Raw genomic sequence first — 71,411 nt, 5'->3', positions numbered from 1 at the left:
GAGCGCTTAGCTCTTTTAATAGTTAATAGATTAAAATTTAAAGAATAAAGAAAAATATAGCAACAAAGAAAAGATAGCAACAAAATTTAACTTGATTCAGAAATGTGTGGACGCTGTAAATTCTTATAGAAAATTTATTAATTATGAGCACTAGGGTTCAGAAACGAGCTACATGTAAATACAAACTACAATGGTATTTTTTCGATTCTTAAAGAAAATCAATTTGTAAGTTACTTAAACTATAATCTCTAGAGATTTCTTAATATAAAATAAATATAAAAAGTTAAAATAACATAACCGGATAACTTTTTTTTCCTCAAATTAATCGGGTAAATTACTAAACTATCAAATTTAAAAATTTCTTAATATGAAATAAATAGTAATAAACTCAAAATGACATAATCTGATAAACAACATAAAATATATGGAGATTTCTTAAGATGAAATAAATATAAATAAAATTAGAATACTAATAAAGATAATTAAATTTAAAATATTAAAATTTTATTTTTTTTACAACTCAAACCACGACTTAAATTTTATTATTATAATATTTTTTCTAATAAAAATTTACATTTAATATTTTTACTACCCAAGTTCTTAATTTTTTTTTGTGACACACAGTATTGAATTTCTGCCGCATATAAGTTTCCAGAAAAGAGTGAAAAAGGGAGGAAAAAAAAAAAAAAACGAATTTTCAACCTTAGCAAAAAAATAAATAAAAATAAATAATTTTCAAGGAATTGGAGCTTACCATCACGGCCGACTTACGTCGACTCAAAGAAATCCAAACCATTCAATGAATCCGTACGAGAGGCCTCTTTTGAAGAGTTGCTCGATCTTTATCCTAGCAACTGTATATAAAGAGTACTGAAAGTGCGCCTCTTCCCATTTTCCCCTTCATTTTCTTTTCTTTCTTTTCAATGCTTCATCGTCTTCCACTGCATTTGTTAGCAACTATATATGCATATATACATACACATATATACATAGTACATATTGCATATACTGTACCTTTGATTATGTTTCTCACCAAAAACTTTCAACCAAAGCTTGAGAGCCACTTTGGAATGTTTTGCCTCTGAGACTTACTGACCTGATTGGGTGAGTTGTTAATCCGATGCTTTTACTTTTTCTGCGTGATTCTTCTGCAAATTATTGTACTGGGTAATCAAAATTTTGTTGACTTATTCCCTACTTTTTGTTGGGCTATTCTTGTTTTTTCTTCTTTCTCATCAGGTTTTAATGGATTTATGAGAGTTTTTTCATGCGAGATTAGATGTTGCTTATTGCTTTCAAAATCAGGCTTTTCGATTTATCTTCTTGTTTTTATAATTTGCTTAAATAGTGGAGAAAGTGAAAGACTTGATTTTCTTATCTATCTTATGCAGTTTTGTTTGTTGTTCTGGTGGTAGGTTTGCTTCTTATTTAATTGGAAAACTTGGGATTTGACCATTTTTTTAATATATGAATATACAATAATGAGAAAAAGGAGATTAAATTGAAGGGTGTTTTGGTGATTCAAAGTGCAACTGAAAGCTAATTATGGTGAGTCACCTTCCTGTTATATGAGTTTAAACTCCTTTAGTATTTGGTGAGATTTTGCCAAGTGATATGAATTTATATGTTGTTCTTTTACTGCTTTCTTGATAGCTGTTTGATGCTAATTATGGGATTGAGCCACGAGGGTTTCTTTGTAACAATTGAAAACTTTTTTGGGCAGCTGGTTTCTGTTATAAATAAAAACCTTAGAAGAGATGGCTATTTATGAGCATGAATCCGATTGTGTTCGGTGGGGTCTTGGTCTATTTAACATTGATGATGATCCGGTCCTAAATTATGGATATTACGGTGATAATATGAATAGACAATAATAAGAAAAAGGAGATTAAATTGAAGGGTGTTTTGGTGATTCAAAGTGCAACTGAAAGCTAATTATGGTGAATCAACTTCCTGTTATATGAGTTTAAACTCCTTTAGTATTTGGTGAGATTTTGCCAAGTGATATGAATTTATATGTTGTTCTTTTACTGCTTTCTTGATAGCTGTTTAATGCTAATTATGAGATTGAGCCACGAGGGTTTCTTTGTAACAATTGAAAACTTTTTTGGGCAGCTGGTTTCTGTTATAAATAAAAACCGTAGAAGAGATGCCTATTTATGAGCATGAATCCGATTTTGTTCGGTGGGGTCTTGGTCTATTTAACATTGATGATGATCCGGTCCTAAATTATGGATATTACGGTGATGACATCTACCGCAGACAGTCTTATGGGGCTCATTATGATATAGAGCATAACAATGTTGAGAATGATGAGATCATTGCGCATACTCTTCAAGAAGAATTTTCGCGTCTTGATGTCGCGGAATCCTCTGGATACTCGCATGGAGGAGGGGAGCAGTTACAAGCGCCCACTCTCGTGCACGCTTGGCAGAGTCCACAGAGGAATTATCCTTCCGGTAAAGTTGCAATTCAAGTTTTTTCATACAATTTGTCCTAACCGGTTCATCGATGATAGTAATCCTGAGTTTGTGATGGTATATCTTATCATTGTGCAGGGGATTATGGGCATGGAGAAAGTGCGGTGCCTTCTAGTTCATGTTCTAGCCCCGGTGATCAAGATGAGTATTTGCACTCTCTTGAGTTAACTGATGAATATGAACAAGATGATGGAGTCTACTGGAAATTTGATCAGATGGTCCCGTGTCCTGTAAGTTTACCTTATATGAAGTTCACTATATTTTATAAAGCCCGGTTTGTTATGACCATTTAGAATACGTTCTGAGGTTCATTCATACAGATTCTTCGACACTTGTCACCATTTTTAGCACCATTCAAATGATTCATTATGTTTCTGTTCTGAACATCTACTAAGGAATTATCATTGTTAACCTATTTTCTAACTCAAAACTGGATTCCCATGAAATTTTTCTTTCCCAATTTTACTGTCCAAAAAGTCATGTTGGATTAGTAATTTCATGAGTTGAGTTGTCAACACATCAAGTCACTAGCCATGTTTGTATTTTATCTTCTTTTGTGGACTTTGTGTTAAAATTTGTATTTCTTTTCTGCAGCATATTCCTAGGATTAATGGGGAAATTCCTTCAATTGATGAAGCGACTTCAGACCATCAACGACTGCTCGACAGGTAGAATCTACTTTGTCCTTTTCCGGGGTAAAGTTTTAAGCATCATCAATGATAAATTGTAAAATGATATTGCGTATTGGATGGAAGTAGCGTTTATTGTTTTATTCCAATAAATAAATTGATAGTCTATAAGCATAGCCATTAGTTTTATGCTTAGTTTGAGTTGTGAAACAATTCCTTTCCTTTTCAATAGATTGGAATCGCTTGGCTTTATTGAACACAAGGTTCAAGGGGATGGAAACTGTCAGGTTAGCTCTTTTAGCCTTTGTCTTTTTCTTTTGCTAACTGAATCCTTCTTTGGCTTCTTTCTTTCTGTTTCAGTTTTATCCCTTTGGCATTGACCATAGCACTTGCCAACTCATAAAACATATATTTTCCTTCAGTTTCGTGCTCTCGCGGATCAATTGTATGACACGCCTGAGAATCACAAGAATGTGCGACGTCAAATCGTGAATCAGGTTCAATGAGTCCTACAAAAAAAGCTGTTAATTTGTTGAAATAACTTTCAATGGATTTCCATGGGTTCTCATTTTCCCCGTCTTTTATGGTTTATTGTGCCCAGCTCAAGTCTCATCCAGAGATCTATGAGGGTTATGTTCCTATGGGATATGATGACTATTTGGAGAAGATGTCCAGGTATTAACCCACCTTTCATTTTCCATTTTTTTAAAACGATTTTGAGGTCTAGATTGCCATTTTAGTACTTAGTTATTTATCAATCTCTGTTATACATACCAGGAGCGGCGAATGGGGTGATCATGTCACATTGCAAGCAGCTGCTGATGTGGTACAAAATCTTTTTCCTCTAATGAATCTTTTGGTTTGTTTCCGCTTAAATCCTTATTGTTAAGGATCTAAATTTACGACTAATACCCGTGATTATATTGTTGCAGTATGGTGTTAAAATTATTGTCATGACTTCCTTCAAAGACACCTCTTGTATAGAGATTCTTCCCAAATTCCAGAAGCCAAAACAAGGTAACATTTTAGACCTCTTAGTTGATGTTGTGAGTTTAAACATTTTTGTTCAATTTTTTTCAACTGTTGGGCAGAGGGCAGTTCATGAACTTAATCTGCAATTTTATTTGCCTTTTCAGATATTCATTTCTTTTATCCTTGGCAAATTTTTCAGTCACCTAATTTTATTAGCTACTACTCAAGTTGTCTCTCATATTTTGTTTTTCTTAACTTTCTGTCTAATCCATGGGGAACATTTAGCATAAACTGTGTGCAACAAAGCTAATTAGCATTAGATACTCTAATTTTTTAAGTAATAATCTCGTAAGATCAATATCTACATGTCATAACATTTTCCACATGTATTTACTATCTTGGATATTACTCGGTTGCCAAATGTTTTATGATTAAATCTCTATTTTCTATGTTATTTCAAGTATTATTTACTGACATTCAATAACTTTGTGCAGTAATTTGTTTGAGCTTTTGGGCAGAGGTGCATTACAACTCAATTTATCCTCAGGTTCAAGGAGGAGGTAATGGTTCCTCTCTTTTTTTTTCTTTTTTTTTTTCCTCCTATGCTTCTATATTTTATGACTGGTAAAACTTCAAGTTTTGAAAAATATATGATGCCAAAGTTATTACTCTCAAGAATGGCTTCTTTTGATCTTTCATTTCAGATACATCATCAGGCGAGTGTAGAAAGAGGAGAAAATGGTGGATTTTTGGCAATAAGCATTAGAAATTCTGGCCTGCATTGAATGAGTTTCAAGTCTGCATTATCCCTTTGTAAAAACTTATTAGCATTCTTTTTTTCCCCATATTTCCCCCTTCTTGAATTTTCTTTGTATTATCTTCAAAATGGCATGCTAATGTTGGATATACACATATATATTTTTATTAAAGTAATTACAAAATGATGTTCCATTTACACACTTTTGGGAAATAAAAAGAAACAAACTCATCACTTCCCCCCTTTTTTTTTTTTTTTTTTTTTTTTTTTTTTTTTTTTGATAATTGGACTTTCATTAACCAAACAAAGATACAAGAGCAATAGATCAATTTCCCTTTTCTCTTGAGCTTCACTTTTGCTGTTTTCTTCACTAGATAGTAGATATTTGATTCTAAAAGGTGGAAGTGAATCAGAATTTGATAATGAGATTCATGCAAGCACAAAGTCTTCCACCGTATATTCTTCTCAGAAAGTACCTATAGATACGTATTTTGATAATTAAAAAGTACATATTATGTTAATTAAAACATACCAAGGTAGGATCTTTGGAGATAAATGTGTTAGAAAAAAGATGAACAAAAAGGTTAACTTTTGCGCACATAACATGCTGGATTGGATTAGCTTTTAAGAGTACCTTAATTTGAACAAAATCCAGCTTACTCTTTTTCTTAATTATTATTCTTTTTTAGGATTTCTTTTTTCTCACTAAATTGATAAAAGGCAGAATTTTTCAGATCTTCCAAATGCGAACCATGGGTATGAATCATTGGTTAAGCCACATCAACAATGGCGGGTCCAATTGATTTTTCTTTCTCAAAAATGTTAGCTGAGCAGAACAATAAAGCTCATAGTCATTACCATTTCTAATTTCATTTTCTCAAGTAATTTTTACATTCTAAATTAATCATTCACATAAAAAAAAAGGGAAAAAAAAAAGAAAAATAACACTCATAAAACAAAAGCTTGTTAAGTAGCTGTCCACCTCAGTCAAAGTTACTATGTAAGTCAGTCAAAATTATTATTTATATCAGAATCTTACTGTGCAAATAGTAACCGTAAATAGTGCCAAAAATTTTCCTATAAATAGAGCTCTAGGGCTCTTTATTTTATACACCTTCACAAGATTAATGAAATTCTCTCTCTCTATAGTTTCTCTCTTTAAAATTTTCTTCTTAGTTTTCATAACACGTAAACAACACAAACATTCTATTCCTACTGCGATTGACTATATTCATTAATTTAAAGAAAGGAGGCTCTGATCCAATTACAAATATCTACCTTAAAGTTAAAAAAAAAAGTAAGTCCTAGCCCTAGTCCTACTACAAGTTTCTACCCTTATTAATTCAAGTGAAATGTATGTAAATGTACTCTATTACTTTATATTCATACAAAGTAAGGCTATGCTACCAGTGTATTATAATTTTTATAATTGTATCGTTATACACCATTTGAAAGGTTTACCGAGTAGTTTGACGTGTTTGTATTCTCAAAAATGGACGGTTATGCCGCCTGCAGGTTGTAATTTTTCATTGTACTTTCTGCGTGCATATTACTATGCTCATCTTCTATATCATTTGAGGTATACAATTTTAATTTTTATTCCACTTCTAGCAGTAATATAAATTATTTTTACACCACTATTAACGGCTATAAACGGCTAATTTTTACTCTATAAAATGTGGATTTCTTAACCCATACAATTCACTTCTCATCTTATCTTCACCTTTAATATTTTTATCTTTCACTTCTCATCTTCTCTTCACTATTCTTAATATAATCTTCACGATATGACGAATATGATGATAATGTTTGTTATTTTAGTAGTCATTTTCTATATTTTTGCTCTTTTTATTGGAGATCATTCTCCACACGATTTTCAGTTTTTCCTTACAACACTCATACTTAGAATATTTCTCCTTTTATTTATTGCTATTATGATTAAAATGTAATTTTAATTGTACTTTCTATTGTAATAATAATACTGTGATTCTTATTATATCGAGGTTCTGTTAGCGTTTATGCCCTTAGGAATAAATATAACAATGTTCTTTGAGACATTTTGACTATTAATAAAGATTTATATATTTTATATATCCATGTATTGTCATCTTTATGTTCATATTAGTTGAATGTATGATAAGCAAACTGAAAGTCTGAGACTGACATTCTAAATCTTTAGGTCATGCATGTAATGAGAAGAACATGCAGAAGACAGGAATCTAAAGATGATAGTCTAAATCATATGATCCATAATCGAGAGAATAAAGTTGGGCGCTTTATTCATATTAAGATTGTTATGTTGTCTACTTCCTAACGGAGACGGCTTGTCTTAGTCGTCGAAGGTAGGACTCTATGGGTAGAGACATTGATATAGTTTCTAGTGGTGAAATATATATTGGGTCGGACTAAAGTTGAATTATTTTAATTAATCATTTTGTTTGTATAAAACAATTCACTATTGACGAATTATATGCATCTTAATCTTGAGATGGATGACGAACCTGTATGCTTGACTTGTATCCTTTGGTGTACCAAAGGGAGACATCCTAACATTATGTAAATGTACGCTTACCGGTACATTAGGCGTATGACTTGTGTATACATAGATTCGTTATTCATAGATAGTGGAATCCATAACTCCTATAAAGAGTCAATGATATCCTCCTATGCATTATCTATGGATTGAAAAATACGAGCACTCGACCATTAGACTACTTTGTGTTATCTAATGGTTTACTATTTGTAATGGTATAAATAATGGTTTTCTAATGGAGTGATAATGGAACATAAGATAAATATAACCGATAAGGTAAAATGGAACATGACTTTAAATCGATTATGGATATCCTACAGGGATGATACACTAATAAATTGAGTCATGGATGAAAGCTATTCAGAGCTTTGTAAATATGCTATATAAATCGAGAGTACAGCTCTAAGCTTTTAGTGGAGTAGCGCGAGAGTTTTATAATCATGAGACGGACTTGTTGGTTTACAAGTAGCGTTGTGATTATAGGAGCTTGATTTATATATGTCCATCGGGTCTCTTTGCTAGCTCATATAATTTCCTATAACGATACGACGTATTTCCTACATATTGGTAACTTGTGTTATTTCCGTAAAAGAGGTTCAAAATTAATGTTATCGGTTAATTAATTCATGAGTAATTTATCAGGTGAATTAATTGATGAATTAATTCTAGATAAATTGGTTGAATTAATGTTTCGGGTTGTTTAATTCATGAGTAATTTATCGGGTGGATTAATTGTTAAATTAATTCTAGATAAATTGATTGAATTATTATTTTGAGAGTTATTTAATATGGGAAGACTATTATATGACTATTTTGATCAGACAACTTTCTTATTGGGTTGCTTGAATTAAAACTGAGGCTCTGTGCAAGTTTTCCTTGTTGAAAAACTAGCAAAACAATTTTCTCATGTTTAGACAGGTCGACTGGACAGGTCGATCGGGTCATGCAGGACATGTCGACCGGTGTGTTATAACTTCTCTGTCATCGGTTGTAATGCGTAGCGCATGCTAACGTGGCGAAACTGACTCTGTAAGTGAGATAAACTTTGAGAAACCTAATTGTTATGGATATATGACTTCCTAAACACTATAAATAGTCCAGTAAGTCACATTATTCATTAGATCACTTGAGAGACTTTTTGGGGCTATAGGCAACAAATTCCTGAGAGAAAAAATTATTTAATTCTCAAGAACGATTTTTCCTTTGGCTCTCTTGTGTGGTTGGAAGGAGTTTAAGAATACTAAGAGGAGATTGAACGATGTGTGTCCACCCGCACTCCGATCGTGGAAATGAGAATAGCAAAGAATACCAGTTGGTTGAGGCTTTTCCGGTTGCTATTTGGAACGCTTTGATTTGTCAGTCCTAAATCTCTAAAGGTATGATTTGGATATTTAGTATTTATGTTATAGAGCATTATGAACATGTTCTTGGTTGGTTTTCGCATTAATTTAATTTTTTTTAAAATTTCACTGCGCACTCGATGCCATTTTTTCCAACAGTTTATGTTATAATTATCACCATATCGAATCTTACCAAACTTGAGTTTGTTGCACTCGACATCACATGACAGAATTATATGTCTTGGACCATAGATGTAGAAATGCATATAGAGTCAATGGGTCTAACCAATACCATTAAAGAAAATAATAACAAGTCACCACAAGAAAAGGTGAAAGCAATGATTTTCTTTCGTAAACATCTTAATGAAGGCTTGAAATGCGAAATGCGAATATCTCACAGTTAAAGATCCACTTATCCTTTGAAAATGTTCGAAGGAGAGATAAGACCACCAAAAAGAAGTCATACTTTTCGCCACTCACGATAAGTAGAACAATTTAAGTTTCCGGGATTTTAAGAAAGTCAATGACTACAACTCTACCATGTTTAGAATTATTTCGCAACTGAAATTTTGTAGAGTAAATATCACAGATGGTGAACTGCTAGAGAAAACCTACTCCACTTTTCATGCATCTCACATTACCTTGCAACAACAATACCGTTTGCACGGTTATAAGAAATTTTCTGAGCTAATATAAGCCCTTCTTGTGGCAGAGAAAAATAATAAATTGTTGATTAAAAATCATCAGTTTCGTCCTACTGGTTCAACGGCATTTCCATAAGCAAATGTTCCATTTTCTAAAAAATTTTAGGATGAGAAAATATAATCGTGGTCGTGGCCGCAGTCAAGAACACGGTAGATAGTGGTTATTAAAACCCTTCAAGGAATGATATGATCCAAAAGAAACATCATGATAAACAAGAAAATGTTAATGAAAGTTCTTCTCGGAATCCTGAAGGTTCTTGTTATAAATGCGATACTAAAAAATAACTGGCATTGAATTTGTCGAGCTCCATAATAGCTTTGTAAAATTTGTAAGGCATCTCTAAACGGGAAAGAAAAGGAAGTCAATTTTAATGAACACCACGACCCTATCAATTACTTAATTCATCTTGACATCACAAACTTAGTGATGATCTTGTTGAAAGTATTATTGATAATATTTAGATATATATATATATATATATATACATAAATGCACTCGACCGTATTGATATTGTACTTGATTTTCACGAATGTTGTGTTATGACCTTTTGAATAATTTCATGAAATGTTATAATATTGCTATTTCTTTGTGTGAAAACATGATATATAAGAAATTGATGAATAGTACCTGATTATAGTACTATACATATGAACAATACGTACGTGTGAATAGTACCTATGAATAGTACCGTACTTATGAATAGTATTATAGCATATGTTTTCATTTCTTTTTAAATCCAGTTGTATACTTATTTGTGATATTATAATCATAAATTAATTTTTCTGTGGATTAATCTTGGATTCTCAAATTTTATTAATGTTGAGAATATTTATATACGAGATAGTGGTACAACGCACATTATTCTTAAATATAAGGTCATATAGGCCTGATTGAAAGTAACATGAAATATATGTATCTTACTACTAAGAAGTGCACAATACAAAACTACAAATGTTTTCTTCAGAATTTCATTACGCATATATAAATTTGATTGAATCACGTATGATAATTAAAAAAAAAATCCCCAGACGTTAATTTTATGACACGATCATTTCGATCATCCCGGTTCAATAATCATGTGAAGAATAATTGAAAATCCACATGGACATTCATTGAAAGGCTATAAAATCTTTCAAATTAATAAAATTTTATGTGAAGCTTGTTCTTTGGGTAAATTGATCATAAGTCTTTCACAAGCTAAAATTGAGACAGAATCACCTACATTTTTTAAACATATTTAAAGTGAAAATATTCAAGGTGCTATAACTGACTCATACATCCACCGTGCAGACCATTTAGATACTTTATGGTATTGATATATGCATATAGTATAAGGTATCCCATATTGGTCTATTATCAACTCGCAATTGGCATTTGCGAGATTTCTTGCTCAGTTAATTAGATTACAAGCACAATTTTTGATTATATACAATCAAGAAAGTTAGACTTAATAATGTTGGTGAATTTACATCTCAAGCCTTTAGTAATTGTTATCTCCATTGAAATTATTATTAAACAATATGTTGCTCTCACAAAATGGTTCGGTTAAATCATTGATTAAGAGCCTTCAATAAATTGCTAGATCATTAATAATGTTTTACAAAGTTTCCTATCATGCAATTTTACATACTATTGTATTAATTCACATCAAACCAGATGTTTATAATAAGTACTCCACATTACAATTGACATTTGGTCAAAAACAAAATATGTTACATCTAATGGCTTTTAGTTGCGCAGTAAATGTTCTAATTGCTCAACCACAGCCCACTAAGATGGATACTCAAAGAAAACTAGAAATTTATGTTAGGTTTTGAAATCCTTTGCTTAATTAAATTTCTTGAATCCCTAACGGATTGTATTTTTACAGCAATGATTGTTGATTTAAATATAAAACAGTATTCCTAGCACAAGGAGGAGAAACAAAAGGGCTAGAAAAACAAAATGAAATTTTGTGAAATGCATCTTTGTTTACCGCACTAATCAATGTAAGTTAGAAATACTTCAACGAATCAATTACTAGATGCATTTACTGATATAAAGAAAGTGATTAAATCACATACACACATATCAGCTGCTAATGTTCCAGCTCATGTTGATGTGGGAAAAATTAGAAAAATATAGCAGTGAATGAGTCTAAGGCACGCTTGCAGCGTGGTAGACTAATTGGTTCCAAAAAAGATAAAAATCCACGGAAGAGAAAAAAAAAAGTTACACAAATTAGCACTCTTGAAGAGATTGACGCTCCTAAAGAGGTCATATTGTGAGAACCAATAACTGACGTAAAGACCTTTGAAGTGGTCCATGTATCTGAAATATTGAAAATGTTGAGATCTCAATAAATTATGCCAGTACGTGTAAAGAATGGAACCATGATAAGATTGTTATCGACAATGTATTTACATTTGAAATAACGCTCGATATAATGAAAGAAAGCAAGGATCTTGAACCAAATTCCGTCGAAAAGTATCAACATAGAAATAATTGGCCAAAATAGAAAGACGCTATACAGGCTAAATGAAATTTTCTTAATAAGCGTAAAGTGTTTGGATCTATTATCATCACGCCTGAAGTTGTGAAACTTGTGAGATATAAATAGATTTTTATGAAGAGACATATCATCTTATGGAGCATGCAATTATCTTACTATGTGATTAGCCTGATTGTATTTGAAGGACTTGATACGTGTCTAATAAATGTGGTAATCACATATTTATAAGGATCACTAGAAAGTGACATTTATATAAAATACATGAAGGATTTAAGATGCCTGGAGCATTTAATTTAATATCTTGGGAAATGTATTCAACTAAACTACAAAGACTTTTGTATGGATTAAAGCAATCCAGACGTATAAGACATAATCATCTTAGCGTATATCTCTCAAAGGAAGGTTTCCTATACAATGCTATTTGTCCATGATTTTTCATGAGACGATCAAAATCTGGATTTGCTAGCTATCATTGTTGTATATAATATTAATAACTTAGGAGACGTTTGGTTCATGGATTTAGAACAATAATTCAGAACTATTCTCGTTTTACGTGTATTTTTTATGAGAGAAAATACTATAGCGAACAACGAACCATGATTCGAATCATGATACGAATCCCCCTTCCAAACGTCCCCTTAAACATTATTGTGACTCTTAAAGTTTTCAAAAAAATTGTTGCATATATAAAGAAAGAGTTCAATATGAAGGATCTCGAAGAATAAAGTTTTGCTTTGCCTCGATCTGCAGATCGAACATTTGCCTTATGGAATATTTCATCTATTAAACAATTAATACAGAAAAGATCTTAGACCATTTTATATGAAAAAATGTGCATTATTGAGTTTCTCGATGATGGTGCAACCACTTGATGAGGAAAATGATCCATTTCGTCATTGAGATGGAAATGAATAAGTCATTGGTGCCGAAGTACAATATTTGAGTGAAATTGGAGCTCTTATATATCTTGTTAATTGTACTCATCTAGATATAGCTTTTTTAACTAATCTATTAACACTATTTAGCTAATCTTCTATACGGAGACATTAGAACGGAAGTAAACATGTATTATGTTACCTTCAAAGAACAGTTGATTTGGGATTGCCTTATCCTAAAAGATCAAAATAAGAGATGATAGGCTATGCAGATGCAGTTTACTTGTTAGATTCACATAAAACCCAATCTCAAACTGGATATATGTTCACATGTGGAGAAATTACTATCTATTGGCACTCACAAAAGCCGACACTCGTTACCACTTCTTCAAATCATGCAGAAGTTATTGCACTCCATGAAGCAAATCGAGAATGTGTATAGTTGAAGTCCACGACTCAACACTTCTAAGTAACTTATGAGATACCGATCAATAAAAATCCAACAGTATTGTTCGAAGACAATGCTGCATACATCGCTCAAATAAAAGAATGATACATTAAGAGTGACAGATCAAAACACAAACCTTCGAAGTTTTTCTCATTCTCCCAAGAGCTTAAAAAGAATAAAGATATTAACATCTAACATATTCGATCAAGTGACAATATAGTATATCTTTTCGCAAAAACACTTCCCACTACAACATTCAGAAAGCACATTTACATTATCAGGATGCGTCATCTACGAGATTTATAAAGAATAACTATACATGTTAACTTTAAGAGGAGTTTACGTGGCTATACTCTTTTTCTCTTATTGTGATTTTATCTCACTGAGTTTTTTTGATAAAGTTTTTAACGAACCAACATATAAACACGTATAGATAAATAATACTCTTTTTTCTTTTGCTATAATTTCTATTTCACTGAATTTTTTTAATAAAATTTTTAATGAGACATCATAAATTATGGACATACGAGAGAGTGTTATAAATACTAACTATCAATCTCAACTAAAATTACTATACAAATTAATCAAAATTACTATTTATATCAAAATTTTACTGTGCAAATAATAACAACAAATAAGAACTCTAAGAAACACATTTACAAAATTAATAAAATTCTCTCCCTCTAAAATTTTCCTCTTAATTTTACATTTTCTTAATTTTCACAACAAAACTAACAATAAAACATACCAAATCTAATCTAAACTCTAAACTAAACATTCATTTTCATTTTCCTGTGTTAATTTATTAAACCTACGGATTTCTTCTTCTCCTTCTTTTAATGTTCTCTGAGAGCTTCCTCCTGCTGCCTCTGCTCCGCCTCCGTTGTCGAGGACTGCAACAGCAACGTCGTGAACGACATGTTCCGGTGGTACTCCAGCGTCACCGGCTGGCAAAGATCAAGCCGACAGTTCGGCGGCGGCGGCTGAGCTGGAGCCGCTGTCATAGCCGCGAACAAACCCTGGCCACCGGCCACGGCGGAGACCGGCTGAGCGCGGCAGGAGATCGACGGCGAAGACGAGGCGGTGACGGCTGCGGAGGACGTGGAGACCGGACCTGCGGGGAGAGTGCCGGACCCGGTGGCGGCGACGATGGAAGCCTCGGCGTGGCGGAGAAGCCACTCGATCGTCTCGCCGTCGGAGCGGTGGCCGAGCTCGCGCGTGAGCTGGAAGATCCGGGCGGCGCACATCGCCGGCATCCTCACGCGCCGCCCCCGGCCGTTGACCTTCGTGTGGCGGTCCCTTGCTGACGACGATACCTTCCGAGGGTCGGCGACAGCGAGCTGCTCCTGTTGCTGCTGCTGCGTCGTCCTCGCCTCGGTAATGGCGACGGCGTGGGACGGCACCACGGCGTCGGAGGAGTTTCCGTCGGAGGAGGAGGCAGAGGCGGAGAACTTGTGGTGGAGAGCGATCTCGGAGGCCATATGCTTAGTTAGGGTTTCGACAGACGAATAAGCCGGTCTGGTCTGTGATCGGAGGTTTCGATTTGTTAGGGTTTTTAGTCCGAGAGAGAGGAGAGAGAGAGAGAGAGGAGTGGCCGTTGTGGATTTTAGTGACCCCACAAAAGCTGAGGCCATTTTATAAACGGAGAGAGCAATGGGGCCTGACTCTTTATACGTGGGTCCACCTGCGCAGTTTGTCCGAAGTGGGTCCCCCTGCGTATTTTGTCCGAAGTGGGTCTCAGCTGGGCGGACTGTGGGTCTATTTACATTCTGAACGAATATCTTGCTGTTACGTGGGCCCACTCTCCGGGCACCCTTGGAAAAAACAGATTGTGTGACGTACTGCTCATGGTTAGAATTGTAAATTTGTAATAGTTTTTGATTTGTGATCTTTTTTCTAATCTATTAAATTTTTAAATTTGGTTTCTAAACAGATTAATGTTTGGTTATAAAATTAATGATGAATCACGTTGATCTTATTTTCTGATCAAATCATATTTTTTTGAAGAATGATCAATTAGTTTCCATGTATAAATTAACGATGGGTCACATATTCATTAAATGATATCACAAAATTTTACAAAGATAGTCTTGCATGATACAAATATTCTCTTCAATACTTTTACAATCTTTAAAATTTAGAAAATTTTCGATTTAATTATTTTTTGCCCAAATTCCATGCTTTTATTTGATGAACATGGGATTTTTTTTCTTAAGCTAATGTACCAAACCCATTATGTTAAGTAAGAATTAAATTTAGCTGTCGCTTTTTTCTTATAAATGTTTTTCTTTTCCTGAAAAAGAAAAGGAGTGAATTGCGTTGCCCGTGGAATGTGCTCAAGAAAGTAATGGAGCGTGATCTCAAGCGCTTGATTTGGAGCGTGGATATTGATTTCGTAAACTTGTCGGTCTCCTCTCACGAGCTGACACTTTGACCGCTGTTAGAAAACAGTAAGTAAAATGCCACATAGACCCCCTTCTTATGGGCTCGTTATATGTAACGCTGCCTAAAATTATACAGGAAAATAGTATGAAATAGCCCAATATATATGAAAAATTTAAAAAAATATATAAGTTAATTTTTAGTTATAGAAATTAATATGTTATAATTTATCAAGTTATAATTTATAATCAGATAAGTTATGAATAAATTTATCAAGTTGTAGTTCATAATCAGACAAGTTATGGATAAAAATGGGGAATAACTTGTCAAGTTATGGTTTATAACCAGACAAGTTATGGACGAAAACAGTAATTTAACATATTTATTAACTTATGTAAACTATTAACCTATTAATTTTAATTCATCTCAAGTCTTAGCTTATTTTCCTCTTTCTCCCGATTATATATAAGATGGGCTGAATTGGGCTAACCAAAAAATGATCCAGCTCATTTAGAGGTAAGCCCATAACAGATAGAGGCCCGAGGAGAAAAGAAGATCTCTAAGATAAGAAGAAAACAAACCTGATATTTTGAAAGACTCTGTATTTATCATTTTTAGCGGTGGAGACTCCTTAGCTGTTGCTTTTATCTACTGAGAAATTTGGAGGGTGAAAAAGAGAAAAAAAAAAAAAAAAAACATTCACTGAAATCAACAAAACGAAGAAGCTAATGTTATCTCCATTATTAACAAGAAACATAGTAAAATTGTACTAAAATTGTTATAATAATAGTTGTTTTGTAGTAATTCATTACAAGCAATGGAGGTCGGAAGGAACTTGCTTTCCCCACCTCCATCATTCCCTTCAAGAACCCATCTCAGGAATTACCTTCCTTCTTCTTCTTCTGCTTCCACTTCAGGTATTTCATTTTCTGGTTATGGTTATTTTTTTTATTATTTTTATTAGTTTTTAATGTGGCCATTATAGTTGCTGAGAAGCCTTGTGTTGATAGGCTTCTTTTTTTATTTTTTTTTCCGGGTGAAGTTTGTTTTCTCAGGTTATGTATTAAGAGAATTGAGGATATGGGAAGGATGGTTTTTGCAGTTTTAGAACTGGTTTTTTTTTTCTTTATTATTATTATTATTATTATTTTTTTAATATTATCATTGTTGCTATTTGGTTTTAAGTTGAATTTATCCTCCAACTTTTTTGGATGAATTTGGTTTTAATAGTGGGAATGCTATTGGCATGGCTTGGTGTTTGAACATATCGGAACCACAAATTTTGCTCAATCTTAATAACTATTGATTATTTTTGTGTTGTATATGTTTTTGCTATTGTGCTCATCCGTAACATATATAGAAGTGGGAACTGTTATGGAGCAATTGTCTAATATGAGATAATTAAACTTCTTGGTGTTACATTTTTCCGAATATCAGTGTTATGTTGAATAAAAGTCATGTTATACTTCTCACTTCTACATGTTGATGGAGGGTCCTCTAACAATGCCTTACACACACATGTGTGTGTGTATATATGTGCGCGTGCGTATGTAATCCAAATTGTCATGTTTATTAACTTTCTAATGTTGATGTTTCATCAGCAAACGTAGCTACAGGCATAACTTCCATGCCAGCTACTTCAATTGCTCAGCCTTTTTCTACCTCTGTTCTTTTACAAGAGCAGCGTGATGAGTTCAAACCTCTGTTACGTGTAAACAAGGAAGATAAAACATCCCAGGTAAAAGGAAAAATCAATTTTGTTCACTTATCACAAAATTTCCTTATTAGTTCCATTCCTCTGTGTCATTATCTTAAATCTTCTTACTTCTGTCCATTAAAGGGAGTGTTAAACAGAAGGCAGAATGATTCTGGGGCCTTAGTCCATGAAGATACCCTTGAGGACTACAACCAGTTTGTGTGGGAATTTGAGCGCCCATCTGTTCATTGGCCTGGTTTTTGGCATGTGTGAGAAGAAGAATTTTTTCCCTTAACACTTGCACCATAATTTTTCGGCAATAAATCACTTGTATTGTTAAAAAGAGATAGAGCTTATTGGGTTATTCCCTGTTGCAGATTACCATCCTTAAAAACAAAGGTGAAGCTTTCTTCATCTTTGACAATGGAGACTACGATGGGTAGTTGCACAAAGGATGTGGATGTTGAAGTGTCTGATGCAATTGCACTAGCTAAGAAAGCTTTGATGGCATCAAAAGAAGCAGCATCATTAGCTGAAGAGTCCAAATTAGTTGGAACTGATTCGGATGATATGCTTTCTGTGAGGTTAGCTAGCTTTTTCTGCATTGGTTTAATATAATTATGCCGTTCATTAGAGAACATGGTTTTTTGGAATATCAGGCCTAAAACCTGTTATCAGCTTTTTAGGCAAGGGGGACAAAACTGTAAGGTCAACACGACTTCTAGAGAGGCGATCTAAGAGGCGGAAGGTGCCTGAGTCGTCTGTTCTGTTTTATGAGAACCCTAGGAATAGAGCTGCTGACATTCGGAAAAGGTTAAGCGAAGGATTAAATTCAGATGATCCCCTTCGGTTGTTCTTGGCAGGTCCTGAAACAAGACAACTTTTGACTTTTGAAGAAGAGTCTGAATTGATTGCTCAAGTACAGGTGTATATGTGAATCAAAACTTTTCATTATTGGTAAAGGAAGCGTTGGTATCTAAGTGTTTTATGTTATTCTGATAGAAATGATTTAACAGGATTTGATAAAACTAGAACAAGTCAAGGCCAGGCTTCAATCCGAGTTTGGTCGTGAGCCAACTTTGGTCGAGTGGGCAGAAGCAGTTGGGCTTAGTTGTAGGATCTTGCAGTCACAAATTCAATCTGGTACAAGCAGCAGAGAAAAACTGATCTGCGCCAACTTACGCTTGGTGGTTCATATCGCTAAACAATATCAGGGTCGAGGTGTTGGCATTCAAGACTTAATGCAGGTAATGTAAACATATTAGTAGCACTGGCTTCCCATAAGAACAAGTCCGTATAAATAAAAGGACAAACATACCTAGAAAAAGTAGGTGAATATCTTTATAGACTTTTGTGTTTAATTGTGTTATCATGTTGTGACTTAGCCGCTCGATTGACAACTGACAACTTGGGAAAAGATGTGAAATTTGGCTTAGATGTTTTCTTAGTTCGCTATCTCTTGTGAATGTGAGATTATCTGTAATTAGAGACGCTAATATCTTCTGGTTTCTTGTAGGAGGGAAGTATGGGCCTTATGAAGAGTGTCGAGAAATTCAAACCCCAAGTTGGTTGTCGATTTGCTTCTTATGCATATTGGTGGATAAGGCAAACGGTTAGGAAGGCCATATTTCAACATTCCCGGACTATTCGTTTACCAGTAATGGACAAACTTATAATCTACCTTTCTTATTTCAATCCGAATTATGATTCAGTGTCTTTACTTATATAACCCTCTAAAATTTTGTTGTAATATATTTAAGGGAAGAACTTTATTATCTGAGACAGAAAACCAACAAATTATCTGCAGGAGAACGTGTATACTCTGCTTGGCAAGGTATTGGAAGCGAAAAGATCATCCATTCAGGAAGGAAATCACAATCCGTCGAAAGAAGATCTAGCAACACGTGTTGGAATCACAGTTGAAAAGTTGAATAAGTTGCTATATATGACAAGAATTCCACTTTCAATGCAACAACCTGTGTGGGCAGACCAAAGCACCACTTTCCAGGTAATGAGAACACTAGTTCATTTCTGCCATGATTTGCATATGATATAAGCTTCTCTGTGATGATAATAGATGACAAAGGCTTACACAGAAACATTTTCACCATTTAAATTCCTTTTTCAAACTCTAGTTTCTCAAGGAATTGTAATTGCAGGAAGTAACTGCAGACACGAGGATTGAGATCCCAGATGTGAGTGTGGCGAAGCAGATGATGAGGCAGCATGTGCGCGGTCTCTTAAGATCTCTCAACGTTCGAGAGCGGCAGATAATCAGGCTAAGATTCGGCATTGAAGATGGCAATCAGAAATCGTTATCGGAAATTGGTAGAATGTATGGACTGTCCAAGGAGAGGGTGCGGCAGCTGGAGAGCCGAGCGCTCTACAAGTTGAAGCAGTGCCTCGGAAGCCAGGATCTTGAGGCATATGCTGATTTAATAGTTTGAGTTGTAAATTGGAAGTCAGTTGCCAATCATCCAAGCTTTTGGAGGTGAAATATGTACAGCAAATTGTGGCTTCAAACTAGGAGAGGGATCCAAAATGAGCATATTCTTTTTCTTCGGTCTTAAAACTCTTGCTTACCTTACAGCTTATTTTAAACGCTTCAAATGTATGATTTTAGTCATTTTGTGTAATTGAAAAGGTGAATATTCTGTTTCTTAATGTATATTTTGCAACTTTTTTGTCTCAAGCTATCATTTCTTTCCCAAGTGGACACTTGATACTGATGATCTCTAAGATTTTGAGTTCATAATATGCTCTCAGAGACGCAACACAAGCTTTGGATGTGTTAGGTGGCCGGTACATTGCAATGGACACCGATAAGTAGGAAACCGATGACTTGGGACATTCTCTTCTTTTCAATAGTTTAAGCTTGTAGTAAAGTATCAACAATTATTGGGAAAAAAAAACGATGGCCTCAACGATAAATTGAATTTCACCACCAGGAATCACCGGACAGATAATCAATCCCTTTTCTATGTAATGACAAGGAGAAATTGGAAATGAATTCATTAAGTGACGACACTTTAAAGCTATGACTTGTCCGAATGAAGGCTGCTCACAAGCGAAGTGTATACTCTGTCATCAGGTGTAAAACCTGCTTTTATCATCTCATCATACAATCTAAAGGCTTCATCTGTTCTACCCTCCTTAGACAAACCCGCAATCATCGCCGTGTAAGTGACGACATTCCGAGTTAAACCCCTCCGGGACATTTCATTAAACAATTTCAGCGCCTCATCTAACTTCCCGGCAATACATTCTCCGTGGATAAGCGTAGTAAAGGTATACGAGTCCGGCGTCATCCCATTTGCTTCCATCTTTCCTTTTAGCTCATGAGCTTCCTTCATCTTTCCTTTCTTGCTATACCCATCAATGAGTGCATTATATGTAACAACATTAGGCTTCTCTCCCTTCCTCTCCATCTCCTCAAACAAGCGCTTTGCCTCGGCAAAGTTCCCTTCCTTGCAATATACATCAATCAAAGTAGTGAAGCTCACAACATTCGGTGACACACCCCTCTCTGCCATCGCAAACAACAACCTCTTCGCTTCCTCATACCGGTGTCGCTTACACAATCCGCTAGCAACAGTATTGTAACAAAAAATATCAATCTCTAAACCTCTCTTTTCCATCACAACCTTCAGCTTCATAGCTTCATCAATCATCCCCTTTCTACAATACCCGTCCATCAGCGTGTTATACACCACCTGATTCGCCTCCATGCCTTTGCTCCGCATCTCACTCACTAAAATCTCTGCGGCCTCCATCTTCCCTGCCTTGCACAACCCGTTAACCAAAGCCCCGTAAGTATGCACACTCGGAACAAGGCCTCTATCGGTCAACTCATCGAACATCGAGAGCGCCCGCTTCAACTCCCCTAATCTACAACACCACTTAATCATCGTCGTATACACATACATATCGGCCTCTATCCCTCTCCCACGCATTTCATCAAACACCTTCACTGCCTCCCCAATCTCCCCACAACTACCAAACCACTCAATCAAAAGTGTAAATGTCACAGTATTGAAACAAACTTTTTCTTTCTCCATCAATCTCAAAACCTCATTAACACCCCCAAAATCCTTCCTTTCAACGTACCCAGAAATAAGTGTATTATAAGTGTAAACATTGGGCATAACTTTATTTAAACAAGTCATTTCAACAACCAAGTTTTTTGCCCTTTCAGTCTCTCCATCTTTACACAACCCATCAACCACAATCGTCAAAGAATAAACCGTAATCTCAATTGCTTTCTTCACCATCCGATCGAAAAACCCTAAACACAAATCCATTTTCCGGGATTTCTTCAGACCAATCAAAAGCGAAAAACAGGATCTTTCCTCAATCTCAAACCCATTTTTATCAGCGTAATCGAAAACCCCAAAAGCCTCCTCGAACATCCCAATGCTCACGTAAGCCCTAAATATCATATCACAGAATTTCTCCACAAATTTACAAACTTTTCCTTCTTTTTCACTCTTTTTCTCGATCAAATCGACAATGTCCGAAACCGGGCGGCGGAGATTCTCATCCGCGGCGATGAAATTCACCACGTTTTTCATGTGGGCAAGTTGCCGAACCTCGTAAAGTCTGCGAGCAATAGCGAGATGGGCTAAAAGATCAGGTTTGTGGGATTGTGTCGTTCGGAGAAAGTTGAAGAAGGACAAGCAATAGCGGGGCCTGACGCGGGGGTCGGAGAGTACGAGGTGGGTGGCGCGAGAATCGAGGTCGGAGAGGAGAGATTGGTGGTCGATTCCATTGCTGAGAGCCGTGGAGGTCTTCCATGCGGTTTCATTCTTCGCAGGAAAGGCTTTCTTCAGCGATTTGAAGACGTTCTGAGACGACGACGACATTGATATCGTCCAAGTCTAACGAGAAGAGCTATTGTCCTTGAAGACCCAAGTGGCCGAGAAGTGACGTGGGCAGTTGAAGAAGAATTATCTCATTCCCTTTGCTGGCATTTTCCATTTCCCCATTTCCATCATTGTTGCTGGAGCCGAAAGTTTAGAAGAGGTTTGGTCGATCTGTTCGGAATCATGATTTAGAATGATTTTGAGTTTACGTGTGTTTTTTATGAGAAAAAATATTATAACGAACTAAAAATTATGATCTAAATTATATTATGAATCCTTACTCCAAACGCAGTATTAGGCTGCCCTAGCTTGGTCGGGTCAAGCCTAAAAATGAGAAGGTCAGTTGAGTCTGGTCTTAAAATGTAACGCGACTGACCTGGACTTTATAGCATTTTGGTCAGATCCGACCCAGCCTGAAAATAGTTTAGGACTTAAATATCCATCGAGCCCGGGTCAATAATGACAAGCTTAAGATCGGCTCATTTAACCCGACCTAAATTTACAACTCTAATTTTACTAATTTTGCGTGTAATACTGTAGATGAAAGGTTGTTTAGTTGGAGGATTCGTACCCCGATTCGAATCATGATTCATGGTTCACTACAGTGTTTTCTCTCATAAAAAATACACGTAAATTGAAAATAGTTCTAATCTTATGATTCTAATCCATGAACCAAACGTCTAATAAGAATAAAAAAATTCCACAAGTATTAGCCCCAAAAGCACAAAACCTAAAACCAATGTCATAAATTCATTCATCCAAGCTCACATAGATGATTTAACATGTGTAGCTTCAAACAACGTTTATGATCTACTAGTCGTTTCATCCTGGTCCTTTTTCTCATTTGCTGTCGTGTCGTTTTAATGCTTTCTTCAAAATTCAGCGAAGACATCAATTTGTCGTTTTCTTCATCTTCGTCGTTTTCTAATTTTCTGTCGTTTTTCTTTCAATTGTCGTTTCTCGTTACTTCTACTTCATTGGCGGTGGTTTCGTTCTCTTCAATCCTCATCAACATCTATTTGAAGAATATAGTCAAACTACATTGCTAAGGAAACTCATGAAAAAAATTCCTCATCACAATGAAGACAATAGTCCAATTGGCTAAGGTACTATTACTAGCATTTCAAGCTTTAATTGCCCAGAAGTTTTTCTTTTGTTTTTTTGTTTTTTTTTGGCCAACCCAAGTTGCAAATCTGAAGATTCTAAGTCAACATAATAGGTATCTGTTCTTTTTATCTCCATACTTGAAATCCATACAAGGTTTCCATATGGGCACTAATACTTTTATTTACTTGTTCTTATAATTTAATTAGTATACCCTAATAAACTAGAATGTTCACATTGTACAAATTATTAGAATCATCATCATATTATTTTGGCTTAAAAGGACTAGAACTTATGATCTTGTATGAACAGCTATAATCTTGTTTATGTTCAGAATGTATTTATTTCTATTTGCTTTTCTGTAAAAACTTTGTCGCGTGTTCTATTCTCTATGGTTTTCTTGAGCGACATGTCGTTTTTATCTCATATAAGGAACGACATGTGTGAACTTATAAAAGAAGGGTTCTGAGAAGAGAAGTGGGTAATCTTCGAAAATGAGAGCCTCGCGAGACTCTGTCTGGTGTTTGTTTTCTTCCTTACCTGCCATATTATTCTCTGGTCCTTAAGGACAGCTAACATGTGGTTTTGTTTCCAAAAACGACAGTCCGTTTATGTGAAATGTGAAAAGGAGTGTAACTTGTGGTTTGGAGTTAAACGACATCTTGTGTTTATGTTCATGAAAAGGATATGTCGTGCCTGTTTATTGTATGGTACAACAACATGTCGTTTCGAAGAATATGTTCTCTTCTCTAATAGCAATAATTTACTTGAACAACATGTCCTTTTTTGTAGTCTAATAATGATTGATCGTATATGAAATGGTTATGCACAAAATGTGAAAGGTATTTTGTATTAAACGACACCTCGTATTTAGTACAGAATTTGTGTTTGTTTTTACGTAGAACAATATCTGTCATTGTAAAGAACATGTTCTATTCTCCATGATTTACTCGAAAGACTTTGTCGTTTTTGTCATCAGATATAACGACATGTCTTATGAGCCTACGACGTGTTTAAGAAATGGCATGTATTTCCCTCATTCCTATCTCCTTTGGGGGGTTTTTTTTTTTTTTTTTTTTTTTTTTTTTTTTTTTTTTTTATAAGAGGAAAACAAATGAGAAAGAAAAGAAATATATGATCTAGGTGAGAAAGGAAATTACGTTTTTTTTTTCTTTTTTAAATTCAGTTTAATATGAACTTCTTCTCTTAAATCGCTTCATCATGAAAGAAATCGGAACTGAGATTTTTTTTGAAGTATTTAAAATCCCTTATTCTATCTATCTCATACTCCTTTTTTTTTTTCCCTACCAAAGCATAACGAGTTTTAAACCAACATAGCATTCACTAGACGACATTATTCTTCTTTTTTAATTTATAAACATCGTTTGCTCTAAGAAGATGTTATTCTTTCTATCAAATAAAGGAAATCGTTTGACATTAAAGGATATGATTAATTACGAAAATTCTTCCAAACTATGATCCGTATAACACTTTATCTTTTGATGTTTAAAATGTAACATTTATTTCTCTTGTAGTTTGAAACGTTATAAAATAAAAAAAATCTCCCTTCTGTTAAAATTTTTAACAGAAAAAATATGTATTACTCAAATGATGGTTGTTGTTAAACAATTTAATGTATAATTACTCTTCTATCCATCTTTCTTAAATTGCATTTTTAAAATAAATTTTCATTTTCATTTAATATGATAAAAAATAAGATAAAAGAAAATCAGATAGTTATATCTTCCTAAAAGAAATAAGGAGAAACCCAGATTCTCAAACTTAGGTATCGTTCGCTTTGTAGATTCGAGTTTTCAATTCGAGCTAAGATGTGTAGTAGAAAAAATTAAACGTGATATTTTCTGAGAGTTTTTAACTGTAGAAACTTAGAACTGAAAATTCAAATTAAGCATCCACCCCCTCGCGGCCCCAAGCCCCAGTTGCAACCATCCTGATTCCTGACTCCGTCGCATTAAGCATCCACCCCCCGACTTAAATCTGGTCCTTGAAGTTTTCGTAGACCGATCTCCATCGTCCTCACATAATAAATTTGCAAGACACTCTTATTCAAAATCTTCAAATTTGAAGACCAGAGATACTTCAAGATCTTCTCCTACCTGATTATGTACAAGCGGCTTTGGGTCATTTTCACAATTTACAAGTTGATCAACAACATATACCCCTAGCCTCTTGGTTTAGACTTTGGAGGTAATAACAAGCCAAATGGAAGTACGCCCACCAATTAAAAAACTCACCAATGGTTTAGACTTTGGAGGTAATAACAAGACAAGATCTGGCGCCAAATACATATTTGCGACAATATGTGAGTTTTTAATGACGACAATATTTTTTTTCAGTTTTATGAAAATATTTACGACGACATGTCACCGTAAATATTCACTTATTTACGACGACAGTTGTCATCGTAAATATTTTCGCCGCAAATAGCCCAAATTGTAGTAGTGAGATTGCTTCCAAGTTTATGTTATTGGCAACTTGCCCAGTTGTGGACACTACAGATTTGGAAGCTGAGCAAGGGAAAGTATAAAATGTAGTGGGAGTGATGAGCCAGAGAACAAAAGAGAGAGAAGTTGAATTCAATTAAGGTTTTTTTTTTTTTTTTTCCTCATCAGTATGTTTTTATTGGCTTATTAGTACAAAATGTATTCTAACAAAAACAGTTTTAGATTAACATTATGGTTTAACTCAAATTAAATTTTCTATACACATAATTACCAAAATACCCCAAATAAATTGCATGAACTAACTTTTTGTTAAAAATTCTAACGGAAGGGGGTTTCTTTGATAACGTTTTAAATTTCAAGAGGAATAGATGCTACATTTTAAACATCAAAAAGCAAAGTGTTATACATGTCATAATTCGGGAGAAAATTTTATAATTAATCCTAAAGGATATGCAAGACCGTTCCACTAAAAACGACATCATGTTATCTTGTCATTGTGCTCATCACCAAGCATTCCTGTTTCCTTTGTCTAATTCGTACATTGCTATATTGACCAACTATAGCGAAATCAAATCAGAAAAAAGGGGCTTTAAAAAGTTCGTCACATGTCCATCAATTCTTGATTCCATTTTTCTTACATAGTGTACAACATAGAGATCCAAACCTAGCTATATATCTAAGCCCAAATATATACAACAAATAACAAACCTTTCAATAGGTCCAATCGACGATGAACCCACAAAACATATATAGCTGGGTACCACTACCAAATTTCATCACTTAAATGTTTTGTGGCCGTGAAAAATTATTAAGAAAAAAACCAAAAATAAATTATTATTTATATTATTTCACTAAAAAATAAACAATTATCATTTCGTTAATAAAGAGAAAATTGAAAGTTAAAATAAAACTCAATTATTAGAACGACGTAATAGACAGATACAAAATATAACTACTACGTACTTTTCTCCACCCTCGTTTTTCTATTTTTTATTAACTACACCAACTAGACAGAAGAAATTGCCAGTTGGGATCACCCCTTTTCTTTTCTTTTTTTTTTTTTTTTAAATCAGTTACAATTATTCTTCACACTCTTTTCTTTTCATTTTATTTTATTTTATTTTTTCTTTAAGAAATAACATCTTTTACCTTTTTCGAATAAGAAAAAACGGTTTTAACGTTCATAATGTATATTATACAGTCATTTGTTACTTCTAAAAGACAAAAATGCTTATCTAATGCATGACACCAACTTCCATATTGTGAAGCTTGGAAGCTCACAAACATCAAACTATATATGAAGCAACAACACATTGTTACACATATATAGTTATAATAAGTAGATCACTTAGTCGTCACATTTAACCTAAGTAACAAATATTAAGTGGTCTTAACTAAATTGTCTTATAAACTTTAATTTCACTCTGTAAGGAATCATCTCTGTTGAGTTGAGGAAAATGTGTGGTCTATAAGGCATTTGGTACATATATGATTTTGCCAAGCTCTAATATGGCAGATTCAGTTTTGAATCATTACAAATGATATTGGCTGATGGGCGATAAGAAATGCATTTACGTGTTAGATTTATATATGTATATGATGGAAGATGGAGACCCATCAGATCCATAAAAATATTTACCTCTGCAAATACCATTTCAAATGCTTGGCTCAAACTGTTGCTTAGCACATGGCAGGCCCCATTGTTTTTGTGGGTGTGTTTTTTTTTTTTTTTTTTTTTTTTTTTTTTTTTTTTCAGATTCCAAACAATCTAGAAGATCACCAATGTACATAACAACTTAATAAAAAAATAAACTGAATCCTAGAAAAACCTTGCTTATTTTTTTTTACGCCAAAGGATTAGTTAAATATCCCAATAGCATATATAGTAGTACTGGCAAGGACACTTTCACCATAATTCTTATGTCATGCACTGCTTATCTAAAGCTATACATGTCTACTAATATAACTTCTTAATTTAATCCATCAAAAAAATTAAGACCAATAGATATATACCCTTCATATCAATTTCATAGAAAGTGACAATTGACCCTTTTTTTTTCCCTGTGGCATTTGCAGGAAGCTGAGTAGTCAGAAATTGCATGCCAATATAGTTGACCAAAGAAAATATACATATATAATTTATATTGTGGTTCAGTCATTTTCACCATACCCTATATTGTTGGGCACTCGTGTGGAGCATCAGATGACTAGTATTTTAGTATACCACAAACAGTTACTCCCGTTCACTTCGTTGATTCGAGTTTAGAATTCGAGTTGAGATGTGACTTTATGTGAGAGCTTTTTACTGTAGCAAAAAAGTTAGATATGATTGTTTGTGAGAGCTTTTTACTGTAGAAAAACTCGAATTCTAAACTCGAATCAGCGAAGTGAACGGGGCCTCAGATTTATTTTTTCTTTCTCCTTTTGAAATTAGCTAGTGGGGCAATTCTTATGAGATATATTTAAGAATTGTCTTAAATCCGGCACCTAGACCACCAGTTAAACATGTATAACTTTTTTTGTATGCTCGTGTAGCATCATTCATACGTGTGTGTAATATTCAGAACATTCAAAAAAATATAACCCAACATTTGTAACAATATTAAATGGTACACTTAAGCATATAATTGAACATTACAAACATTTACAATTTATGGTATACAGTAACACGAAAAAAGTTGCGTTTTTTTATTGGAATATGAAGAAAATTACGTTTGCCGGACTGTACAGGTGTAACAAGTTTATATGTCACACAGTATTTCAGGTAAAAGTGGCAGAAACATTGATCCATTCTATGTTTCATATGCTGTCTTAACCTTCCTGACAGCTGGTGGGTTGCAGTGTTTTCAGTCCATACCTAATCTCCAGAGGATCCAACCCAAATTTTGCATACTACACATATATCAGAGTCCATAGTCCATTCTGATCTCTTTTATATTGTTTTTGGTACAAAAAAGAAAAAAAAAAAAGAAAAAAAGAAGTTACTGATAGAGAATATTTGAAAAGATAAATGTATGATTGGTGATTCGTGTCGTTAGTTTACCAATTCTCGAAGAAACTTAAGCTGTTATAGGAAGCAGACAATAGTAGTTTTATATTTTTTTTATCTTACTTATACGGTGCCGGGAGAAAAATTCCCGATACCTTGTCAAGAAATACAACAATTTGTAAATTTTATGTTTAAAGTTGTAAATTTTAAACGTTAGAGTTATATAAATTACGAAGATTTGTGAATTTTAAAACTAGGAACGATAACTTGTGAATTTTATGTTAAAGTTTACAAATTCGAACGAGAAAATTATAAAAGTTATAAATTTATAAACCAACACGGTGCCGTGAAGGTACATAGAAGGACCTTAGAATCATAATGAAAAAAGAAAAATAGTATAAGTACTATCAAGAAAAGCAAGGACGGGAATGCAATATTGACTAGATAAAAAATGGTCCTGGCGAGTATTGTTAGAGATAATTGATGAAGATGTAACAATGTAAAATTATGCAACAATAACAAGATGTTTCTGTGCCTTATTGCCACAAAGAAATATTTCTACTTTTAAAAGCATTAGAGATTTGTATACTAAATTTTATGTGATTTTGACGTCCATAAACTTGCATTACCAGTAAGTATTCCTTATCGATCCTGCTGACCCCACGAAAAATAAATAAACAAATAAAGTGAAAAGCAGAAAAAAAAAATCTATATATATGCGCTATATAAATACAGCAGGCTCTCCAAACAACTACCCCCACTCTCATCACATTTACTGCTTCTAGAGAGAGCAGATCCCCATCAGTGTGGTAGTACTGCAGGCAAAGCCAGAGGCCATATTAGTGTGTGTGTATATATATATATACACATATATATATATATATATACCTATATTCATCACACACACACACACATATATATATATCATATTCATGGCAGCAAGGAAGGAAAACAACACAAGCAATATCAATAGTAGCAGTTATCATCATCAACATCACAATCAACATCATCATCATCATCATCAGGAAGGGTACTGTGAGCCCTGCAGATCATTTGGCCAAAAGTGCAGCCATCTGGTGAAGAAACAGCGGGCCAAGTTCTACATCCTCAGGCGCTGTATTGCCATGCTTGTTTGCTGGCGTGACCGTGGTGACCCCTGAGAGATAGAGACACTAGTATACTATATATATATATAGCATCTCAATATATTATCATCGATCATTTTTCTCTCTACTACCATTGTGTTATTAATATTGTTCTTAATCTCTTTTTCCATTATTTATGTTGAGATTATAAATGAGTACGTATATGATATATTTATAGAGGAGTGTAACTAAATAACTGAATTTTTTTTTTTTTTTGGGTATCTTATTAGAGTTTTTTGGGTATGTTATTAGAGTACTTGTTTAGCTAGAATACGCCCTTTTGCCATTTGATGTAAAATGATCATTATTTCGTATAAAATATTTAGCTGTGGATTTAGCTTTTGAAGTTTATAGTCTATAGTATATTGTAGCTGCTAGATCTGTATTCAGGTGGATCTGGCGTTTGATTGATTTTGAGATTCTCCATTTCATACAACAAACAAATTAACAAAAGTGGGTTCATTTTTTTTTTCTTCTCTTTTTTCTTTTTTCAACCCTTTTTTGTGATTTTCTTATCTTTTCCTTTTCTCTCCTATTCTTGACAAGCTGAAACTTCACTGATGCTACACTCACATTCTCGTACAATTTGGCCTCTTCTGATATATTGTAGCTTTCATGCTTTCTTGATACTCTACCTTTTTCTTTTTCTTTTTTCTTATATATATAATTTCTCTACTCTCTTTTTTCTTCTTCTTCTCTCTCTCTCTTTCTGATTGTTTCAGAATTTTTTTACTGCAGTTATGAGATAATAGTGTTAATGATTCGTCTTAATCCTTCATAGATAGATATAACCGTATTGTCCATATCTATTCCTAATATATACTCATTGTTAAATTGGTTTTCTCATTGTTGTTGATAAAAAAACTAAAAGTCATGATAAGTACTACATCACCATCAAAATATATAGCTGTCTTGTTGAACACTCCTACTTGATGGTTTACTACTCTATCTGTTGTTACAATAGTTAACACGTACACTAGCCTGCAATATGAACAGAAAATACATGTGAAAATAAGTGGTAGAGAGAGAAGTAAATAATAAGAGTTTAGTATCCAGAATCTCATGCCATAATATCTAATAATGGATAAACAATATTGCCAAATATTATATATATTCTAGAATATATATAGTTAAAAAAAGTAGTTAAATATTCTATGTGGAGTATTATATATATATACTTATATGTGTGCATATATATATATATATATATATATATATAGAGAGAGAGAGAGAGAGAGAGAAGAGATCAACAAAGTGGCAATAAATAATTATAATGACAAACACGAAGTCATATAGTGTTAATAAATGCATTTCTTATCATGCTTTCATGCAGGCCCCGAATCCCATATGCGATTTTGGTCAATATGGATAATCAAATTACTAGGGGCCTTATGTTAAGGGAACACCAGACATGAGCAAAGCACCCATCTTAGAATCATATATATATATTTTCTATTATACTTACTCTCTCTAGTTTTTTTTAGTTTTTAGTTTTTTTTTTTTTTTTTTTTTTTTTTTTTTTTTTTTTTTCTTATGGTCTTGTGTCCTCAAAACCCACCATTGTTTCCTCTAATGTTCCTCCACATGCAACAACTATTTATGGTCCATAATGAGATAATTTGGTGGCTCAACTAAAAATATATACCTATAAAGAAGATTAATTAGTACCAATATTCTTGTGGAAATTCAAATATTCCTACATGAGCAATTGCTTTTTGTACTAAATAGAATAATTAATCTTTTTATTCCTTTGCACCAAATGGACATGATAACGAAGAGTGGATAAAAAATCACATGGCTTGCAGGGTATATGTAATACTATATATATATATATATATATGTGTGTGTGTGTGTGTGTGTGTGTCTAAGCATTATAGCTTTATTTTCAATGTAAAGAAGTGATTGCAACGACAGAGATAGCACATGCGGTACTGTGTTATCAGTCAAATGATGCTTTTTTAAAGTTTCAATAATCCATGTGGTGTTGTTACTACGTGCGGTAAGATTTTAAGGTCGAATAGTTTGATATATGTGTTAACATGTTGAATGTATAAAAGTCTTGGTCAAGAAATTAATAATTAATTTTAACATCTTCCCATAAGCTAATTAAGCACACAAGTACTTGAATTAAAATACTAGTATTTAGCCAAGTGAGAGAAACTAATATGTACTAATTAAATATTAACTTGATTAATAATTCTGAGTGGAATTTCATTAATTGGGAATGATGACAAATCTTCCTTTCTCTGTACGACTGAATATCCAGTCACACTCGTGCACGCTCATTATATACTATCGAAATTCAAAAGTTAATGAACTTCATTTTGACTATATATCAGTACCAAAGAAAAATAGCAAACAAACAAATTAACAGTAGAAGATATGTGTACATAAGATAAGGTTCATATTACCTAGCCAAGGTAACCTCTGACTGTGGTTCTGGTGTAGAGGAAGGGGACCAAAGTAAAGCATTTTCTATGCAACTTGCAAAACTCTAATAATAATATACCAATTCGTTTCGCTAGTTCGAATCACAACTCAAATCTTTGTTACAGTGTTTTCTCTCATAAAAATTCAAATTTAACTTTTTCTACGACAGTATTTTCTCCCACATAAATTCACTTTTTAACTTAAGTTCTTAATTCGAATGAGCGAAACGAATAGTAGACTCCCCTTTCACTACTTCAAAGTAAACATGTTTCTAGCATTAATGTGGGAATATATAAATGACGGTCTAATGGCGTGAGGAGGGGGATTGAGGAGCGTTTTGGGTGGGGTTCCGATCTATATGTAATCTTTAATTCTTATTTACAAGGTGATACATGATATAAAAAAAAAATGATTTGTGTACAAACTGAAGAAAAAGATGCCTTATAATATGCCTTGCTTAGTTTTGAACCCTTCTCTTCCCCCATCTTTAAGCCATATTTCCAAAACAATTAGTCGGATTACAATGATGTCATGAAACAAAGAAGAAATTTCATCCGTATATAAGTACAAATATATTAACACATAGAAGCTAGCTAGGTAGTTTTATGAACCAAACTTACGTTTAAGTAATAAAACACTGCCTTCTAGCAAAAAAGCTTAAAGCTTGTTTGTTTTTTATACACAAACTCAAAGTATTGATTATGCTACAATGTTTTCTTCACACAAAAAATTTGAATTTCAAACACAGAATAATAAAAATCATAATTTGAGTATGCCTTTAAATATTATATGAAAATGAAAACAAGAACCGAGTGGAGAGAAGGTAACTAGCATATATAATTACAAGCGTATAAGGTTATTGAATTATAGTTATTATATATGAGAGGTGTATATAGTAGTGAAGGATATATAAATATATATATATATATGTAGATATAGGGATATGCGTTAAGGGACGTGGATATTGGTTAGAACTACAGCTTATTATGTCAGCCGACAACGAGAATCCTTGATAGGAAAGTGAGATGGGGTACGCCCCTTTGCCCCTGCACCCCCTCTGCACCTCTCTCTCTCTCTCTCTCTCTCTCTCTCTCTCTCTCTCTCTCTCTCTCTCTCTCTCTCTCTACAGTATAGCATGCATTAGTCTCAGTGCCCTCTTGGCCCCTCGTGCGCGGCCCTCACTTTCTCTTTATACATGCCTCCGCTGACCCCACTCATTTACTATATATAACCTTTCTTGGATGATATTCTAAACTCGTATGGTAAAGAATAATTATTCGTAGTAGTACACAGTTTTTGAACGTCAAATTATAAGAATTACATGATTCGAAATCATAAATTACCGTTATTAATAAGTTATGAGTAGGATAAATTATTTTGCACAATATTGCAGAGAGTAACATACTTAAATAACTTTGAAAAATTAAATAAGTACTTCTAGCATATTATCGAACTAATTACTTGAACTTAAGATGAGAGAATGAACTAACTTTGGTTATTGAATAATTCTCTTGTATATTGGTTAGTATTGGTGGCTCATGACCAAACTTAGGAATGCTCGTATAGTCAGCTATATTTTTCAGTATGTAGCTTCACTATTGACATGTTTGAAGACCTAAAGTACTACTATGATCTATATATAGATAACTCGAGATCTAAGAGTACTCTTTTCCATTAGTACACAATCTTTCAACATTTTGTTGGAAATTTGGTGTATGGAGAGACTTAAACTATGTATGCGATACATTTTTCTTAAAGCGTAATAATTTATTTTAAGCAGTATTCTCTCTACGCACCACGTGTCATGTTTGCGTAAGCGCTAAATGCCAAGTACGCCTTTACAGCCTCACTACTCACGCAGTGCGCGCGAGCCACAAACGTGTATTCCTTAATACTTTCAAAAGCCCTAAACCCTTTCTAGGACAATGGAATAATATACTTTTTTCCTTTATACTTCAACAACTCATTTACCGCCAATTAAATATTGGCTTACTATAGACTATAGTATGAATCTATATGTTTTGTTTTTCACCTTCAAAGAAATTAACCATACAAAGAATCCGCAACTTTCAAATGATGGGATGGCAAAAGTGTGTGGACATAAAGTCAAGAACAATATTGGTAAAGTGTAGGACCAAGTCGGAGGGCCAACACGTGCAAAACTGACAAGGTTGAAATATAGGCTTTTATAGCGTTAGATGTTTGTGGCCAAAAGGGTCATGATTTCTTTGCCTATACGACTACCAACTATTCCTGACCTTCCACGTCAAGACGCACGTGTTCTTTGCAAAAGAACACAGAAAAGGGTACGTAGAACTGATCATTTAAAAATATTGATCATCAAAGAGCTATAGCTGCCATAGCTAAAGCCTGAAAATAGCAGCCGCCCAGGAACCTTAAAAATGTCTCTCGCCCACAGCTAGGGTTAATTTGCCTATACATATACATGTATATATATATGTGTGTGTGTCTATATATATATATATATATATATATATATATATTTCTGTCATTCTTTTTCAGGTTTATCTTCTTCAACACCAGTTGTCAGTCATCATGTCTCATATCACACAGAAACGTTTCATTAGGGAAATGGGGTATCAAAGGGAAAGGGATATTTGCATGATCATCAGAGCAGAGAGTAAAACCAGCCAAAACTGAAAAAATGTCAGATGGGTTTTTTCTTTCTATTCCTAGCTAATAATTCTTGCCTTTTTCTATGGTAAAAAAAATCCAGTCGCTTTAAACAGAAAGTTCACTATCAATATCAAGGAATATCAGAACTCGGTTTCCAAACATGACTTATTCTGTGGAATGACAAGAGGTCATATAATGGGCCTTTGTGGGTTTACCAATATCAGCTATATATGCACACACACACATATATATATATATATATATTCATATCATAATCAGAGAGTAGTATAGTACTACAGAATATAATGAATGAATGCACATATATATACTGATAAATTCCTGTGATGTGAAAAATACAAAAGTATCAAACACACTTTAAATGAACAGAAATATTGGGACCCCATCTCTGCAAGCTATACACTTCAATAAATGGAAAGAAAAAGGAGGGGAATTAGATTAGAAATGTGGTGGGTACTATACGCTAGGGCGTACTACTCAACCGGGACATTGATTGATATTTACGTGCATGATATGATGTGTTTTCTCACCATCATTCATTATTTATGTATATTATATGATTTGATGTATATGTGTTTGTTACCATTATTATTATCTTAGATGAAAGTGCCAACTAACCATGTCCCCTCGTCTCAGAAACATAATGCATTTTTGTGGGTTGTTCCGGAACAAGCATATTATATAGCTAATCTATACATAACACATACGTACTTATATATATATATATATTTATGTGTGCGTGTGTATATATATGTATATATATGTACACCACATATATATCTCTTGTTAAAATTGTTGCAACATGACCACTATCCCAACAAACATGCCCCAGTTAGATGTCCGAATATCTTAACAGAAACCCTAAACAATAAAAAATGAAAAAAAAAAATGCTCGTTTGAACCAAAATTTAAAAGTATATTAATATGAATGTTCAAAGCAAAGAAATGGGGAAAAAATATTCAAACTATTGATTTTTTTTTTTTTGAAGGGTTGGAAATATAGACGTCCCCTAGTTTGTAGTTGAGTACTACACTTGATGTGTACACCCAGCCCAACTTGAGGTTTGTAAGAATCGGAAATTGAAAAGACCAAAAAAACAAAGAAAACTATAGAACAAATTTGACTTGATGAATAGACAATTTGAGGTGATAATATATAGCAAGTAGCTAGCAAAAAAGGACCCATTAATTTCAATTTCTTTCTTTTTTGATGTGGTGGGGAGTGGAGATGAGAGAGATGCCCCCCATAAAGTGGCTTGGTCTAGTCACACTATTGTCTAATGTGGACCTTTTTCACACAAATGTGTTTTGATTAATTTGTCTATTAGCATCATAGATCTTTTTCTTTTTTTTTTTTCCTTTTTATTCCAAGCCTGCTTTGCAAAGAGGGACATGACACCCTTTTTCCTACAATTTCCAAGTCTTTTGCCTAATTGGCTAGCATCTAACTCCAATAATACCTAAATCTAATGAGTTAGGTGGTGCCGTGGTGGGTTCAACTTTCCAATTTCACAAGCAAAATGCCAAGTTTTGACCCTATAATTATAGGATTCTTTTCACACTAAATTGCAAAGCATAATTGCATTCCAGAGTTGTTAGCGCCGACAATTTTGATTTTTCCAAATCAACATAAATGTCCTACTGATTAGCTAGTGTGGCTATACACTATCGATTTTTGCTACAAAATTAGACTCAACAATTGCTTTCTTTTTCAGCCAAAACGGAAATATATGTGTTTATAAATTTTTTTTTTTTTTTTTTTTTTTTTTTTGGGTAGTTCTCCTCACCAACAATTGCATATGTACCATGCGCCATACACTATTTATGCTTCCTCAACCTAAGAAAATATCTCGAAAGCAGATAAACGACTTATAGTGTATTTGTATGTCTTGTGGTTAAAGAGATCTTTATTGATAAAAATATTGGATAAACTCTGTTGACGGTGAAATTCCGCCACCAACTAAGAAATCAAGTTTTGAGTGAAAAATCTAGTTAAAACGGATTATTAGTGTTTGGTATGAGGATTCGTGTCATGGTTCGAATTATAATTCGTAGTTTGTTATACTATTTTTTCTCATAAAAAATACACGTAAAGTGAGAATGGTTTTGAGTCATAGTTCTGAATCTATGAACCAAACGTTCACTTTAAGTTTGGATAGAAGTGGCGGTTGAAGTCCGGAGCATTTCGCATGACATGAGGTGTCCCGAGTGATTCGGATGACGTTAGGCGGTTAATCTAGTGAACCTCTTCTCAATGGTCGTGGGTTACATCGAGAGATGCGAACTTGGAAATTAAAGAAGGCGAATGGATGGGATATCAGTCGAGGGAGTTTCACATACTAGCTTACACACATGTGAGCTTGAAGTATTTAAGTTAAGCAAAGGTTTAATGTGTTGAGTTAGAAATTTTAGGGCACGTTTAGAGTACTCGTTTCAAAATGATTTTGTTTTTTTGTATGAAAATGAAAACGTTTTTAATCTCAATCAGAAATAATTTTTAAAAATGCGTTTGGTAGTTTTATCAAGAGATTATTTTCAGTGTAAAAAAACCATTAATGTCTCTCTTTCTCTCTCCCTGCTCGAGAGAGGAGAAAATGAAAACAAAAAATGACTAAAAGTCATTTTTCATTTCTCTCTCATTTTACACTAAACCAAAAAATCGTTTTCATTTCCGTTTTTTGTCTTTATTGCGCCAAACGGTATTTTGAAAACGTTTTCATTTTTTCTTTCTCAAAAAACGTGAAAAATAAAAACGGGATCAATTCCAAACACGGCCTTCATGTTGTCAAAGTGAGAACTCATATTGTTTTGAGCTCGTTTGATGGCTAGGTCATGATCAGGATATGAGCTCACGTGGCCGTGAGCTCACTTGATGGCGAGCTTGAGGCTACGAGGATGACGAGCTCGTGTGGTTGCAAGCCGTTATAGAGAGCTAATACAATCTTATCACAATTGCTCAAGAAATTAGAAGGGGCTTATAGGACGAATAATATTATGTTTATATAGGTCACTAGTTGAGCATTAAAAGATTTAGCTTAGCTCGCCTAGCTCAACTCCTACTTCAGGTCGCCTATCTCAGGTCGCTTACCAAGCTCTAGGTACCGAGCTTAACTTGGACTTCACGTTTCAACGTAGCCTACGTTTATGTCACGCTAGACTTGTAAAAAGTTATGGTATTACAAACTTTGTAGATATTTTGATAAATAAGTAATTTTCAAACCTAAGAAAGAGCATATGCTACATCTCTAATCATGCAGTCTAATAATTTTAGCAAATAACAATTGGAGCCTTTCAAATTATTTTAACTTAAAAACATGATTTTCTTTTTTTTAAAAAAAATTAAGCTACGTAATTTATTTTTGAAAAGAAAAAAATAACACCGTAACTTTCACAAAAAACTTTTGAATTGCATGAAAATCATTCTATGTCGCCGCCCCTCCAAACCTCCCGCCGACGCATAAACAAGTTTAGATCTGCTATCCCAATTTTTCTGTCTCGTTGATTGTCCCTCTACAACCTTGTCCCTCTACAACCTTTTTACCATATCATCTAAATTTGGCAATCTCACCAAATGAATCAGAACTAAATATTAAAAATACTTAGACAATTCTTTTAAGTGTCAAAAATTGATTGAAAAGACGGCCAATGAAATTTGAAAATGAGAATCACAAGTGCAAAAGGTAAAAAGGCCCAGTTTTGGAGTTTTTTTATTGGGCTGGAAGGCTAGCGTCCGTCTAATAGACTAGCGTTCACTTTCTCTCTTCCATTTATCAGACAAAAAAAAAAAAAAAACATCATGATAATAAGAGAATGGCTTTTTTTTGCATAGGACCTCCCTAAACTTTTCGTCTTTAGCAGATGGATCTATAAACTAAAAATTTTTACAATCAACTCCCAGAATTTTGAAATGTGTAGTACTGACAGTCCTTTTCATAACGTCTATTAAAAATTGAATTATTTTAAACGATTTTTTCGCGTGAAATATTAATAAGGGTATTGATGGTCTTTTTCTTTTTAAATAAGTAAATAAAAAAAAACACACACACAAAATAAAGGCCCCAAGGGCCATCTCCTTCACGCTGCCTCTCTCTCTTCTCATCCCTTCCCCTTCTGCCGCCGCCGGATAAGAGCTTGTTGGTTTTAAAAATAATTTTCTATGTAAAAACGTGTATCTAACGGATCGTATATAATAAAAATTTTAATAAACTTTTGAGATATTTTATAGATTACATTAATTTATGCATTAATAAATTAATTAAATTAATTTAAAAATAAATTTACCTAGCGAACGATTAAGTCGATAACTTGAGTTCTTTGACTACAAACGTTCCTCGCTCTAAGGTTGTTTGGAATACCTGAATCTTCCTCATCAATTTCTTAGATCTACAAAGATGTGTGTGGGGGCACACCTCGAACAAAATAGTATTAGCACTCAAAACACTCAAGTCTTCTACGAACACCAACACATGCACGACATGGAACTGAGAATTTGAAAGAACTTTTCTTCTCCTTTTCTCTCAGGTTACACGCCCATCTCTAGTAGGCTACATGCTAACCAACTGCGTGTTACATGCCTATACTAACATGTTACATGTCGCCTGTAGGGGAGGGAGTGAAAAAGTTACATGTATGTCACTAACATGTTACACAATGTGTGGCAGAATAGTACACGCCCATAACTAGCATGTTACACGCCTATCACATAAGGGAAGAGAGAAAAATTGTGTTATCTAATTTTCAGCAACTTCTTATTTATAGAGTACCTCTTCGAGTCCTAAAAAAACTATATCTTCTCTTTTAAAATAAAAGTTTCAGAAAATAATAGATAATATTTAATCTTAAATCCTATTTAAAATCAAATAAATTTCTCATTTAATTTTAGAATAATTTTCTCTCTTTTGTTGTAGATAAAATTTGGCCACCATAGGGATAAGCTTCTTGTGGTTAGCGCCTACTATAGATAAGGAGGCAACAAAATTTCTCCTTTATCTAGTTGTCCAAATTTGACTCAAATTCAAATTCTAGTAAAGTGAAATTTAATTTAATTTGAATTCCAGTTGGATAACTTATCAAATAAATCAATTGGATAACTTAGAGAACAAGCAACTGAATCCCAGAGGGATTTCTACAATGTTGGGCGTGTGACGCTTGTGATCTCTATCACTTGTGTTCCAAAATTCAAATTTAATAATCACATTATTTAATATCAAATTAATTATTTTTTAGTATTATTTAAAATTCTATAATTTTAAAATTCCCTTTGTGTTCTTAGTGTCTTGTAGAATTACAAGGATGACGAGAGAACTCATGGACCTATAATTCTGAGCTCCAATAAAATTAATAATTAATTAAAACTCTTTAATTAATTAATTAATTCTAAAGTTACTATACTATAAACTTTGAATTGCACTGTCGTAATTATGGATATAATTTACTTCCAAACTATGAAATGTCCATTTAATATAGTCATTACATATAGACAATCCTCCATAAATAATTCATAATTAAATCTAGGTGAAATCCGTTAACCTCTCTAATTACATCTTTATCGTTGAGTACCATAGATTCTCTAATAGATAGTTATTTATAAAATAAATTCATGAATTTGAGCTCCTACTAATCTAAGTACCGAATCAATTCTCAAGAGAATTATTTATCTGCTTCCTTCTCAATAATGAATGAATTTTATCTTGTATATTAACATTCTTAGCTACTAATTTCATCATGTCTCCAAGATACAAGGAATAGGATTTAGCAATTTCGAAATCCATACCGAGTAAGTCAAAAGACATAAATCCACAAATGAGTCTGCTAATAACTCAAGATTAAAATCATTCTATATATGACAATCGACAGACTCAATTAGAATTTCTATACTTAACGAAAATTATTAAAAATTCATATTGTGTTTGTGTCCCGGTTCCACATAATCTCATTATGCGTAATACACTTATTTAATATCTCACCATATTACTAATGTTGATAACACTGTTCTATTCTAAATGGAAATGACATGTATTAGTAATGTTTAAATTAAAGATTTTAAACTTTAATTAAATTCATTACGAATATCGTTTCAATTATTATTCTTAAATATTATTCTCTCGTATATAATACTTATATATAATATTTAAAATCACATAAATAATTATAAAATTTTTAATAATATTCATAAAATATTTAATAATACACATAAATAATAAAATTTTTATTTATTAAATAAATAATAATATCATTTATTACGTCTCCTGTTTTTTAAAACATTATTCCCAACAGAGCTATCGCCGCATCTAGCCTTGATTATGGATTTGCGCCTTTCTCTCTTCCTCTCTCTTCATCTGGTATAGCCTTGATTGTGATCTGATGTTGGGGTTGCCGAGAAAGATAGGCCCTGTTTGTTACCGTTTTCAATCTCATTTTTCACGTTTTTCAAAGTAAAAAATTGAAAACGCGTTTGGCGAAAGTTTTTTTAAAAACAAAATCAAAACCATTTTTGTCGTTTTGTGAAATTCTGAAAACGCAAAAAAAGCTGTTTTCATTTTCTCGTTTTCGTTTTCGTTTTGCTTTTCTTTCTTCAGCCTCCCGTTCTCTCTTCTTTCTTCAGATTTTTTCTGCCCTTCTTTAGCCCAGTTTCTTCAGCCCTTCTTCCCGGCCGAGCTCCTCCTTTCTTCTCGCCCGATTCGTTTTCTCCGGTTTCCTTCTCGCCTGACTTGCGTCGTTTGCTTCTCACCCGAGCTCCTCCGTTCTGTTCTCGCCTGAGCTCCTCCGGTGTCTTCTTGCCCGATCTGTCCCGTTCTCGTCTCGCCCTTTTCTCACCGAGGTATGCCCCTAGACAAAAACATTTGATGGTTTTCCGTTTGATTTGGTTGAGCATTTTTTCTGATTTGTTTTTTATATGTTTTTAATTTGATAAACTCAACCAAATCGGTTGATATGTTTTCCATTTGATTTGGTTGAGTATTTTTTTATAATTTTTTGATATGATTTGGTGCTTTTTTTTCCGTGTTTTTTTTCCCCTGTGATCCTCCCATTGGGGCTGATTCAGCCCCTGGGGGCCTCACATTGGGGCTGTATCAGCCCCTAGGAGCCTCCCATTGGGGCTAATTCAGCCCCTGTAGGCTGATATTGGGGCTGTATAAGCCCCTGGGAGGCCTCCACTGGGGCTGAATCAGCCCCTGGGAGGCTGATATTGGGGCTGATTCAGCCCCTGGGAGGCCCCCATTGGGGCTGATTCAGCCCTTGCGTGCGTGTGTGTGTGTGTGTACTTTAAAATTGTGATTTATTTTAATGATGAAAGTGTTATTTTAGACAATATGAGGTCGATTTGCCCGTAGAATATATTGAGGGAGAACAAGAAGGGCAACAGGGACAACAACATGGTATGGATGCACAAGAAGCAGAAACATCTGAAATGGGTGGTCGGTAACAACGTAATTACATGGTTAATTTTAGGGATCATTTAACTAATCAAATGTGGGATTCGTATCGGCGACAATAATTTAAGCTAAGATTGTAATTTCCATATTTTATTAATTATTAGTGTTTTTATCTGGGATTCAATTATTATTTATTTAATATATTAAATACTATTACATGTTTTCAAAAATGAAACCACCAAACGCAGTTTCAGTTTTTTTTAAAACTGAAATCAATCTCTGAATAAAATTACCAAACGTATTTTCAGAAATAATTCAAAAATGAAAATGAAAACGTTTTCATTTCTATTTTTGTACATAAAATAAAAACGTTTTGGAACCAATTCTAAACGCACCCATAGGGATTTTATTGCTTTGTTTGTGTCCGAAAGTTTGGATCTCAGTACTGACATTCATTTGGGTTCGAATCTGAGTCCGAAAACCCAGATTATATCAAGTTTGGATCTGTGAACAAAACCCAGTCCGAAACTCCACATTATGTTTGGTTGATACAAATATTAATGTCTGCTCATCCTAACGTAAGGTGCAAAAGCCAAAAAGTAAAGTAAGCTTCTTAACATTTCGATTTTTTGATATTTTTTATTTTAATCTGGGTTCGTTTATCTGTTAATATGGGTTAAAAAAAACTAAATTAATCTGGGTTTGTTATGTATCATTAAGGTTTTGTGTGTGTGTGTGTGGGGTGGGGCGGATTGATTAATCTGAGTTTTGCAAGTTGAAGAATTCTAGGTGCCTAACTTTGCCATGGTGAACCTGCTTTAAAGCATGGGACACCTTAATTATGATTTGGTTGGTTTTTTTTTTTTTTTTTGTGTTATCAAACAATTGTTAATTAACTCTGTTTTACTGTTCGACTGAAAAAAAGAAAAAGATGTTTTGTTGTATAGGTATCATTTTGCTTGGCTTGATAGTTCAAATACCACAGTACTGACATTTTTATCTGTTGGGTGATGCAACGAGACAAAGAAATCTGGGTGTTTTTTTTTCTTTTTTTAATTTAGTTTTTGTATGAAATGATCACTAATGCCCTGGAGAGGTATGTCACGTGGGAATCACATGTAAAAACCGTTTAAGATTTAACAAATATCATCAAAAGGACCAACGGTGTAACACATTTTAAAATTTAAAAAGTTGATTATGAAAATAAGAAAAGTTTAAGAGATCTTATGAAAAAAGCTTCATAAGCCTGAGAATTCTATACAAAAAATAAACATTTTAAGTGTCAAATCCGTATAGAATTTTTCACACACAAAAAAAAAAATCTGTATCTACTTTTTCTGTAATGATTTTAATGAGATTTAATACTCAAAAACATACACCTTTCACTCGTAATCCCCTACTTTATAAAGCTCCCAAGAGTGGCGTCTGCCACTAGAACTCAACAAAATGTAAATTGACTCTCGGCCTCACTGTCATCCATTAACGTGTTTTTCAAATTATTCATCGTTCATTTTATTAATTCAAGTTTTTAATTTTAATTTTATTATAATTAAAAACTCTTATAAAAAATCACATCTAACTTTTTCTGCTATAAAAAGTCACATAAAATCACATTTCAACTTGAATTAAAAACTCGAAACAGTGAACTGAACGAGATTTAACACTTCCATGTATGAAGCTTTAATTAAGAGCCCGTTTAGTTTATGAATTAGAACTATGAGATTAAAACCATTTTCAATTTGTGTATTTTTTATGAGAGAAAATACTGTAATGAACCATGAACCATAATTCGAATCAGAGAACGAATCCTCCAACCAAACGGGCTTTTTTTAAGAATCATACTCAAATATCATATGTAATCTCATCAAAAACATTATGGATGTAAAAGGTTCGTCATATTCAAGTATTCAATATATCATAAAAGATAATCAAGTAACAATGTCTATAAACTAAAATTAAATAGCATCCAGGAGCAATCCCACTGGCACAAAAGAGATTCCAATCGGCCTTCAGCACAGTCAAGGCACCTTTGCAAACTTAAATAGAAACACATCAAAGAAAAGCCCTAACTGTAAAGGTCGTCTTCATCAGCCCCACCAGCAGAGGCTGCAAAAGGATCGGACCCAGCAGCTGCAGCACCAGTATCCGGGAACCTGAATTCGCTTCCAAACCCTCTCGACTGCTGCAACGTCTGTGCAAATGCCTGGTATTTGCGGATATCAGCATCGCTTACACTCCTCCTAGCATACTTCATTGATTCCTCAAAGTGAGCTGCCTTGATCTCTGCAACTTCATCCTCTACATCCTCCTCCATAGCCTCGGGATTATCCTTTCTCCTCCTTTCCCTCTCAATATCCTGCAAAATTAGCGGACTCATGGTTAATTCTCAGAATGACATTTGAGAAAACAAGTGCTTGCATTAGATATACATGTATCAAGGAAAAGTTGTGGGATCATACTTTCTCAATGTTCTCTCTGATAGCGTATTTGCATGCGCGCTGGCATATCTCAGTGATATCGGCACCACTGAATCCTTGAGTGTACTTGGCAAGGGCATGGAGGTCGACATCTTTGGAGACTGGCGATTTCCTCAGGCAGGACTTAAATATTTGGTAACGAGATTCCTCATCAGGGAGAGGGATATAAATCAACTGATCAAGACGGCCTGGACGCAGGAGTGCAGGGTCTATAATGTCTGGTCTGTTAGTGGCACCAATGATAAACACGGTTTTCTTGGCAGACATGCCATCCATTTCAGTGAGCAGTTGGTTCAAAACTCTATCAGCAGCACCACCGGCATCCCCTACACTGCTACCTCTCTGCAGCGCATGGCCAGAAAGAAATTGGAAAGGAGCCATCAGATGTGAACCAGGTGAAATCACATTACATGGACACAATCAAATGCACATGAACCATAAGTAAATCATTGTCTCCCATCTTCCCAATTATGTAAGAAATTAGTTCCTGAGTTTCTTTAACCAACATTAGTGTGACACTAATCAACTACCAATTCCAATTAAAATCACATGGTAAATGGTAATATAAAATGTAAAATCCATCAACCAAATAGGTGCTCAAACCTGAGTAGCAATTGAATCAAGTTCATCAAAGAACAGGACACAAGGAGCAGATCCGCGGGCCTTGTCAAAAATTTCCCGAACATTAGCCTCACTCTCTCCGAACCACATTGTAAGCAATTCAGGACCCTTGACACTGATGAAGTTGGCCTGACATTCATTGGCAATAGCTTTGGCAAGAAGAGTCTTTCCACATCCAGGAGGTCCATAGAACAGAACTCCCTTCGAAGGTGACATTCCAAACTTCTCAAATTTCTCAGGATGCTCCACTGGATACTGAACAGTCTGCGTGACCATTGAATATAGAGAACAATAAGCAAAAAGGTGAAATAAATATTTTTGACATGTAAAGTCCAATTAAAATTCAATTACCTCTTGGAGCTCCCTCTTGACATTCTCAAGACCTCCAATATCCTCCCAACTAACATTGGGCACCTCAACAACCTGGATTACCAATAACTTCAAATTAGAGACCCATCTAGCAGTGGGATAGAAAAACTATAGACGCATGCCGGGTCACTTCAAGGACATCAGTAATTACAAGAATACTTACAGTTTCACGGAGGGCAGATGGATTGCTTGTGCCAAGAGCAGTCTGGAAGTGCTCATTTGTAACAGCCATTGAATTGAGTATCTCAGCATCTATTGAGTCATCTTCTAAGTCAATAACATCCATCTTCTCTCTAATGCACTGAAGTGCAGCCTCGGTACACAAAGCAGCCAGATCAGCACCAACATAACCATGTGTGTCCTTTGCTATTCTTTCCAAATCAACCTGCAGAACAAAACCAAGAAAGGTTCATTAAACTACGATTGGACTGGAAAGGAAGTGTACAATGAGAATATGGGAATAATTAGTATAGGACATTACATCAACGGAAAGTTTCATATTCTTTGTATGAATACGAAGGACCTCAAGACGCCCAACTTCATCTGGAACACCAATATCTATTTCCCTATCAAATCTGCCAAACCTTCTCAGAGCTGGGTCAATACTGTTGGGACGATTGGTAGCACCAATCACAATAACATGTGCACGAGATTTCAGTCCATCCATGAGAGTCAATAGCTGGGAGACGATTCTCCTCTCAACTTCTCCATGAGTCTTCTCTCTCTTCGGAGCAATAGAATCAATCTCATCAATAAATATAATAGATGGAGCATTCTTCTCTGCTTCCTCAAAAGCTTTCCTCAAATTGCTTTCACTCTCTCCAGCCAATTTAGACATGATTTCTGGTCCATTAATGCAGAAAAAGAATGCACCAGTTTCATTTGCAACAGCTCGGGCAATCAGAGTCTTTCCAGAACCTGGAGGTCCATACAATAGAATTCCCTTTGGTGGCTTAACTCCAATTGATTTGAATAGCTGTGGATGCCTAAGCGGCAGCTCCACAAGCTCCCGAATCTGAGCCATCTGTTTTCTGACACCACCAACATCATCGTAACCAACCTCATCCAATCTATCCTCATCCTCCCTTCTCACAGGCTCCCCCTCACAGAAGATCTCAGTGTCAGGGGCAACCACACAATACTCAGCAGGTTCAGTTTCAATAACCTTGAATTCAACGCTCCTCATTCCTCCTCTCACAAGAAAGAGATCACCCTTCCTTACTGGGCGATAAGCTTCCAGGAAATAGGCTGCAGATAACAGTTGTCAACATGAATGACGCAGACCACAAGGATTTAGCTAGCATAAAATGATATAACCACACAAACCTCATAAAGTTCAGCCATGACAGAAATTTTCATTTAACGGTACACACAAACACACGTGTCCTGATCAACTTAAACCAAGAACAAAAATATCATTTATGTGTAAAGTACAAAACCCCAACCTTCCATTCAAAGTCTTTTTATCAACCGAAACGTATAAATCATTAGATGACAAGAATACATGGCTAATAAAACATTATGCTGACTCCTAAAACTTGGCTAAGGTAAAGGTATATTCAGCTACTTTTCGATTTCCTGAAGGCTGAAACTAATCTTTGTAAAGAAAGACAAGAAGCATCATGCAACAGAAGATAATTGAGACGTTTGAGTTATAGGGTAATCATTAACAACTTGCTCAGATAAAATATAAGTACAAATGAAACGTAACTAACTACAGGCCACAATTTCAAATAGTTCGTACTTTAAGCATATACGTGAAATAATTTTTCCATCCAAAAGAACAACACAAGGTACAGCTTCATACAGTTAGTTGCTTAAATTTAAAGGGGAAAACATAAACCTAGAACATGGACCAATTTTCAATTACACTGTATTGAACACTGAAAACCCACGGACATCAGTAAGGAGACTATCCATGCATTCATGCAAAAACTTCTAGATTACTCACGCATTGATATATAAACTTCCACCATATTTGGGGAAAAAAGGTTGAGAAAGAAACTTACGCTTCAAGTATGCATCAAAAAGATTCCCAGTTACTCCCTCAATGGTGTCATCAATGGGAAGAATGTGGACACGCTTTCCATATTTGACATCCGGACACTGGTGCACAGAAACGACATCACCAAGCCTAACCCTCAAATTGCTCCGTACAACTTTGTTCATCCTTATCTTTGGCTCATCGCACGTATCATCAGCAAGAGCAATACAGATGGTGTCCTTCCTTTTCTTACCCTGAATATCAAAAGCAACAACAATTTTTCCAGAAAAAGAAGTTAAATTTAACATGTTACCTAAAGTTAAATAGCTCATAGATTCTAAAACAAAACATCATGTTACTTGCGGGCAAGTGAAGGAACCCAAGGTCAAACTCAAACCCATTACATTACCACACTCATAGAACACAAAATAGTATAATACGCAAAACCTAAACAAGCAATATGCAATGCCATAAAGGCCTGATTTTGAAAAGTCATCACATAGACATTACAATCATCTCAATGTAATACCAATAAATCCAATCTATAATTCACTTAAAATTAGTAATGTAATCAACTCAAACAAATTGACCCAGTTCTCATATCCCCAAACAGACAGAAACAAATCTCCAACCGACCCAGGTGCTAAATCGCCATTCAAAACCTAATCTCCGAAAAACCCTAATCCAAAATCCCCAAATCACCATAAGCCCCAATTCAAAGCACAAAACTTGAGCAACAAAAATAAAAATCAAACCCTAGAGCTGAAAGAAACCAAACCTTGATGAGGATCGTGTCGCCGCGGAAGAGCTGGAGCTTCTCCATGGTCTCGGGGTGGAGCGAGACGACGGAGTTGTCGTCGTTGACGGCCTCATCGACGACGAGCCGATTCGCCGCCTTCTTCCGCTCAAGAATCGCGGTGCTGAAATCCCTCTTTGTTCCCTTCCTGAGAACAAGAACACAAAAAATTTGCAATCAGATTGTAATCATACGAAGAAATTCCAATGAATCGGCGAAACAGAGAAGAAGTAGAAATTGGATCTGAGGGCTTACGAATCAGAGGATTCAGCTTGGTTAGACATGGCGAAAGAGAGAGAATTTGGCAAGGAGAAAACGAAGAAGAAGAAGGAATGTGGGAAGGAAGGGAAATAGTGATTGGGATCTGAAAGACGAGAGAGATTGAGATATTTATACAAAAGGGGTTAGATGAATCGGAACTCCCCTTTCTTGTTAGGAAAGAAAAGCCTTTGGCTTGCTCGACTTGTTTTTTATTTTTATTTTTTGTTCTAGAATAAACGTCTACTAATTATCTTTTTTTTCCCCCTTTTTTTTATTATATATTTACAACACATAATCAACATTTACAAAATATAAAGGAGATTTAACATTAACATTTGATCGAAAAGCAAAGATTTAATACGAATTCAAATTGTGAAGGCATAAATATGATACAATTTAAAACATGTAATATATTCTTTTGTCAACCTCAAAATTTATATAAAATGAGAAAAAAATTAAGTATAAAAAAAGAGAAAAAATTTCATAAAAAAGATAAAAAAAAATCATTATTTTAATATCATAAAAACCAAATGGTATTAAAGGTATTTTTTTTTCAAAAAAAAAAAAAAATATGATACCGAAAAGAAAATGTACTTTTACTTATCCTAATAGAGTTTATATATTAGTGCACTCTTAATTTGTATAAATGACTCGGAAATTTAGACGCGTGTGATATTTATTTTTAGAAGGAGGAAAAATGTAAATGTTCATTTATTTTACTGATTTGAGTTGAAAAATTAAGTTAAAAAGTGAATAATTTAAGAAAAAATGCCGTAATAAAAAAATTAAATTTTAATTTTAATGAATAAAAGTTTGAGTTGCAATTCAAATGTGAAACAAGGTCTAATAACCAAATAAACAACAAAAAATCTAAATTCGTAGACAGAGAGCTCGAAAATTACCTAAACAAACGACATTAAGCATTGGCAATAAAACGACATATCGTTTACGTACCATGAGTCAGTCCACTGGCTAGCGAGTGCGATTGAGGCGGGATCACGTCTACATTATTTATTTATGTTTTATTTATTTATTTATTATTTATCTGTGCTAGGCGATCGCTTATTCAATTGACTATATTCGTCATCTCATTCACAAACGACAAGAAAACAGCAGACGTTTCATTGAATCCAAATGACACGTCGTTTTCAAGAGAAACTACGTCAAGTATTGAAATAAGAAAGATCCGACCACGGAAGTAAAAGCTGCAAGCGAGGCCGCCTTTGTCGTTCTACTTAATACAATCAAATGATCAATTTCCCACCGAACGAGATGCTGGTTGAAACACAAATAGGAGCAAATTTAAAAAAAAAATGGAAAGGACAATTATGTCGTTTAATTGGGGAAAAAAATTAAAAGAAAAATCATATGTCCTTCCAGTAGATGGAAGGTAGGCAGGTAGCTGACCAGCGATTTTATGGGTTCAACTTTTTGCTATAGTATTTTTTTTTTATAAAAATTAAAATTTTAATTCAAACTTTTTTGGCTAACCTATGAATCAAACATAACGATCATGTTCTTTGATGTTTATCAAAAGTTAATTAGTGTAGAAAAATAATAAATTTAATCCAAATAAGTAGCGAGTAATTATTATTTAGTACACGTAAAAACGAAACACGAAACGTCATTTTATCTTGAAGAGCGCTCCTCAAGTGGAAATTGGTGTCGTTTCTAGGCTTGATTTACAGAAAATGAGAAAACTGAGACTACAAAGGAAACGTCCATGTTATACATAAGTTGCAGCAAAATAAGACATAGGTGCACAAATGTCGTTTTCTCCTCTTTTTTCCCAATTTAAATGATAGATCAATCATATCCGTGCAAATCACATGCCGTTCCCTTTCTATATTCCACAAACAACTTGTCCGATTTGTTACTAAAACAACAGCACACACTCAAAGGAAAAATATCATGTCTATTTTACCAAAGAAAAATATTTTATTTCTCATATGAATATATGATCTACAACTTCTATTGAACATTTTGATCTGCCTCTTATATTATGTCATATTAACAATTCTTACAAACAAGTAGAAAAAACAGAAAAATAAATTGTATTACATTCATTTATCATGCGGAAAATCAGATAGAACCCCCTTTACCAAAAGAGAATTTTACTCGTTGAAGTAGTTACAATTATTCCACGAGTGATGGTGAATCCAAGAATTGAGTTCTTCTTTTCCTTGCTTCAACTCTTCAAATTAGATGTAGACATTCCGTATTTTGATATCTCTTTAAAATGATGAGATAAATGTGATACTAGTTTCATTCTTTTACCCTCACTTAAGCAAAGCATAGTCTTAAGAAAATAGTAACATCGACATAATCGAAACACGACATGTGACACATGGTGATGAGTCGAGATTTAAGGCTTTTGATAAAACTATTCAAGAAACGCACAGTATTATCATGGCATGAATATAACACAAACACCACTAGAATGGCAACAAATGGGAAGAGAAACCCCTTGTGAAACGTTTCATATATTCCTTCTCACGTGCAAAACGCGAAACTTATTTACGCTTGTCATGTAGGAATAAACTTTTATTTTTCCTTGAAAGTGAGATAACTCTAACGAAAGGCTCATGTGGGCTAGTGGGCTTCATGTTCAACCATTCTACGGATCCATTTTAAAAGCGACTAAAATTAATAGACAGCTAGCAAGTCCGAAACAAGCACCCAAAATAAGGGAGCGTTTGGGAGAATGATTCGTTCCCTAATTTGAATCATGATTCGTAGTTTGCTACAGTATTTTTTCTCATAAAAAATACACGTAAATCAAAAATTGTTCGAATCACATGGTTTGAATACTCCAACTAAACAAACCCTAAGATTCACATTTTCTAATTTTCCAAAATAAGGAAAACGACAAAGATTTAAAGGTGATGTGAGCTTTTGACCTATTTGGAGTTGATTTTATTTTTGTTTTTGTTTTTATTGTTTACGTGATGTGAGCTTTTGATCCTGTTTAGAGTTGGTTTTGTTTTTATTTTTTATATTTTTTTAGAAAAAAAATGAAAATGAGAGAGAAACGGCGTTTGACACAATTAAAGATAAAAAATTAAAATGAAAATGATTTTTTGATTTAGTGTAAAATGGAAGAGAAATAAAAAATGACTCTTAGTCGTTTGTCATTTTTTGTTTCTTTTTTCTTATCTCTCGAGCACAGAGAGAGAGAGATTAATTAATTTTTTATACTGAAAATAATATCTTGATAAAACTACTAAACGTATTTTCAAAAATAATTTATGTATAAGATTGAAAACATTTTCATTTTCATTTTCATACAAAAAAACAAAATTATTTTATAACGAGTTCTAAAAGCACCATTTGTTTTTGTTTTGTATTTTTGTATTTTTGTATTTTTTTTTTTTTTTTTTGCATGTATGTGATTGGAGCTTGAGAGCCCACCCCATGTACGTGGCCTGTGGGGACAAACCACAACTATAATTCGGGATGTACATATGAATTAGTAGGGCATCTGACTTGTATTTCCCAAATTTTGAAAAGATAGATTCACAAAAACCAAGTTCTACATTTCAAACATGATCAGAGCCCCAACGAAAGAGCGACATGGAAAGAGGATCTCGTTTCAAAGATGATCCGGACCAACAATAATAGATGCATTGTAAAACTAAGGTCCCAAGGGAGAGAAAATTAAGGTGAACCAATCGAAGGAGGAGCTGAGTTACAAAATTACCATCGATTTTTTATAAGTCATACCTTCAAATTACCTTTAAATTACTGTTAATATATAAATTTATACTCTTTTTTGATATTTTGACTTGTGAAAATGACCAAACTATTCATAAAGGGAGTTAGTATAATAACGCATATTCATGTTTCCAAATAGTTATATAATCCCCTTCTAAAGATAATTTGATCATTTCACAAGTTAAAATCAAGTTTTGACTGAAAAAAAGTATAGATTTGTATAGTAACTATAATTAAATGTGTATTTTTTATAAGATTAAAATTCGATGACATATTTTCTGAATAAACATAAAATGTAAGGTACAGGAAGATAGACAACCTTTAACTAATTTAAGCTGCGTTTGGATATAGATCAACCCCTTAATTTGCTACCTCTGTTATATTACATGTCCTGGAGAAAATTGATCCTGCAACATGATCTAGGTCCGGAGCAAGTCAAAAACAAAAATGGGTTTTTAGCACAATTGATCTCCAAATTTGTCGTGATTAAGTAAATTGCCCTTTAAATTTTTAATTTTGATTAGTTGCTCTCTGAATTTGTAAATTTGTTGTAATGGACCCCATTTAATAAAATTTGGTCAAATTTATTAGTAGATTCAAGGGATTAAAAGTTAAAATATTAAAAGATTTGTGTTACATTTGAATTGAAATGTTAAAATTTTTAGTTGAACGTGCTTTTTTGACATTAAATTAACACAATTATTGTTAAAATGAGGTATACTGCAATAATTTTATAAATTAAAATGACAACTTATCAAAATTAAAAATTTAGTAGATAATTTACTAAATCACGATAAATTCAGGAGGTAAGTGTGCTAAAAACTTAAGCGCAGACACTTGCACACTCTAAAAGTATATAATATGTAAAGTATAATTTGTATTCTTCCCTGGTATTCATAACGATATTTGACCTAACTTTTTATTATCAATCGTACTGCATGCTACTTGTTCCACATGACCCGTTGATATATTACGGCAACATAATACCTGCACCAACGAAACTCATTGAGGAGACATGCAGGCAGTAGCAGATTTAAGTACAGCTCAGTAATATTACCGTCCCCACTTAAATTTTTTTGAAAAAAATGTTACTTTTAAAAATTTTAAAATTTTATATTTAAGTTTCTACTGAAATAATATATGCCCCCACTAAAATAAATATATTTTCTTATATGCCCCCCTAAGATAATTTGTTAAAAAAAATTTAATGTACGCTCCCATTAAAGTGAAAGGCTAGCTCCGCTATTACATGTCTATAAATCAGAAAAGATGAGGTCCGAATATTGTTTAATGAAGGATCAGGGAGAGCAACTCCTATTTTTCGTATGATCGCTAAAAGAACTAAAGGACGAGAAGTGGTGAACCTCTATTGGCCTTTAGTTCTTTAGCTGCTATACTTGACCGACGTCGGTTCCATACGGTAAGATTAAGGTATGATTTGGTTACAAAACGCTGGACTTTTATAAGGTATGTGAAGAAGTAAGTGTGGAATGTATTGTGATAAAAATAACACAATAACATAATATAGAGATATAACATGTTGGATACGATTAATGCTTTGAGCTCAGAAGGAGCCAAATTATTGAAGTTACATTTTATAAATATACACACACACACACACCATCATAGTGGCAGACTTTTAAGTGGTAGGGTAATGATATTATTTTGGCGGTTTGCAATAATAACCATTCATAAGGAATCATTCTATGGCGTATATACTGGAGGATAAGCCTCCGCAGACCAAAATTGACACTTCACCTTTAATTTCATGAAATTACATCAAAGTCACACCTTTAATTTCATGAAATTACATCAAAGTCACACCTTTAATTTCATGAAATTACATCAAAGTCACAACGAGTACGAACCGATATTCGACAAAAAGACATGGAGATGTAATCACCATTCATACAACACAATACAATATTAACATGATTGATATAGTACTATACCTGCTATATATATATATATGTATATGGATATATAAATATGTATAATAGGAACTCCATGTGATTAGATTGCTAAACAAAGATTAACTCCCTGAGACACAAATGAAGAATTTTATTTTTAAGTCCGAAAATTATAATAAGAAGAACCACATTAGTAGTGTTCAATATCACAACTACAATATTATAGTATTCTCTATATAAATACTATTCATGCATATAATACAATACTACTTACGTCTCATATTTCTTCTGAATCAGTTTAAACTCGAGATCCTTTATGAATTGAGTAAAATTTTTCTCCGATGATCCCTCCTTAGTCAACGCATTTTCCAAGGCTTTTCTAGCCTCCTTGATGTTCTTCCTCAACTGATCATGATCATCGCCACTCGATTTTCCACCCATCAAACGGCTGATCTTCTCCGCAACTTCCTCCCTTGTGACGGCGTTCCCCTTGTGGTGATCATCAACAAGATTGAGCCCAATCCTCCAATCATCAACCACTATTTTCCTATTAGTAAACTGGTCAGTCAACAGCGGGTAAGCCAACAAAGGCACGCCACACCATACACTCTCCAACACCGAATTCCACCCGCAGTGCGTTAAGAACCCTCCGATCGTGGGGTGAGAGATCACCTCAATCTGACAACACCACGTGACGATCAACCCCCTTCCCTTGATCTGGTCCTCGAAACCGACGGGCAAGATGTCGGGCTCATCCGAGCTCACGATATCAGGGCGAAGCACCCAAACAAAACTCACTTGGCTAAGTAAAAGCCCGTATGCAATCTCCTCAATCTCCCTCTTACTAGCGTGGGCGTAGCTCCCAAACGACACGTACAAGACCGAGCCGCGGGGCTTGGAATCGAGCCACTTGGTGCAATCTGACTCGGACCAGAGGCTAGTGGCCACGGAGCTCTTTGTGAACCCGGATGGGAAGATGGGTCCGATCGAGTAGAATGGTTGCTTCTCTTGTAGGGCTGAGATTGTGTCGTTTTCTAGCTCTTGGACTGTGTTGCACAGAATAAAATCAGCTTTTTTAACGTCGTTAAATGCCTTGTATATGATCATGTGCTCTGGGGTATTTGTGTCTGTGGTTTGGAGGTACGACATCAAGTCCTTTGGCTCGATTGCTTTCACTCCAGGAATGTAGTCGATGGTGTCTTTGCGATTCTCTGATGTTAATTAAAAGTTAATTAGTTAATTAATCGTTATAACTAGTAAAAGTAGAGCTAAGGTTAAAAAATTAAAAAAAAAAAAAAAAAACTTAAAATATTTCCTATGTTATTTGCGCTAGGTTTATGTAATGGTTGCGAATGTTTCTAAACAATCAGATTTATGAAGAAAAATTATAATGCTTCTAGTTTTTGTTTAAATTCGAATAAGTTAAGCAAAAGAAAAAAAGAAAAAATTGAAGTAAGTATGATAAAATTCTAAAAATTAGCATATAATAACATATATTAAATGAATAAATAAAAGAGCTAGGTTAGATAAGACCATTAAAGTTAATTTTATTTAGGAAAAGAAAAAAATACGTACCATGAGAAGCAGAATGGTGACCATTCTTGATAAGGAGGTCCAAGTGGTAGTACAAGGTGAAAACCAAAGCTGGTTCAGTCCAGAAGGAGATATTGACAAGATTATACTTGGTGGCTATAAATGAAGGCCAAACAAAGAAACTATCGGATATCAAGCAAGTCAGCGGCGGATCCGAAGATCCGACCAGGTTTCCGACAAGTTCATCAACATGTGCCGAGAAAACATGCCGGACACCCTCCCAAAACTGGTTGAGGTTGAGGGACCGGTCAAACCCTAGCGGAAAACCGTCGCTGATCGTTGCGTAGCGAATGTCAAGGCCCGATTTACGCGCTCCGGCGAAGATGTCGCCGTCGTCGTTGTGATCATCATCCGTACCGGGTTGGGAGTTGTGGGATTTGATGATCTGGTGGTGAATGGAGAGGGTGTTGACGAAGGTGATGGTGATGCCCTTTGATGCGAGCTTCACCGCGAGATGGACGGCTGGGATTACGTGGCCTTGGAGAGGGTAGGGAAAGACGATGGCGTGAGGCTTTGGATCATGGCCATTGATGATCATTTTCTCCATCTCTAAGCTTGTGTTGTAGTGTTGATAATGAGTACTGCTCAATAATAAGTGAGTCTAATTAGGAATATCTCAAAACTATGGCTACTGATAGTTGAGGTTAGTGCTATCTATAACATATAATAGTACTATATATATATATATATATGTGTGTGTGTGTGTGTGTGTGTGTGTGTGTGTAATAGTCTGTCTAAACCATCCTATATGACACGATGTTGAATGAAATTAAATCTTGAAGTATAAAAAATTCAATTAAAAAAATTTTAAATCTTTTAAATGATGTAACTTAATGTAGTCTGTAAAACGTAATTTTTAAAATTAAAATCGGACAAATGATTTCAATTTAATGGGTTGTATATGCGTTTCCTTCTATATAAAAAATTTAGACGGAAGTACATGTTATCAATTATTATCATGTCGTCAGTGAAATTATTGTGGCACTTAAAGACTATAGATTTTTTTATATTTCCTTATAAATAGATCAATTATTAAAATCAAAACCCAGATGTGGTCCTAAATAGTAAGAAAGCAAATAAATAAGCAAACTAGATTAATATTGACATCATTATATTTCTACATTTGGCAGCACTCTAGCTTTTTCGTAATAACTAATGGATTTCAAATAAAAGGTTTAAAGAATTGCACAAATATATAAGTCAAAATATGTTTTTTCAAATTACTTTATAAGGAGCAATGTAATGACATATATATAAGAAAATTAACGGTAAGAAAATACGATTTAGAAAAGGGTATATAATTTCTTTAGAGTATAAATCATCCCTTAATCAATAGAGAATTAAGAAGACATTCTTGATATTCTCAATACATGTGACAGAGCGTAGTACTCTGCAAATTTGTTTCCAACGGATAGTTTTATCCAACGGCTCTCCAAGATTTTTATTTGAGTCAACTATTGTGATTTGGTATTAATCATTTATCTTATCACTAACTATTGTAATTTATAAATTAATTAAAGAGTGAGAAAAAAATTCATCCTCAACCTTGGGTACACCAAAGAAAGAAGGGACAAGAGACAGAAAAAAAAAAACAAAAACAAAAAAGCTGCAGGAAGGATAAAATTATAAAATACTCAATATTTAATGTCCATAGTTTCTCAACTAATTATTCTCTACTATTTATTTAAGATTGGTATTGATGGGAAATTTTAAAAAACTCATACATGGGTCTTTTTATGCTATTGGGGTACTTTTTCTAGCATCGTGTTGGGAGATGTGATGTTTTGTGAAAGTTTATATTATAACTTGTAAATTCAAACGATAAAGTTGTAAATTTAAATGATAATTTGTGAAATTTTAAATTTTACAATAAATCGTTCGAGTTTGCAAGTTCTAACATAAATTATCATAAAATTTAAATTTCATAAATTATCGTAACTTTTACAATTTTATTATTCGAGTTTGTAAATTTTAACGTAAAATTTCACAAATTATATCGCATCTCTTAGTATGATGTCGGGAATATTTCCCCGCAGCATAAAAGAATCTTCCATATATATAGTGGTTTCTTTTATTTTTACTCGTTCGAGTTGATAATTTAAGTTAAAAAAATGTAAAAAAAAAGTTGAGTATCTTTCGTCCATAAGAAGAAATATATGTGTGTGTGTGTGTGTGTGTGTGTGTGTGTGTGTGTGTGTGTGTGTGTGTGGCGGTGTTGTCTCTACTTCATATTCTTTTCATTTTTAGCCAAAACTAAAAACAAAAGGGGGCATGGAATCTAACGGCTCTCCAAGATTCTTGGAATCCAACGGCTCTCTAAGATTTTTATTTGAGTCAACTATTGTGATTTGGTATTGATATTATATTACTAACTATTGTAATTTATAAATTAATTAAAGAGAGAAAAAAAAAACTCATCCTCAACCTCGGGTACACCAAAGAAAAAAAGGGACAAGTGACAGGAAAAAAAGGAAAATAACAAAAAAAGCTGCCGGAAGGATAATATTATAAAATACTCAATAATTAATGTCCATAATTTCTCAACTAATTATTCTTTATCGCTGTTTTCTAAGGTTAGTATTGATAGGGAAATGTCAGAAAGCTCATATACGAGTCTTTTTATGCTATTAAGGTACTTTTTCCGGTACCGTATTATATTGTAAGATATAATAATTTGTGAAAGTTTATGTTAGTATTTGTAAACTCAAACGATAATTTATAAAATTTTAAATTTTACGATAAATTGTTTAAGTTTGTAAGCTTTAATGTAAATTATTATAAAATTAAAATTTTATAAATTATCATAATTTTTACAATTTTATTGTTTGAATTTATAAATTTTAATGTGCAAACTTGGTATAGTATTGGGAATATTCCCTTAGCAGCATAAAAGAATCCTTCATATATATGGTCTCGAATTGAGAACTTGAGCTAAAAAATGAATTTATATGAAAGAAAAAATTAGGTATCTTTGGTGCATATATCTTCATATATGACAATATTTTCTCTACTTCATATTCTTTTCATTTTAGCCAAAACTAAAAACAAAAGGCTATTTTGAGCCGCAAATTTGACCTCCACTGTCGTTCCCTTCTGACATCTATATATCCAAATTCATATACATTTCTCTGCTTTTCAATCTATACATACTTATGGAAGATCTTAGGGTGCGTTTTAAACTCGTTTGAAAATGATTTTATTTTTGTATGAAAATAGAAATGAAAACGTTTTCAATCTCAAACAAAAATTATTTTTAAAAATGCGTCTGGTAGTTTTATCAAGAGATTATTTTCAGTATAAAAAAATTCATTAATGTCTCTTTCTCCTTGAGAGATGAGAAAACAGAAACAAAAAATGAAAAGCGACTTTATTTCTCTCATATTTTACACTAAACTAAAAAATCATTGTCATTTCCGTATTTTATCTTTAATTGTGTCAAACGTCATTTCTCTCATATTTTCATTTTTTTTCTTAAAAAACGTAAAAAATAAAAATAAAAACAGTTCCAATCATAGCCTTATTGTCCAAGGCCAATACACGCCATCGTGATGCCCGTCCCCTCCAAGGGCACGCCATCCCAGCCGTACACCTGGCACTTAAGCTCGCATCAAACGGTTTCACCATCACCTTCATCAACACCGAGATTATCCACCACCAAATCACCACCTCACTCCCTCCCATCAACGATGGATAAAAAAACGACATCTTTTCTGGCGCATGCGAATCGGGACTCAACATACGACACCGGACGGTTGGCGACGGTTTCCCGTTGTCGTTTGATAGGATGGCGAACCATGAGAGGTACGTAGAGGAGGGTCATTTGCACGCCATGCCGGTGCTTATGGATGAGCTTGTTGGGGAAATAGTAAAAGAGGCTGATCCTCCCGTGTCTTGTTTGATAACTGATAGTTTCTTCGGATGGCCCTCCATGATAGCTTAGAAGTACGAACTTGTTTCAGTGTCGTTTTGGACAGAGCCGGCTCTGGTCTTCACTTTGTACTATCACATGGACCTCCTCAAATCAAATGGTCATTTTGCATCTCATCGCACGTGCCTTTATCTCTTTATACAAAAAAAAAAAAAAAAGTTTCTCTCTCTAATCTAATTTGATGATCACTGTATATTGAATTTTTAGAGGATGTTTAGTACATAAATTCAGAATTATTATCAATTTATGTGTATTTTTGGTAAGAAAAAATATTATAACAAGTCACGAACTATAATTTGAATGCTTCAAACACAATATTCTAGTAGGCCTAATTGATTAAACTATGAAAATTGTAGGGGTACCAACAACGTGCCCAACACAACACATTATCAAAAAATGGTCTCTCTCTCTCTCTTTATATTTTTTTTATTCGATTTTTTGATAAACGATGATCACTATTGAATTTTAATTTACTTGGCATGATTAGAGTAACAGAAGTGTGGCTCTAGAAAATATATGCAATCTCTTTGAGTTGTAATAATTGGTTAATATATTCTTTAGGTACATAACTGACTAAACTATGAACAATTTTAGGCGTACAATTAATACCTAACACCACATATTATTAGAAAATGGGTGTCAAGTCATACAAATGATATATTCTTTTTACTAGTTGTAAGTGTCAAAAACCGCTATTGCCCCAAGATTTTTCCTTGGATCTCATTTTGAGACTTAAATCTTCTATCAAACATGAGAATACTGCCAGCTCCCATCCCCATATTACGGCATGAATTGGGAAACATCGTTGTTGCTAAGTACCATACATTAATAGAAAATAAGTCTCACAGTATGAGGTCTGTAGATATAATCTACTTTCTATTAGTTGCAGAGCTTAGTATCGATACTAGCAGTGGCAGAGTCACTTGAAGATGAGCGGGGGCAGCTACCCCCATTCAAATTTGTTTGAAAAAAATATTACTTTTAAAAATTTTAAAATTTTACACTTAAGCCCCCACTAAAATAATATATGCTCCTACTAAAAAATATATATTTTTTTATATGCCCACACTAAGATAATTTGTTAAAAAAAGTTTAATATACGCTCTTATTAAAGTGAAAGGTTGACTCCGCTATTGAATACTAGTGATACCCCGAGCATTTTTCTTAATGCATATCAAACACTTCTTCGAGATTAACACATGAGGATGACCACCAATATAAATAGAATACCGCTCTTCTTGGAAAGTTTCTTTTATGTTGATTTTATTTTGTTTCTTTAACTACTAGACAATCGTGAGGACGTTATTGATTACATACCGGGTGTGAAGGCAATTGAACCAAAGGGTTTACCGTCATACCTTCAAGAAACCGATGTCTCTATCCTAATGCACCGACTAATAGACGAGGCATTCATGGATGTAAAAAGGGCTGATTACGTCATGATGCTGTGAGTAATGAAGAGCCTTATGTCCTACCAATTGAATTTGAAGAAGTCAAAGTTAGGGGCTTGGTCGTGATGTGGACCAATTAGATTGAGGTAAACTCACACTCATTAATAGGAGGATTCTTAACACATTGTGAATGGAATTCTACGAATCCGTTTAGTTGGAAGATTCGTTCTCTGTTTCGAATCATGGTTCATAATTTATTACAGTATTTTTTCTCATAAAAAACACACGTAAATCAAAAATAATTCTAATCTTATAGTTTTAATCCATGAACCAAACAGAACCCAGATTGAAAAGTGTTTTGGTATGGGGTTCTAATATTGTGCTTTCTTCAAACGATTGATCAGATTACTAATAAAAAATTATTAGTCGATGATTGGAAGATTGGGCTCAGCCTTAGTGATAGGAAGCCATTAACTAATGATGAGTGGAAAATCAGGTGGTGAATTGAAGATGGAGACCGTGAAGGTGAGTCAAACTTTGAAGAATGCCTTGACCGGTAATGGATCTTCCGAAAAGAATCTGTGTCAGTTCATTGCTAATGTGAAGGCAAAAATCAGTAAACCGATTTGGCAAAACAGTGACAAGTGGAAAAGAATACATCTTTAGACCACTATTTAGTAGTCATGTTTTTATTGTCTTTGTCGATATCCTTCTCTAGGGACTAGGGAGTAAGGTTCACTTAGTAGAATATGTTGTTTTCTTCATCTACTTGTCGCAACATGAACATAATGTCAGATAGATTTTTGTTAATTTTATTGTTAGATATTGCTGTTTACTTTAGTTACTGATACAAAATTTGTTGGGCTTGTGGCTTAAATTAAGCCCATAAGCATTGTTTTGTTTTTGGTTTGGGCCAAGGCCCATATCCTTCTCTATCAGCAAGCCTTACCGACATTTACCTAAGCATATATATTGATATATGCGTGTGGTTTAAGAGTGATTGCAGCCGCAAGAGTGATAGCAGCCGCATGGTATTCTCCTATTAATATATATTTTCTCTCTTTTATTTGGTGTAAGAATATTTGGTTATAGAATTATTCTTTGATAGTTAGAATTCTTACTTTTGAGTTGAGAGATTTTGGGTGTATTTAGAATTTGGATGGTAAGAAATTTTTTGATAGGTTTTTGTAATCTTCTTTGGTTATAGTGGAATTTTTTCGCTGTTCATACTCATGGACGTAGGCTAAAGGCCGAACCACGTTAAATCCTTGTATCTCTTAGATTTTTCTGTTATTCATATTTTCTCATGAATCTACTTAATTTGACATTTTGGCACAACAACTGGTATCAGAGCTTTGGTTTATTCGTCAAATTATTTTGAGATTTATGACATCCACGATGACGACAAAGTATGAAATTGTAAAATTCGATGGGAAGAATGATTTTAGTCCTTGGCGAGTCAAGATACGAGCCTTATTAGTTCTTAAGGCGCTAAAGGGCAAGGAGGCTTTGCTAGCAGCGTTGTCAGAAGATGCGAAAGAAGACCTCTTGGAAAGGGCACACAGTGTTATTCAATTGTCGTTGACAGACGAGGTGTTGCGCGAGGTTACTGACGAGACTACTGCTGTTGGGTTGTGGCTTAAGCTTGAAAGTCTGTATATGACTAAGTCTCTCACAAATCGGCTCTATTTGAAATAACGTTTGTCACTCTTCGCATGTTGGAAGGTACATATATTCAAAGTCATCTTGATGAATTTAAAATAATTATTCTGGATTTGAAAAATATTGATGTGAAAAATGATGATGAGGATCAGGCATTAATTTTGTTATGTTCTTTACCTCGTTCGTATGAGCACTTTGTTGATACTATGTTATATAGTAGAGACACTATTTCTTTGGAAGATGTTAAGGCGTCTTTGAATTCCAAAGAACTGGAGAAAAAGGAGTCTGAAAATTGGGATGAAAATCAATCAGGTGCATTGGTTGTTAGAGGTAGAGGAATTGAAAAATGTGAAAACAAAAATAGAGAAAAGTCTAAAAATAGAAAAGGCAGCTACAATTATTGTCGCCAATCAGGGCATTGGAAAGTTGATTGCCCAAAGCTCAAGGGAAACAATGAAACTGGTGAAGAAGCATCAGCTAATATTGTTGAGCATTTTGAAGATGATGACTATGTCCTATATGTGTCCGGTGATTGCGTAGGTAATTTCAATTTTTCTTCTTGGATTCTTGATTCTGGATGTTCTCAACATATGTGCCCTAATAGAGATTGGTTTATTGACTACCAGTCTATTGATGTGGGTGTTATCTTTATGGAGAATAATACGTCCTATAGAGTTGCTGGTGTTGGAACAATCAAAATTAAGATGTTTGATGGTACAGTAATGACTTTGACTGATGTTAGACATGTGCTAGATTTGAAGAAAAGTCTTGTTTCTTTGGGGACTCTCGACTCACAAGGTTATAGGTATTCTACTGAAGATGGAGTTTTGAGAATCAATAAGGGAGCTTTTGTGGCGATTAAGGGAGAGTTGCATAATGACATATTTTCTACAGGGTAGTACAGTTGTTGGTCCTACTCATATTTTAGGTTCATAGCATTTGTATTCAGGTCATGTGAGTGATGTGGGGATGTCAGTTTTGACATTTGTTGATGACTATGATGGTGTACAATTTGGTGAGAGTTTTGGGTTCTGCAAGAAGAAGATAGTGAGACACCGCACTATTTGGGATTTGCCACAACAGTTGTTAGTCACAAATAATATGAATTCAACTCTCTTGGGGAAAGCTTGCTATTTGCTTTCTAAGTTTGGTTTTCCAGCTTGCTATTTGGTTAGATCTCCATCAATTACATTTGGATTGAAGACTCCGTTTAAGGTATGGTTTGGTTGCTCTGTTAATTTTATTTTGAGATTTGGTTGTTCTGTTTGTGCTCATGTGAATGATGGTAAGCTTGAGCGTATGACAAAAACATTACAAGGTTTTGAGTTTGGGCTGAACGGCTATTGGTTGTGGTTTGTTGAGCCAAAGTCGCCAAGTTTTGTAGTTCGCAGAGTTGATGATTTTACCATCTTATTTGAAGAAAGGGAGTCAGTAGCTGCATATAAAGATGCAGGTGTTCGTGAGCAGATGGAGTTTGACAATTTAAGTTGTTTTGAATCACTTGTGACAAATGCGGTGATTAAATTGGTTGCCATTTAGAAATTCAGGCGTCGCTTAGATTTATTTGGTGTTGCAAATTGAAATTAACCCTATGGGGTTTTAAAGGAGATGGCGGGAGAGTTTCATTATTCGGGCTTAGCTTAGTTTTCGCCAAGGTAGAAATTGTTGGGCTTGTGGCTTAAATTAAGCCCATAAGCATTGTTTTGTTTTTGGTTTGGGCCAAGGCCCATATCCTTCCCTATCAGCAAGTCTTGCCGACATTTACCTAAGCATTTATATTGATATATGCGTGTGGTTTAGGAGTTGTAGCCGCAAGAGTGATTGTAGCCGCAAGAGTGATAGCAGCCGCATGGTATTCTCCCATTAATACATATTTTTTCTCTTTTATTTGGTGTAAGAATATTTGGTCATAAAATTATTCTTAGACAGTTAAAGTTTTTATTGTTAGGTTGAGAGATTTTTGAGTGTATTCAGGATTTAGGTAGTGAGTAATTTTTTAATAGGTTTTTGTAATCTCCTTTGATTATAGTAGAATTTCTTTGCTGTTTCTGTTCGTGGATGTAAACTAAAAACCGAATCATGTTAAATTTTTGTGTCTCTTGAATTTTTTTATTATTCATATTTTGTCTTGAATCTACTTAATTTGATGTTTTGACACAACAACAAAATTAGATATCCCATGTCCCATGATAGCATGCCTTTTGATAGGTTTATAATTTGTTTTTTGTTTTTTTTTTCTTTTTTGGATAATGATGCCTTTTGGTAGTTGATAGGCCACATAGGAGCGAGAGTGCTCCTACTCACCAGCAGGATTTCAGCTCATCTTTTAAATTTATGCTGCAAGAATCAGTTGCAATCATCCATAGCCTACACACACACACACACACAGACATATATATATATATATATATATATATAACTCAATATCATGATATTTACGATGCTTAAAAGTGTTAAATTTGATTACTCTGTGTTATTTATTACTATTATCTTTATCTTTATTAAGCATAGAATAGTCTTTAATTATTTACTAGTCTATATAACCTTATTTTCTGATGTATTATTTTCAATTAATAACTCTACCCTTCGTTTCTCTCAATTTTGTTCTTGGAATTCACATGGTCCGAGAGCTATGATCTTTATGGGTTTTGTTTGCTTTATACAGCCTCGTTTTCACCAAACTTCTTGTGCGGATATTCCCGTGTAGAATGATATGTGTGAAAAGATTCCAAAACAAATTACAGTTTTCTAATTAGCCAATAAGGGAAAAAGAAAAAGATGGAACATTGCCATTTTTTGTGATACTAAATGCTAATTAATGCCATTTTTTTTAAGAAGGGAGGTTGATCAATTGTGGAGTGCTAGGGTGGAAAAGAAAACGAATGCTAATAAGAGCATCTTCCATCCCTAAAAAAGGTTAAGAAAATTATTAATCAAGCATATATGCTGCATATTCGAGGAAGTTTAGGTAAAAAGTGTAAATGGCTTTATAACTTAAATTTTGAATGTTTTTGGGAAAAATAAATCCGAGTCCTATATCGTTATTAAATGGACAAAAGAAAAAAAAAATATATGAGGAAGAAAAAACTGAGAACAAAAAAGAATTATAAGTAAATAAACAAAGGCACGTATGCATTACAATTCCAGGTTTTTTTTTTTTTTTTTTTTTTTTTTTTTTTTTAAAAAAAGGCCGTGATTTTTAAAATCCGCTTTTTTTTTTTTTTTTTTTTTTTTTTTTTTTTTTTTTTTTTTTTGGAATTCCAGACCTTTTGTAATACAATATGTAATACGAAGTTGGCTAAAACAAAGTGTATATGGATGCGGTTTAAGAAGAAAACTTGGCAAGTTGAAGATGAAACAAATGAAAGGAAAAGAAATTAAATTGCAACGCGTTTTTTTTTTTTTTTAAATTAAAAAACTTGATACGTTTCTAAAAGCAACATAAGGGAAAAAATGGAAGTAGTGGTTACTATTTAAAACAAATAGCATTAAGGAGGTTTGTTTGAATTTAATTGGTGGAAATCAAAGAGAAAAGGCTAAGGGCCAGTTTGGGAGAGCTTTTCAAAAGCTGTTTTTAGCTTATTAGGTCTAAAAGTTACTTTTAAAATTGTTTAGATGATATGTCAGAAGTGTTTTGGAGTTTTAAAAAAGCTTCCAGTGAAAGTTAGAAAATGTGACTTCTAAAGAAAAACACTTTTAAATAGACTTTAAAACTTGTTTTGGAATTTAATTAAGGCATTAAAAACTTAATTCCAACACTTCTATTGTTTATTAAAAATTTTAAAAATCATTTTGACGACCCATTAAGCTCTTGGTTTCAAACAATGCTTACTGAAAAGCCACAACTTTTATTTCATTTCTTTTATTGGCTAAAAGTAAAAGTAAAAACCTTGCTAAACTGGTCTGAGAACCATAAATTATTAAACACAGAGCTTGTGAAGTAATTGCACAACAATAGAAGAGGAATACAATGAGCACATAAAATTTGAGAGCTAAGTTTGATGATACTTAGCAAGCTAAATATCTTATATGTTTATCAATGAATTTACATCACTGAATCCATATTTCACAACAAATTGTGCAATAACATTATTTTATGAATATTAGTGATTAAATATGCCATCATGTGACATACGAGAATGAAGACTTTTCTACTAACGCATGCCCTTAACTATTAAATTTCCAAAGCTTATGTTGTTGATTATGACTTATCCGATGGAGAAATTTTGTAATAACAAATCAACAATTTCTAACCACTATATGTTCTTTTTCATGAGTAGTCATACAGGAAACAGAAAAAGGATAAGGGAATAAAAGTCACAATCTTTTTAGTGAGGTAAATAATGTGTCTTTAGTGTTTAACATAATTCTATTACGAAAGTCATTAGCGTAACTTATTCCTTGGGTTAGAAATTTTATTATTCGTTTGCCCCATTTTTAAGTTTCAGTAATCTAAGGGTCAAAGATTCAACTGATTAGGAAACCAACATTAATGAGAAAACTCATGATCTTGATCGTTCAGTTCGGTCCCATGTTGTTTACTTGACAAACTCGATTGGTTGTTTTCGTTTCATGTAGACTTGTTAGTGTAGAAAATCTAGAATAATAGTACAAAAAACAGTACCAAAAAAGTGAAATGAGGGAATCTCTTTGCATCCCACATTAATTTTTTTTCTTTTCAATTGAGAAAATAATTTTGTGAATGTTATTTTATCTTCTAGATTGAAATTCCACAACTAATTAATGCTACTTTTTTAATAATTTTAAGATACGAAATGATCCAAAAAAGAAAAAAGACGCTTAGCAGTAACCCCTTTGGAATATTGGTTTCACTATAAACAAAGAAGAAGAAAAGAAAAAAACAAAAAAGCAAGCTAGCAGGTCAAGTTCAACCATTATTCTAAAGCACAGGATAAGGTTAACTGGTATTGATGGGGAAACATTAGAAAATTCATGTATTGTATCTTTCGTCCACAGAAAAAGTCGGAAAGACTTATCAACAATATTCGTTCCTCGTAATTAATATTATATTTGTCGTTATTACCTCATAAAACAAATAATAATAATAATAATAATAATAATAAAATACATATGCACGACGGTACTATCTCTGCTTCATATTCTTTTTCCCTTTTCCTTTTAACCAAACAAAAGACCATTTTGAGCCCCAAATTTGACCTCCATTATCGTTCTCACATCTATCCCAATTCATATATATATATATATATATATTTTTTTTTTTTTTTTCAATCTATACATACCTTAATCATCCCTTTAATCAATAGCGAATTAAGAGGACATTCTTGATATTCTCAATACATGTGATAAAGCATAGTACTTTGCAAATTTGTTTCTAACGGATAGTTTTATCCAACGGCTCTCTTTGTGATTTGGTATTGATCATTTGAGATCTTATTACTAACTATTGTAATTTATAAATTCATTAAAGAGTGAGAAAAAAATTCATCCTCAACCTCGGGTACACCAAAGAAAAAAGGGACAAGTGACAGAAAAAAAAGGAAAATAACAAAAAAACTGCATGAAGGATAAAATTATAAAATACTCAATATTTAATGTCCATAGTTTCTAAACTAATTATTCTCTCTCGCTATTTTTGTAAGGTTGGTATTAATGGGGAAATATCATAAAACTCATATATGGTCCTTTTATGCTATTGGGGTATTTTTTTCCAACGCCGTAGCGGGAGATATAATAATTTGTCAAAGTTTACGTTAGAATTTATAAACTCGAACGATAATTTGTAAAATTTTAAATTTTACGATAAATCATTCGAGTTTGTAAGTTCTAACGTAAATTATCATAAAATTCAAATTTTACAAATTATCGTAACTTTTACAACTTTATCGTTCGAGTTTGCAAGTTTTAACGTAAAATTTTACAAATTATATCGTATATCTCGATACGGTGCCGGGAATATTCTCTCAGGCAGCATAAAACAATCCTTCATATATATGTTGGTCTCTTTCATTTTCGTTCGTTCAAGTTGAAATTTTAAGTTAAAAAATAAATTTATGTGAGAGAAAAACTGTAAGAAAAAAAAGTTAGGTATCTTTCGAGAAAGAGTCAAAAGACTTGGATCAGCAATATTAGGTTCTTGCCTCCTTGGTAATATTATATTTGTCGTTATCCCCTGAGAAAAAAAAAACAAACTGAAAGTAATATTATTATTCAATATATATACATATATATATATATATATATATATATATGACGGTGTAGTCTCTGCTTCATATTTTCTTCATTAGCCAAAACTAAAAACAAAAGGCTATTTTGAGCCAAAAACATTATCGTTTTCTCACATCTATAAATCCGAATTCATATATATTTCTCTGCTTTTCAATCTATACATACTTATGGAAGACCCTTATTGTCCAAGGCCAATACACGCCATAGTGATGCCCGTCCCTCTCCAAGGGCACGTCATCCCAGCCGTAAACCTGGCACTCAAGCTTGCATCAAACGGCTTCACCATCACCTTCATCAACAACGAGATTATTCGCCACAAAATCACCACCTCACACCCTCCGGCCAACTTCGATGGATCAGAAAACGACATCTTTTGTGGCGCACGAGAATGCGGTCTCGACATACGACACCGGACGGTCGGCGACGGTTTCCCGTTGTCGTTTGACAGGTTGGCGAACGATGAGCGGTACTTAGAGGAGGGTCAGTTGCATGCTGTGCCGGTGCTTATGGATGAGCTTGTTGGGGATATAGTGAAAGAGGCTCGTGATCCTCCTGTGTCTTGTTTGATAGCCGACGGTTTCTTCACATGGCCTTCCATGATAGCTGAGAAGTACGACCTTGTTTTTGTGTCGTTTTGGACTGAGCCAGCTCTGGTCTTCACTTTGTACTATCACTTGGACCTCCTCAAAACCAACGGTCATTATGCATCTCATGGTACGTGTCTTCTATCTCTCTCTCTCTCTCTCTCTTATTTGGTTCTGGAATAAACGATGATCATATAATATAGCGCGGCTCTGCAAACTAATATACGGCCTCTTTGAATCGATATAACTTATTAAAAATCTTAATCTTAGGTTTAATATTGACTAAAATATGAATAATACATTAGAAAAATTCTTACGGGTTACCAACACAAATAGAATATAACTCCGTAGGTGGGACTCACTTTCTATTAGTAGATGGTTTAATAGTATTATTTTTAATATTAGGGACGCACTAATAATATGAACCCTGATTAAAGCAATATTTTTTTATGTTGATATTGTGCAATATTTTTTTTATGTTGATATTGTATATATGGTTCGTAATTTGAAGATAATCGTGAGGATACTATTGACTACATACCGGGTGTGAAGGCAATTGAGCCAAAGGATTTACCGTCGTACCTCCAAGAAACTGATGTCTCCACCGTAATGCACCGACTGATAGACGTGGCATTCAAGGATGTGAAAAGGGCCGATTTCGTTCTTTGTAACACAGTTGAAGAGCTTGAATCTAAGCCCATTTCGGCCTTACAAGAGAAGCAACCATTTTATGCAATTGGGCCACTTTTCCCGTCTGGGTTAACCAAGGGCGTCGTGCCCACCAGCTTGAGGCCCGAGTCCAACTGCACCCAATGGCTCAACACCAAGCCTCATGGCTCAGTCTTGTACGTTTCATTTGGTAGTTTTCTGACTTCTAGAAAGAGTGACATTGACGAAATAGCCCTTGGACTTGCCCTTAGTAAAGTGAATTTCATATGGGTTCTTCGTCATGATGTTGTGAGTTATGAAGAGCCTTATGTCCTGCCAATTGAATTTGAAGAAGTCAAAGATAGGGGTTTGACCGTGACGTGGACCAATCAGGCCGAGGTAATCTCACACCCGTCAATAGGAGGATTCTTAACACATTGCGGATGGAATTCTACATTGGAAAGTATTTGGTGTGGTGTTCCAATGTTGTGTTTTCCTTTAACGACTGATCAGATCACTAATAAGAAATTAATAGTCGATGATTGGAAGATCGGGCTCAACCTTAGTGATGGGAAACCATTGACTAGGTTTGACGTTGCGGCGAAGATCAATCGTTTGATGAGTGGAAAATCAAGTGCCGAATTGAAGACGGAGACAATGAAGGTGAGGCAGATTTTGAGGAATGCATTGGCCAGTAATGGATCTTCCGAAAAAAATTTGTGTCAGTTCATTGCCAATGTGAAGGCAAAAATCAGTAAATGAATTCAACAAAATAATGGCAAGGAAAAAAGTATATCTTTGTTTCCTTCATTGGCTTTACAATGATTAAAATTTTGAATCTATTTGTTTCATATATGGTATGTGCACAATATTATAAATAATAAGAAATAGGTTAATATGAAAAGCTTAAGAAAGTATATAGGCCAACTTTT

At 34.0% G+C, this 71,411-nt stretch overlaps 8 protein-coding genes and 1 pseudogene across 8 annotated transcripts; 5 read left to right on the top strand and 4 right to left on the bottom strand.

Annotated features, from left to right (window-relative positions):
• Positions 1–901: 901 nt before the first annotated feature.
• LOC21407103 lies at positions 902–5,040 on the top strand. Its single transcript, XM_010109206.2, has 11 exons — positions 902–1,104; positions 2,116–2,459; positions 2,559–2,710; positions 3,075–3,148; positions 3,342–3,396; positions 3,532–3,606; positions 3,711–3,784; positions 3,887–3,935; positions 4,042–4,126; positions 4,576–4,641; positions 4,786–5,040. The coding sequence occupies exons 2-11, from the start codon at positions 2,150–2,152 to the stop codon at positions 4,845–4,847; spliced, it is 1,002 nt and encodes a 333-aa protein (XP_010107508.1). The 5' UTR covers positions 902–1,104; positions 2,116–2,149; the 3' UTR covers positions 4,848–5,040.
• Positions 5,041–13,913: 8,873 nt separating this feature from the next.
• Positions 13,914–15,023, bottom strand: LOC21407102 (transcription factor TCP11). Its single transcript, XM_010109205.2, has one exon. The coding sequence runs from the start codon at positions 14,862–14,864 to the stop codon at positions 14,067–14,069; it is 798 nt and encodes a 265-aa protein (XP_010107507.2). The 5' UTR covers positions 14,865–15,023; the 3' UTR covers positions 13,914–14,066.
• A 1,203-nt stretch (positions 15,024–16,226) lies between these two features.
• On the top strand, positions 16,227–19,996 carry LOC21407101 (RNA polymerase sigma factor sigF, chloroplastic). Its single transcript, XM_024172960.1, has 9 exons — positions 16,227–16,529; positions 17,214–17,350; positions 17,453–17,577; positions 17,686–17,892; positions 17,987–18,233; positions 18,325–18,555; positions 18,825–18,965; positions 19,116–19,316; positions 19,468–19,996. The coding sequence occupies exons 1-9, from the start codon at positions 16,430–16,432 to the stop codon at positions 19,753–19,755; spliced, it is 1,677 nt and encodes a 558-aa protein (XP_024028728.1). The 5' UTR covers positions 16,227–16,429; the 3' UTR covers positions 19,756–19,996.
• A 170-nt stretch (positions 19,997–20,166) lies between these two features.
• On the bottom strand, positions 20,167–22,364 carry LOC21407100 (pentatricopeptide repeat-containing protein At2g32630). Its single transcript, XM_010109203.2, has one exon. The coding sequence runs from the start codon at positions 22,168–22,170 to the stop codon at positions 20,344–20,346; it is 1,827 nt and encodes a 608-aa protein (XP_010107505.1). The 5' UTR covers positions 22,171–22,364; the 3' UTR covers positions 20,167–20,343.
• A 7,125-nt stretch (positions 22,365–29,489) lies between these two features.
• On the top strand, positions 29,490–29,968 carry LOC21407099. Its single transcript, XM_010109202.2, has one exon. It carries the CDS (start codon positions 29,661–29,663, stop codon positions 29,886–29,888), a length of 228 nt encoding a protein of 75 aa, XP_010107504.1. The 5' UTR covers positions 29,490–29,660; the 3' UTR covers positions 29,889–29,968.
• A 14,218-nt stretch (positions 29,969–44,186) lies between these two features.
• LOC21407098 (cell division cycle protein 48 homolog) lies at positions 44,187–49,036 on the bottom strand. The gene is made up of 9 exons (XM_024172942.1): positions 48,837–49,036; positions 48,564–48,729; positions 47,811–48,039; positions 46,283–47,049; positions 45,965–46,186; positions 45,784–45,855; positions 45,415–45,696; positions 44,794–45,153; positions 44,187–44,690 (listed from the first exon to the last, which is right to left on the bottom strand). The coding sequence occupies exons 1-9, from the start codon at positions 48,863–48,865 to the stop codon at positions 44,400–44,402; spliced, it is 2,418 nt and encodes an 805-aa protein (XP_024028710.1). The 5' UTR covers positions 48,866–49,036; the 3' UTR covers positions 44,187–44,399.
• Positions 49,037–54,633: 5,597 nt separating this feature from the next.
• On the bottom strand, positions 54,634–56,696 carry LOC112093788 (UDP-glycosyltransferase 86A1-like). The gene is made up of 2 exons (XM_024172959.1): positions 56,042–56,696; positions 54,634–55,677 (listed from the first exon to the last, which is right to left on the bottom strand). Exons 1-2 carry the CDS (start codon positions 56,604–56,606, stop codon positions 54,737–54,739), a joined length of 1,506 nt encoding a protein of 501 aa, XP_024028727.1. The 5' UTR covers positions 56,607–56,696; the 3' UTR covers positions 54,634–54,736.
• Positions 56,697–59,211: 2,515 nt separating this feature from the next.
• On the top strand, positions 59,212–61,438 carry LOC112093795 (annotated as a pseudogene).
• A 7,887-nt stretch (positions 61,439–69,325) lies between these two features.
• Positions 69,326–71,295, top strand: LOC21407097 (UDP-glycosyltransferase 86A1). The gene is made up of 2 exons (XM_024172974.1): positions 69,326–69,961; positions 70,343–71,295. Exons 1-2 carry the CDS (start codon positions 69,415–69,417, stop codon positions 71,239–71,241), a joined length of 1,446 nt encoding a protein of 481 aa, XP_024028742.1. The 5' UTR covers positions 69,326–69,414; the 3' UTR covers positions 71,242–71,295.
• The last annotated feature ends 116 nt before the right edge of the window (positions 71,296–71,411 follow it).

The sequence above is a fragment of the Morus notabilis genome, unplaced genomic scaffold (assembly GCF_000414095.1).
Source record: "Morus notabilis unplaced genomic scaffold, ASM41409v2 Scaffold342, whole genome shotgun sequence".
Lineage (NCBI taxonomy): Eukaryota > Viridiplantae > Streptophyta > Magnoliopsida > Rosales > Moraceae > Morus > Morus notabilis.
The sequence above is the reverse complement of the archived record's forward strand: the minus strand, read 5'-3'. Positions and strand labels throughout refer to the sequence as shown.

What these genes read in the sequence shown, in the direction of transcription:
- LOC21407102 (XM_010109205.2), bottom strand. Translation starts at nt 14,864, where the DNA reads ATGGCCTCAGCTTTTGTGGGGTCACTAAAATCCACAACGGCCACTCCT.
- LOC21407099 (XM_010109202.2), top strand. Translation starts at nt 29,661, where the DNA reads ATGGCAGCAAGGAAGGAAAACAACACAAGCAATATCAATAGTAGCAGT.
- LOC21407097 (XM_024172974.1), top strand. Translation starts at nt 69,415, where the DNA reads ATGGAAGACCCTTATTGTCCAAGGCCAATACACGCCATAGTGATGCCC. An exon ending in CGGTCATTATGCATCTCATG is followed by an intron (nt 69,962 to 70,342) that starts GTACGTGTCTTC and finishes CGTAATTTGAAG; the next exon opens with ATAATCGTGAGGATACTATT.
- LOC21407100 (XM_010109203.2), bottom strand. Translation starts at nt 22,170, where the DNA reads ATGTCGTCGTCGTCTCAGAACGTCTTCAAATCGCTGAAGAAAGCCTTT.
- LOC21407098 (XM_024172942.1), bottom strand. Translation starts at nt 48,865, where the DNA reads ATGTCTAACCAAGCTGAATCCTCTGATTC. An exon ending in GCGACACGATCCTCATCAAG is followed by an intron (nt 48,040 to 48,563) that starts GTTTGGTTTCTT and finishes TTTGATATTCAG; the next exon opens with GGTAAGAAAAGGAAGGACAC. An exon ending in CATCTGCCCTCCGTGAAACT is followed by an intron (nt 45,856 to 45,964) that starts GTAAGTATTCTT and finishes TTGGTAATCCAG; the next exon opens with GTTGTTGAGGTGCCCAATGT.
- LOC21407103 (XM_010109206.2), top strand. Translation starts at nt 2,150, where the DNA reads ATGCCTATTTATGAGCATGAATCCGATTTTGTTCGGTGGGGTCTTGGT. An exon ending in AAGGGGATGGAAACTGTCAG is followed by an intron (nt 3,397 to 3,531) that starts GTTAGCTCTTTT and finishes ATTTTCCTTCAG; the next exon opens with TTTCGTGCTCTCGCGGATCA. An exon ending in GACGTCAAATCGTGAATCAG is followed by an intron (nt 3,607 to 3,710) that starts GTTCAATGAGTC and finishes TATTGTGCCCAG; the next exon opens with CTCAAGTCTCATCCAGAGAT.
- LOC21407101 (XM_024172960.1), top strand. Translation starts at nt 16,430, where the DNA reads ATGGAGGTCGGAAGGAACTTGCTTTCCCCACCTCCATCATTCCCTTCA. An exon ending in TGGCCTGGTTTTTGGCATGT is followed by an intron (nt 17,578 to 17,685) that starts GTGAGAAGAAGA and finishes TCCCTGTTGCAG; the next exon opens with ATTACCATCCTTAAAAACAA. An exon ending in GATGATATGCTTTCTGTGAG is followed by an intron (nt 17,893 to 17,986) that starts GTTAGCTAGCTT and finishes ACCTGTTATCAG; the next exon opens with CTTTTTAGGCAAGGGGGACA.
- LOC112093788 (XM_024172959.1), bottom strand. Translation starts at nt 56,606, where the DNA reads ATGGAGAAAATGATCATCAATGGCCATGATCCAAAGCCTCACGCCATC. An exon ending in TCACCATTCTGCTTCTCATG is followed by an intron (nt 55,678 to 56,041) that starts GTACGTATTTTT and finishes AATTAACATCAG; the next exon opens with AGAATCGCAAAGACACCATC.